This window comes from Ylistrum balloti, unplaced genomic scaffold, assembly GCF_031769215.1.
Source record: "Ylistrum balloti isolate Yb309-2 unplaced genomic scaffold, AGI_CSIRO_Ybal_v1 Utg370488, whole genome shotgun sequence".
In the NCBI taxonomy this organism is placed as follows: domain Eukaryota; kingdom Metazoa; phylum Mollusca; class Bivalvia; order Pectinida; family Pectinidae; genus Ylistrum; species Ylistrum balloti.
This window is the reverse complement of record NW_026782318.1, coordinates 765752-837840: the sequence shown is the minus strand read 5'-3', so window position 1 is coordinate 837840 and position 72089 is coordinate 765752. Positions and strand designations below refer to the sequence as shown.

Sequence of the window (72089 nt, the reverse complement as noted above, 5' to 3'; positions counted from 1 at the left end):
AAAATCCACTCATCATCAGTGATAGACAGCCAAAACGGGAAATGATGTCTTGTTCTACCAGAAAGCCATGCAGAGACTGGGCCCCGACCCTGCGGCAGTAAAAAATGCCCATTGGCTATATAACCATGCACTGAGCTGCCACCTCTACCATTCCCTCTCCATGGTCTGCTAGACCTGTTCTCATTCGCAAAAATTGAAGACTTTATTTGCCTCAGCTATGTCTTTAACTTTCTTAGTTAGATCATCCCCAAACAATCGTTCTGTAACTGCGACATCTTTAGAACACAGGGAATTAAAGGCCTTTGGAGGTCCATGTCTTAGTAAGAACCACCTCTCTGTTGATATCTTTTGGAAAGCGTTTCCACAAAAACTGCGGTTATTTCATCAAATTCTGAGTGAGCTTCAAAAGTGGCACCATCCCCAGGCCTAACATATGCTTGACCCCCTTAAACTCGTAATCAAGAACCTGAATTGGTCTCCCCAACTTCAACCAAAATTCTTCATTTACCTTTGGTGCCCTGACATTGCCGCCGGGGATGAATTGAAATAAAAGTTTGGACAAGTACAAGGTTTCCGAGAACCGAGAACTGTCAATTAATAATGATAATAATATTGATAATTGACACAGCTCTCTCAAACCCTGTACTTGTCCAAAGATTTATTTCACTTCATGCACGCTAGATTCACGAGGGACGCCACCTGTGCGTTCAAACCCTCTCTAAGGCTATCGTCCACGAAACATTCCGACATGACACACAAATCCTCTTGGGCTGTGTCAGACGATACCGGCAACATCGCCGAGTATCTGCCGTCATGTTCACTGTCCTTATCTTAAGTTTGTAGTCCAATAGTGTCCTCCCAACCTGAAATATGCAAATCAGTTTGACCGAAACCGTAGATTGAAACATTACTAGATGGTACGGCCTTTTAGTACCTCGGACAGCGCCTGTGCTATCACCATCTTTACGCGAAACTCTTACGGAAGTCTCCAACGTACTCTCGCTATTGTGTGCACGTGCCTTTCCTACCACGGTCGCGCCGCACGAAATGTTTTTATCTGTAGGAAAAAAGTGGGTAATCTAGAAAAGACTCATAATCCGTGTCAGGGTACAGAGATAAACTATTGTAAATAGTGACTGTCAGGTTCTCCTCTATGGCAGCCGACGGCCACCTTTCCAGGTCTGGATTTGGACCGCATCTCTGCAAACGACACAAGCCGAACCGACCTGTGAACATCGATGTTACAGTCACGCACCTCACTAACGAAAAAACGTGTGGGATGCGCCGAGAAGCCGTTTTATACGACAGGAGTCAATCACGGACCAGTGGTCAGCTACCTGGAATGGTGGTATATTTAAGTCTTTGAAGGTCAGAGTCACGCACCTATAGATTGACAGAGTGCAATTTTAACACGAACTGCCGTATGGCGTGTATGAAGGAGACTAGGTTTTACTCCATTGAACAAAACGAAACAACTTCCTGTTTTATACGAAACACATTCCCAATATTCCTATATGGAAAATACTTTTTTTAGTATTAACGTCCGAATGATATTGACCAATCATTATCGCGCATTTACCAACATCTATGGGTAGGGTTAAAAGGAGCACAAAGACAAAACTTACGTAGGAATTCAAGTAGATGGGCATATTTTGCATAGGAGTTAACTCTGATCAGGTGCCCTTGTGATAAACAAAATGCCATTGCGTCTGTTATGTTTCGGTCGTACCCTGCCTCAAGACTGTAACACATGTTTAGGTTTCTGTTGTAATAATAGCCGAGAGCAGTTGGACAGTCGTCTGTGGAAAGAATAAATAGATATTAATTATTATATCAAGGGAAAAATAGTACAGAATCATAAGACATGATTATAAACAATGAATTTAAATTTTGTCGCTAAAAATAAAACAAACAACCAGACAAGTCAATATCTTAACTCAAACTTCAATTCGATGTTACTATTGCAAATTTACAAGGTAAAACATAAACTTTTACACAGAGGATCTGCAAATTACAAGGATGATAAGACAGGTATTTCTGAAGGATAACTCTTCTATCTTATCGACGACGCCCGTTATGTAAATCACCAAAGTTATTTTCTAATACTCTGAAAAGAACGCATTAAACAACAGAACAGTTTTGCCCCAATTATCGTCTCACCAGGCTTATTGACGATTGACTATTAAGAGTTCTGGCTATTGGACTTAAGTCATAACCTATACGAGTTAGGAGCACATTTGCAAGATTAATTTCTGGAAAACAATGTGGACACGACACATCTTTCAACCAGGTATCAAACCATTTCACGATAGCATCAGTTGTAATTCTTAAGTACAAATATGTCGTTCCTGTTTTCATGTGTCTTGTTGAAATATCTTATAATTGGGGCTTACTTATTCTTTTTCTCTTGTCTTATCTTGAGATCCATTAATCATTTGAATACTCTTTTGATCACGAAGTCGCAATTGATTCGATATTCAACGGTCTGCCCTAATTGTTACGATTTTCGTCGTCAACCGACGGACAAACTGGTAACATAGAATTTCACAAGATGCAGGTTGAAAATGAAAGTGGATATCCTTGATGCTCGTTAGTTTGCCTGTTGGATCGGTTGTCGAATACCTTGTTCTCAATTGAAAATAATCAATTTGTTTAAAACAAATCACAAGATTTAGAAATTTAAGCAGAAGTTTTACGATACAACACACAATAAATTGAATGTGGATGACAAGATGTAGAATTAAAAAGGGTGTTTTACAGTACAGAACACAAAATTACAAAACACAGAATTACGAATATCTAGGTTACGATTTTGGAATCTTGCAACGTTTTAAACGTCATGGTATATGTAGAAGGTTTTTATTTTCCACAGATGTCCTTCCACACTTTTTTTTCCATTTTACGTTACCTGGGACAAAGTCTCATGGTGACCTTTCGGATCACCTTTTGTCCGGCATCGATAAAAATAACATTTTCGACATCTTATCAAAACCCAATGAACAGATTTCAATAAAATGTTGCTTAAACCTGGCCCAAGATGAACCAAAATATTAAATTATGCGGTCCCCACACCAGAGGGCTCTACGGGTCCGAGCTAAAATGACCAAATGAACTCATAATTCATAAATCATCTGTTCAACACTCGCTCTTCACGGATGAATTCATCTTAAGATGCTTTACCAAAATTGTGAAATTCATGGTCCCAAGGTGTTACATTTCCCATTTGAGGGTGGTCGGGTTGGGGTTGGGGGGAGAGTAACGTATACTATAGTTGATTTAGAAAAAATAGATTTTTGAGCATAAGTTGATTTCAATTGGAAACATTTTAAACTTGGTTAGAATTATCAACGATGGGTGACGGCTTGACGCTATGCCATTATTGATCATGGCTGTCAACCAGGATCTAACAGATAGTGTCAAATGGGGTCCAAATGGCTTAGATTTCAAATGTCTTCTCATCATCCAGGTACGGTAGAATCAATTGCTCTTTATGGATGGTAGGGTCTTAAGGTGCTTTACAAAAATGGGTCTCACATTTCTTCCTCATTAAATAAAAATTACCTTTTTTAGCATAAAACGTTTATTTCTCGTTGTTTTTTGCAAGAATCATTAGTATAGGATGGCAGTTTGATGGTATGCATGTATTGACACTGGCTTACTTTCATCAATGTTACAATTTCTTTTTCGTGTCACTTCAAATCTACTTACCCTTTAACCTTTATATTCAAATACTGTTAATCTCAAGTGACCGTCAAAGCCTCTTGTTTGACTTAAAAAATCAACTGGTGACCAAGACAACATATCTGTCTTTACCTTAATTGATAATCTCAACGACGGCTCAATTTACTGTATGTAGGTTTGGGTTGAGTTTGGAAATTAATAAAAAAAAATCCATGGGATTCTTTATTTGTGTGTGTGTGTTAAACGACATCCTTTGGGAAGATAATGGAAAGATTATTACTATTTTTACAGTCTGAACTGCCCGTCAACACATAACAGGTCATGAGTTGCCATCAACCGGTGAATGACACAGAGACCCAAAAGGAAATAACATCAAAGTATGAGGTAAGAGACAAATGCTAAAAATCTTAAATGGTTATATCAATACAAAATATTGAAATGGTAAATCATATCCTATATATTGGACCAATTTATTTCATATTATAACCTAGAATTTTAAAAATTTCAACAGTTTTAAAAAGGATCTTTAGACTTTTAACGTTAGAATAAAAAAATGTCGATTAAACAGAAGATAAATGCAGTCCAATAAAAATGTTTAACTGTGAATGGCTCATTACAAGCTCTGCACCAAGAATTATCTTCGCCTTTCAATAGATATGAATGTGTAAGATAAGTATGGCCCATCCGAATACGGTAAAGGACAACTTCGTCTCGATTTTGATCGCTATACCTTGAGTCAAACATCTCAGATTTATTCTGGATAACAAAAACTAATAGAAAGTATCAACATATCAGCACAATCGTAATCCAAACTCAAATTTCATAAAACTAGGACAAAATATGAAAAAGAGACTCCTGAAAGGTACAAGGAAAATAAGACCAGGTGTTTCGAAAAAGTAAGCGTCCATGCTTCATCGACGACACCTGTCATGCAAACCTTGGTTATTCCATGTAGATAATGTCTCGTTCTCAAATAAGAACAATATATACAACAAAGGAAAAGTTTGCAAACTAACGAGCATCAAATACGTCCAGCTTCATATCGCACAAGGAAACAGAATATTTCTGAATGAGATCACTATGGCGACCAACAACAACCAACAGGCACATGGTGATATTATGTTAGTTGCATACTGCGATCAATTACTATTGATTAACTGATTTCTTCAGTCAATAATATTCTGAAGTGCTTTATTGGATAACAATATTTGGGGAAAAAATTTCCAAAATCAACAAGGTCTAGATTATTGATATTTCATAAATAAGATGCCCAGGTCACTGGCTATCAAACTTGGGAAAATGAATGAACTTAAACCAGTGTCAAGGCCTCAAATATGTTAAACATTTAAAATTGCGATTAAACAAGAGGATTTTATATAAAATAAATGAGGAGTTATTTGAATAGAAAACAATACATCTTATAGTTATTTTATAGATACATAAAGTCAAAGCATGTCTTATTACGTCTACTTAAGAAACATTATTTTCATATCGTCTTTTGCTTATATCAGAATTGAAACGAACGTTAAATTGTTATTAAATAACTGAAATGCATCCTTATTAAGCTATCAAAGTGGAGTCACATATATATTGAGTTTGAATAAACATATACAGTATCATCAACCTTTGGTATCGAATACTCTGTGCAATATGACACAAGCAGAGATCTTTAACAGAAAATATCAATATGTTAACAGAATTTTAATCAAAACTCAAATACGATACAAGTAGTGCAAATCATGAACACAGATTTACACGGAAAAAATTAAGGATATGGTGTTACGGAAGGATAAGTGTCTTCTGCTTTATTGACGAAATCCAACTTTTGCTCGAACTCAGCATATAGTGTCACGTGCTTAAATATGGATTAAACTCAAACAAAGGACACAAAATTCGTTACTTTCATAAGATGATCAACAAGAGATCTTGGCGCCCACCATTGTTCGATCTTAGAATTCTCTTTAAAAGTTGGATCTTTTTCCTTTATTTGTCTTCTCTATTTTTGCTCTTTATGATAAGACATTTGAATTTTCCTTTGCAGAAATAGCGATGATAGTCTTTACCTGCCAAATCCAAACCGGCTACCTGATAACCATTTGTTTTCTTCTGATCAGTCCTAAAATCAAACGAGCACAAGGAGAGACCAAATGGAATATACGTATAAAATTTGAGAGATATCCATTCAGTACTTCTTACGAAGTAGCAATTACAATATTTCCTAGGCAAAATCCGAGATGGCTGTCTGTTGGCCATTTTGTTTTTATGATCAGTCCCAAACTCAAGCAGGCACAACAAGAGACGTAAAGGAACCTACACAAGAAATTTGAGCAGTTCTCAAGAAATAGCGATAACAACCTTTCAAAATCAAAATTTAAGATATCCGTCTGTCGGCCATTTTGTTGTTTTTCTGATCAGTCCCAAAATTCCATGAGCACAACTAGAGACTAAGGGAACACTACATATGAAATTTAAGAAAAAAAACATCAAGTACTTCCCAAGAAATAGCGATAAACTTTCAAAGTCAAATCCTAAGATGCCCGCCTTTCGGCCATTTTGTTCTGATTAGTCCCAAACTCAAACAGGCACAAGGGACCTAAAGGAACCAAATAAGAAATTTGAGAAAGATCTTAAGAGTAGTTCTCAAGAAATAGCGATAACAAACTTTTGAAAAAATCCAAGATGGACGGACGGGCTGGTGGACGACGGACGCAGAGCAATTTGAATAGCCCACCTTCTAAAAAATGTTAAAGTCCAACTTACCACTCATCAGATTGTATGATATCCATCCCTGTTCGCTGATAACGTCTGTGCGGTTTGTGAGCGGTATAGAGTAGAGTAGACATGTGGCATTACCAGTATGGTACGAGTAGGACATACAGGGCAGACTAGTGGCACATTCTACAGCACATGACACGACACTAGGTCTTTTAAGCAAAGTGATGTTTTCTGAAAGTCTTTTGTCATCAAATGTGGAATATTGTGACCAGTATGTCGCGACATTTGCGTCAGAATGATAAAGGTATATCGTTAAAAATAAAGTATATTCGAAAACTTTCGAAAACATCGTTAATAGATCTGGGCTTATCTCGATAACTCTAACAATCATATGTCATTTCGTTTCCCTAGCTAGCGCTGGAGTAAATATTAGGCACTGTATGCCTATATAATGAATGGTTACTAACAAACACCATAGTGGTTGCTATGGAAATTTCCATTAAAAATATTGTAAAAAATACACACCAGGGAGCAGAGTTCTAGAGTTAGACAGTTCTAAGGGAAAAAAATACTCTTGTCTACTTTCTTTTATTTCTATCACGATAGTGTATACCTTTATTACTAAAATAGAAATCTAGATTGATGGTACCTTATTATGCAAATATGTTTCAAGGATTTCCATCTAATTTGCATGACGCCCACGGGGCACATTATGCGACATCAATGTGGGGTGTTTTCAGCGAAAGCACATTGTTTACTTAATAAGATAGTATCGCTGTCTCGATATGATACAAAAAATCATAGCCACATTTATTTGATAATAACTGAACATTAGAATACAACTGACTATACAGTCGAGCGTACTGCCCATGCTGGAATAACATCGACGCCTTTGCTCCTTGTAAAGGACAGCCTCTACACAATGGAATTCACGTCCATGCCATATTCCACGCTCGGCACCGACGCAATCAATGATGATGTCAATAGTAAATATAATTAAGGAATCAATTAAATCTACCCTTCAATCAGTAAACCCCTGATTGATATATAACACTACGATTACGTTTTCTAAAATTCAAACACGGCAGTGTAGAGAAATTCATAACCTTAATGTACCCTTAATTTCCTGGCCAAAGTTTGTCTATTTACATGTAATAAAAAATACTCGTCTTATCTGTTTACTGATCTTGACAGTGTCCCACTGAGAATTGTTACGTGATGATCGGTAGAAGATCAGATTCGTTTCATATGACATGATATTTGTTTACAAAAATCAGAGAATAACACTTATTAGTCTGTCATATACATTGTGTTTTTTTTTATATAGCAAAAACAGTAATTCACTTGACTGCAAATAATATGTTGTTTTTTTTCTAAAACCAAGGAAAGTAAGTTCAAGAAATCCTTATTTCCTAGTGTGAGAAATATCATGCTTATATACTAAATTGCAACCACTATCGTGAATTCTATTTTTCGGAGGTGCAGGTTTTGTTAAGTGGACAACGAAAACATACAGGTTAGCATATTATTGTTATCATTACATTCTTAACAGCCCGTCAACACAAAAGGTAATTAGGACCGTCAACCGGTAAAACACACAGCGATCCGAAAAGAAAACAAATCAAACAAACTAAAAGGTTAAAGACAAATGCTGAAAGTCTTAAATGGTTATATTATCATAAAAGATTAAAATGGTGAGTCATAGTCTATCTTAAAGACCAACATCTTTCAGAAAACGGAAAGAGTTCCTTTTGAACCCATCACCCAAAATGACTACCAGTAGGCTATAATAAGTATCTAAAAGGGTTTATTTTAAGGGGTACCAAGAAAAAATTGGGGCATGGTCTTAAAATCAACCCTTTCAGACATTTGTATTATATTTACCAGGTATAATAACCCATTGGTAGCCACTTTGGGTGGGGGGTTCAAAAGGAACTCTTACCCAGATAACCTGGAATTTTATAAATATCAACAGTTTCAAAAAGAGTCTTAAGTCGTCACTCCTCCTGGTTGAAATAATTCAGAAAGTACAATGAAACCCACGCGGATTTACTGAAATTTAATTTAAAATGAAATTAAATCCCCAGCCATATGTCTTCTTTGTCTTTATATACCGGTTAATTTGAACTCTGTTGATTTGAAATTCCACTTTATTTGAAAGGTAAATTCGATCATACGGCAACACAAAGTCTTTGTTTTCACACCGCTTAATTTGAAAGCCACTGTGACCCAGGTGTCGTCACGCTTTGGTGATTACGATGTCAATGACCGGGTAAAAGTGTGATACAACACTGATAAATTGTGAGTATTAATCAGCGAGTTGTGTTTGCTATCCGGACACATGCCGAAGTCAGTCTACATTAGAATAGAACACAGAACAGCAGTTGTAATGGCTTTTTCCTGTAAAAAACAGTTCACGATCAATGAAAAGTATGAACGGATTTGATCTGTTGATCGAAAGGAAAAAGGCTAAGGGTGATATTTTAAGAGATTTCGAAATCAATTTGAATACACTCACGGAAATTTTCAAGAAACGGGATGAGATTTTAGAAGCCAGTCAATCAGGAAATATTTCTCTGAAACTTAAAAGGTTTAGATTCGGTATCTATGAAGACATCGAAAATGCCTTTTTCAAATGGTTTACATGTGCACGAGAGTCCAACATTCCCATTTCTGGCCACATATCTAAGATCAAAGCAAAGGACATTGCCAAAAAACAGGCAATTCTGAATTTAAACGTCTAATGGATTCGTTGATATGTTTAAGACTCGTTATGGAATTTCGAACAAATCTGCGGCGAAAGTGCCGCAGTGAATAAAGAAACAACCAATGACTCAATCGGAAAAAAAATCGAAATCCGAACACAAAGATATTTTAATGCGGATGAGACTGGTTTGTTTTATACATGTGAAACAGAAAAATAATTTTATTTGAAGGGTGATAAAATTCATGGTGGGAAAAAAACAAAAACAAAAAAGGAGTGAGTCTCTCCTACTCTGCAGCAACATGGCAGATCCGAAAAATTAAAACCGCTCATGATAGGAAAATTCCGAAGTCCTACATGTTTTAAGGTTATCAAAAGTTCTCCTGTGATTTATAACTACAGTAAGCGAGAATGGGTGACAGTCGATATCTACAAGGCATGGCTTTGTGAACATGGCCGAAAACCCACACATCAGAAACCGATTGGTTTTCGTTTATTGACAATTGACCCGCAAACCCCGTCGTGAATAATTTTAACTCCACCGCCGAATACTACATCCTTCCTCCAAACTGTGGATCAAAGAATCATAAATACTTTCAAGACATTCTACAGAAAATTGCTGATTCAAACCAAACTGGAAATGATGAGAAAAAACGCAAATTTGACTTCACTATTACAATGACATGGGTGTATAAGGCATACGGATTAGTAACACCCAAGGCTAAAGACTATTCACGCTTTTTTGAGAAAGCTGGGTTTAAGTCTGACCTCATGGCGGTCGTCACCGGCATTGACCAATCAGAGGAGCCTTTTTGACGACATGGTGCTAAGTGACTTGTGGAGAATTGTCACTAACACGCCCTTAGAGGACTACGTCACGATTGACTTGGACTGGATGACCAGTGAGAATTTGAGAGAAGAGGACATTTTAAGTGAAATGATTCCCCAGCCATGTTGTTAACCGACAACAAGTGACGCACGTCAGGGACTTCAGATGATGTGCTTTGGAATACACACCTGACGTTCCACACTCGCTGTTTGCGTGTGTACGTGACATCGATACATTTTTGACACAAACCCAAGTCAAACTACGGAAACAGACAACTTTTACTTTCTTCAAACTAAATGAAAACAATCTTTTCAAGCGTCGTTTGATTTTTCTTCGATAAACTGTTAATTTTAATGCAGACATAGTGTATTTTGTTTGTTGCATTTTACATGATCTTCCAATATCGTACGTGTCTATAAGGTATTCATAGAACGGCGAAAAAAGTCCAACAAGCTTGTCCACAGTTATACTGAAACTCGGATTATTTGAAGTAGTTTGTCATTCCCCAAGGATTTCAATATAACCGTGTTGGATACCCTAATTATCATGAACGGTTAAATTGTTATTATCTTTTCTCCGTAGTGTGCCTATATCTTTTTTTTACACATTTGTTACTATTTCTGGAAAAACCACTGAACCAAATTCACGGAAGTTCTGCAGAATTCATTCATACCCTTAACCTCTACCCAAAATACAGAATTTTTAGTTTGCAGGTCATGACGAACTATTGAATTAAAAACGTCCAGTCTATGTTATAAATGCAAGAACAATATCCTCTAGCTGCTTTACTATGCTCAACATTCGAGACTGATAAAAATACCAAAATGGCCGACTGGCGATCATCTTCAGTTTGACGGATCATTGTTACCATTTCTAATTTCATATAATTAAAAAAATTGAGAAAGTAATAGAAAATATACGACTTTTAAAGATCAAACGGAGATCAATCTACGGTGGGCGCCAAGACCTCTGTAGGTTCACTTTTGCTTGTGGGTCCTCTTTCAAGTAGAGTATGAAATCCGGATCAGTAGTATACCGTAACAGGGAAATGTGTTATTTTGTTCTGATGTATGTTTTTAACATTTTTAATTAACACAGGAATGCTTTGAAAAAAACATATAGAAATTACAAGCTAAAATGTCTCATAGTTCTGATTCCACTGGAAATATAATTATAAGTATAATTAGTTTGTTCCACGCTCTTCATTTATGTTATGTGACAGTCAATGTCATGGAAGTAGATTTCTCAATTAGGTCCCAACGACCAAAGCCGACGGCAGAGTTGTTCCTAGTGGAATATGCGTAAACACGGTCCAAGTTTCAACGTAACATCGACTTAAGGTCTTATTTCCAAAAGTTGACATTAAACAAGAGGTACATAAGACCTGTATCGCTCATTTGATTAAGTTTACTGAAATCGATTTATTTTAGCTAAGAGAAAAGGATTTAAAACCCTTGTATCTATTTCTCTGTAATAGACTCGACCTCCGAAAGGGGGTGAGATGCAAGTGCTTGTTAATAACTAAATTCTCTCACCACGAATGCCTTCAGTTCCAACATAATAAAGATTTTATTAGAATTTAATTTCCACTATTAGGCCCCACCTTTGCGGTCCCAATGTGCCAGAAACCTAAACAATATATAATTGATCCCCTTTTTCCCGAGCATGTCTCACATCAAATTGGGACAGTATCCATGCATTCCTACATAAAAATAGGTAGATAGACTAACACCTTTCAAATAATCTCAACAGCTTCAAAATAGTCTTTATAATTCTAACGTTACGATAAAAACAATTCTCTGGTGGACAGGTCAATGCAGTTCAATAAAAAAAGTTTAATGGTGAATAGCTCATCACATCATATGCACCGAGGATTATCTTCGCCCATCATAGTTATGAATGTGTCAGGTAAGCATGACCCATCCGATGACAAGTTCGTCTCGGTGGTTGTCATTATAGCATGGAGACCATTCACCGATGATAGGTTTCACGGAATTTAATTTATAATAGGTATGTTGATTCCATTCCTCCTGCCACTGAGCTGTTAAAAATGTTTGATAAATGGTTTAAAATCAGTAAAATGAAGGTTGAAAACAACAGGTCGTAACGAAAAAGCTGTCTTGGCGGCACGATCTTTTTTTCGTTGCCCGGTATTCCTATGTGCCCAGGAACCCAGCAAAAGCAATACAAAGGTTTGAGGCAAGTTTATGAGTATTTATGTATCACGAATGAAAATATCGTCGATATTTCTATTGCCTAGACTTTGTGGTACAGATTGAGACTCTGAATAGATATCAGCTCACATTACTTTATTTGAGGATGCTGACATCTCGCTTCATCTTGATCCGTTTAACATGGCTGACCTGCTGTTTGTCTTTGAAGTATGTTATTCTCACACTCTCCCTGAAGAGATGGACAGCGCATAACGCACTTAGATGTGTTAAGGGAAGAATGAGTGACAACCTGCACAGCTATTTCACAAACTTTGTCCTTCCTAGAGGTTCTTAGCTTGTGGCTGGTGGATAACCTTCCACCAGACGTTCGCCAGATCACAGTTTTTTCACAGTCTTAGGAGTATCGTATGTGGACAGGATGGTCGTTTCTAAAACGAATGGTAAAACGGATGACATTGGTTTATCCTTTCCAATGATCGTATTTGATGAACTGGTTGAAATCATGGTCATCTGCGTCTGATGGTCGACGCTACTAACGGTACAGACCTCCAGTACACGAGTGCCAAGGATACACAGGTAGTACACTCGAAAGAATAGAACTCTTCCGATTGACCCTTAAGCCACCGCCTTCTGGGATAAAACTGTAAAATAAAATTACAAAAAAAGATTGGCATACGGCTGAGCGATATAAAAAGGAGAAACTGAACACTTAAAACATAAAGTTGACCCAAGGCTTGGCACGACCAGCCGATTGATCAACGAGGGCCGCAATGGTCACTCGTCTTACTGAGATAGAGGCCAAGGTGATGTATTGCTAGAAGGCCATGCAATATTGATGGGGAATAAAGCGAAAACCACATAACCGCCCCCAAACCACCAGGATCCTTTCTCCCAGTGCAAACGGGACACAACCCACGGCAGGCCCCTTTTAGTGAACATTTTACCATATGCAGAAGGACAAAGCGGATATATTCTCACCCCTCCATGCAGGAGTTTGATAATGGGAGGTCATCAAACATCGCATCAATTTCGACATGTACACGCCATAAGTTGGTGATGGAGGGATATTTCTAACAAAAATTGGAAAATTCACAATATGGTAATTAAATCACGGTTATCATACTTTTTGGTGGGTGTATACAATGAATAATGTCAATAAATTTCTTTTAAATAAAGACAAGACATCATCAATATATCTGAAGGTGAAATTAAACGACTTTGCAAGGTCTTTGAGACCTGTTTTCATAGCTCTTCAATAAATTTTGCTTCGTATGAAAACAAAAACAAGTCAGCCAATAGAGGGGAGCAGTTATGCCAATAGATCTTACCACCAAACTCGACGAAGATGTTGTGTCAACCAGAAAATCGATAATTTTCATGACTTCGTCTTCTGTATATTTCCTCTTTGATTTGGACGTATTATTTACGAAATACGTTTCAGCATATTTCAAAACCTATGTATTTATACCACCGATTGCCTTTCTTGAGATGAAAGTTCTCATAACAAGACAACGATAACGTTACTTCTGTTTAGAATGGGGTATAGTATTGTACAGAGTGGGAAAATAAAATGTTCTTATAGAGGAAATATTTTTAGAACAGGGTGTTGAAAATTGGCCAAAAGCTCTTTTGAGTCCTTTAAAATCCACATACTATTAATTCCACTTCTTGAGTGAACAGTATCACAATAAGACTGTAACCCAGATTTGATAGTACTTTGAATGGTGGTTAGTAGTTTTGACAAAGACTTGCTTGAATAGTTAGACGAGCAAGTCATAAAACGTTGTTTACATGGATTCTTGTGAATTTTAGGGATCCAGTATAAACGGAGAAGGTCCGTATCCTTATCATCAATAGTCAATCTAAACGATTGTTGCACCGAAGCATGGTTAGCTAGTGTTTTGTCTTTTGACAGGTTGCATAATGTATTGGTGGGGTTTCCTTTGTTATCAAATAAGTCCTTTTTTTCTTAATTTACACAGGAAATCTAATAATGTTTGTAGACAAGGATCAAGTTATTGTGCGTCTCATCTGCAGACACAATAACATACCTGTCATGTAAGTCTAGAAGTGGGGTTCAACATCAGGATCGAGGAAAGCTTATCTGTGATTTGTTTTCATGTTCGATTTAAAGCTGGAAATTCGTTTACGAATGATGGACCGAATGAAATTTCTGGCATAGATTTCAACATAATCTATAAGTATCTTGAAATGCAGCCTCATAATTAAATGCCATTCTGACAACAGAGTGAGGATGAAGATGCATCTAGCACCAATGAACATTATGTTAGTGTGTGGTGAGACATGAAGAGATGAGGTTGACTAAGGAAGAAGAAGACTTCAACAGCGCTCGTGATGGTATACCAGAAGTACTTGTACCTATAGAGTCCAACACGCTCGTGATGGTATACCAGAAGTACTTGTACCTATAGAGTCCAACAGCGCTCGTGATGGTATACCAGAAGTACTTGTACCTATAGAGTCCAACAGCGCTCGTGATGGTATACCAGAAGTACTTGTACCTATAGAGTCCAACAGCGCTCGTGATGGTATACCAGAAGTACTTGTACCTATAGAGTCCAACAGCGCTCGTGATGGTATACCAGAAGTACTTGTACCTATAGAGTCCAACAGCGCTCGTGATGGTATACCAGAAGTACTTGTACCTATAGAGTCCGACAGCGCTCGTGATGGTATACCAGAAGTACTTGTACCTCCAACACGCTCGTGATGGTATACCAGAAGTACTTGTACCTATAGAGTCCAACACGCTCGTGCGCTCGTGATGGTATACCAGAAGTACTTGTACCTATAGAGTCCAACAGCGCTCGTGATGGTATACCAGAAGTACTTGTACCTATAGAGTCCAACACGCTCGTGATGGTATACCAGAAGTACTTGTAACTATAGAGTCCAACACGCTCGTGATGGTATACCAGAAGTACTTGTACCTATAGAGTCCGACAGCGCTCGTGATGGTATACCAGAAGTACTTGTACCTATAGAGTCCAACACGCTCGTGATGGTATACCAGAAGTACTTGTACAGTCTTCCAACATTAAGCACTTATTGTCCTGCATGATGTCAACCAAGCACAGCTCAGAGGACGTGATTGCAAGACACGCATTATTAATTTCATCTTTAACATATTTTGCGTGTTTTTGAAAAAAATACAATAACAGCATTTTTGTTTTCGAGTTTTTCCCTGAAAGACGCGACAATTTCTAACTTTGATTTGAGATAATTAAAGGCAGCACACTGCTTTCTAATAACTTCCTTTTTAAAAGTAGCCCTACACTCGACATGAAATGGCTTCCTTTTTAAACAAAGTATATGTTTCCTTATTCAGAGACATACCATTCAGCTCCTGTTTGTATGAAAACAACTTACTTGAGCTAAAGATCGAAAGATTAAGATTGGGAGGTGAATATGAAACCCCATAGTTCAGTAAATTTCCTAATTTTCATGTATCGGATACGCGTCAGGTAAAAGTAGGAGTGTCTGTTAGCAATAAATAGTAAACAGGATTTCCATTCATGAAATGATAGCACGGACAGACTCGCCGCAAGGTGGCGTGTTGCCATTGACTCAAACAATCATTTTCATGTGGGTGCAGCTAGACTTTTTACAGGGGGATGTAAATTTTACAAAATAAGAATAAGAAATCTGCATTTTGTGTAAACAGAAACGATCAAAACATTAATATAATAAAGCCTTATCTCCATAACCTTGATAACCTTGATTTTCGGTTCCTCTCATGTATGTCTCGTTGAATTAATGTACATCATAGTCGCCTATCAATCAAATTTAGCTTCAATAATGGTCAGCCATGTTTAATTCATGTATGTATTTAGAAATTTTCAGCGTAATTCATAGACACGGAAATAGTTTCAGCAGGAACAAATATTGTGCTGTGGATAATTTGATAGGTTGTATTAAAACATGTATAATTCATTTAAACTTAAACCAAGGTGTTTACATACTTAATGCATAATATCTACAATAGCATTTGCAACACAGTATGAATCGAAAATAAGCTGATACGGTTTGTAAGTCGTAAATGAACGGAAGTTTGATAATGCTATCACTACATTCTAGAAAAACAATAGGTATTCTCCAACAAACCATAGCCTAATTTGTCTTTTATCAACTGTTGGGGAAATGGTATTTTCTAAAGCTTTCGACCGCATCATCGTCCTTTTGTTAATCGATGGCCGTATAGCCTTAAAGCGCAATTTCTAAAGTGACTTGAATAAACAAGAAAATATCAAAATGTCAACATAAGGATAATTCAAAAATTCAATCAAACAAGGGCAATATAAAAACAACAAAAAGCTTTGCAAGGAGACACTCGAAAGAGTACATATCTGTGCATATTATTTTAGGGTCTGGTAAATCTGCATTGTACATTATCACCGGTACCAGGTATAACGTTTTGTTCCTAAAATATATATCTGAAAATCATGGGTTGAAGCAAACACTGACTTGGGAAAAAACAATAACGTTAGTCTTATACGTAAGGAAACACACACGCACCAATAAAGCATTTACTATACAACCGTGCAATATGAACGCACATTCTGTAAAGTTTGGTAAAAAATATTGATTTTACGGATTGAAAATTAAACGGGACTCTCTGGTTATCATGCTTAAAAGGCGACCATAGATGCATTAGTGTTGATTGGTAAATATCAAGGGCATTTGAAATACAACAAAATTACCTGGGTATATAAATGTATATATGATGATTGTCTACACAAGACTGGGCTTACGTATTCAAAACATTATTACGAGTGTTTATAACTGTTAAGTCTTCCTGATACCGATACCTATACCTGACCCAATGTGCAATAGCAAATTTCATTCAGCTTTCCTATCATGCAGACATCGTGCACAAAGAAATTTATACTAATGAACGCTAAATTTCCTCCATTCGGTTCCATTCCTAAGTTGACAACAACTATGATCTAAGAACTAAAAGTAATCGTACAAAATGTCTTTCACTAAGTTAAAACTTTCTTCAAATGTTGAATGACCAGTACGAAACCGCTAGACATCTACCTTCTCTAACAACAGCCAAATTGAGTGACCAGTACGAAACCGCTAGACATCCACCTTCTCTAACAACAAGCAAGTTGAATGACCAGTACGAAACCGCTAGACATCCACCTTCTCTAACAACAGCCAAATTGAGTGACCAGTACGAAACCGCTAGACATCCACCTTCTCTAACAACAGCCAAATTGAATGACCAGTACGAAACCGCTAGACATCCACCTTCTCTAACAACAAGCAAGTTGAATGACCAGTACGAAACCGCTAGACATCCACCTTCTCTAACAACAGCCAAATTGAGTGACCAGTACGAAACCGCTAGACATCCACCTTCTCTAACAACAGCCAAGCTGAATGACCAGTACGAAACCGCTAGACATCCACCTTCTCTAACAACAGCCAAGTTGAATGACCAGTACGAAACCGCTAGACATCCACCTTCTCTAACAACAGCCAAGTTGAATGACCAGTACGAAACCGCTAGACATCCACCTTCTCTAACAACAGCCAAGTTGAATGACCAGTACGAAACCGCTAGACATCCACCTTCTCTAATAACAAGCAAGTTGAATTTAATAGCACTAATATTATAGACAGGCAAACAATATTGTGACTTAACATTCTCGATACATTTTTTAACCACATCTAAATATTTAGGATCACACAACAAAGAATTATTAAGTTTCCATACACCCCTCCCTTTTTTAAATTCATTTAACTGTAAAGCTGTAACTGTAGCTGAATGGTCAGATCTATAACTAGATTCAATAATTGATTTTTCAACACTAGATAACAGACAGTCTGAAATAAGGAAAAAGTCCAGTCTGGCCTGTTTTATTGTTTTATTTTATGTTGGAAGAGTGGTTTCATAAAAATTGATGATACCGATTAAGCGAAATAAGTTCATTTAAATAAAATGACAGGAAATCATAAAGAAATCGATATAATGTTTATGTTTTGAACAAAGACAAAATTAATTGATCATATATCAGAAATAGTATCTTTTCCAGTGATGAATAAGAAATCTGACCACATCATGTCAACCAGACACTATCCACCGTATATCATCATTGTAATTCAAGTACCGAAAACATATGGAGCTAAGAGAAGAACTTTCTTGAAAATAGGAAATCATAAAACTCCAATCGATTACAAGATACGGCGACCATTAGAACGATATAAATAACAGGTGATTCGAAAGAGTAATTGACTGCAATTTATTATTATCGTTTAATTTTGGAATTCGTTCTTATATAATTATATTATTGTATTTATTTCCTCTCTAACATTCCATACACATCACTTTCATCGGAAATTCTCCTCGTTGACACGCACACTTGAATAGTTTTTTAAACAAAGAAAAGGAGATTTCTGATTTACAGGGAATAAGAACCTTATTAGTTCACTGAGTTTACGTTTACAGAAGTGATGTAATTGTTCTACAACAGAAACGAATACGATATAGCCATGTTACGATCCAAAATCGGTTGTATTGATTTACCAAAAATCTGTAATTAACAAGTATAATTTGCTTACAATCGATTCTACGTAGCAACAAATACATAGGTGTTGATTCCGAAAAGGTGAAGATGTTGATTTAGAATTATCGTGAATGGACGTATCCATCACCAATTGAGCAAATTAAGAGAGAGGAATGATAAATATTTTTCTTTTTCACTTTTTCTTGATTTTTCTATCCGGTTCTTGCGAGCTTATCCCCTCGCAGATGACTGAAATGACTGCTTTACGGAATTTCCGAATGACAGATTACCCAAGTGATACCTTACCAGCACAGAGTGTCTTAGACTGTGCTGTAAACTGTGTCAGTGAAGTGTCCTGTATGGCGTTGTCGTACAATGGTGTCAGTGGACAGTGTCTGATATACACCGTAGCGTTAAGTACTGACATGACAAAAGGTGTTTCGGAGGATGGATGGAAGTCGTACAGAAAAACAAAGGGTAAGATTACACTATCTTTAAAAGTAATTCAGGTAAAACGCGCTATTAAAAGTGGTAAAATACCCGTTGTTTTAGTAATATACGAAATAGTCGCGATTGAAAAAAAAAATGATACAGTCATTGCCCGTGTTTTTGGTCGGCATGAAAACTGAAAGGTAATATACCACTTATAAGGTGGTAAAACATTAATGTCAACCCAGAACAAGCGCAGTACATTTATACCGAAAAACATGTTTAATGTTAATCCGTGTTTTGTGTTTGTTATTTGAATGCATCGATATAAAATTTATCAAGTTACGTATGTTTAACATTTCTGAAATGGTCTATGGACTTGCATTTCGTTAAATTTTTTTAACCTGATTTTTAATTGTTTTTTTTCGGGTTTTTTTTTATACTATTAGGGAATATCTGATCCACTGTTTAGACACCAAAGTCAGTCTATCCTTCATGTACGGTATCTCTACCAACGATGAAGTTACAAGAGAAAATACAACTCCGTTTGTATGAACCTAAACTTTTACACCCGATTCCTTTAGAAATGATTTAGCTTGTTAAGAAATTATCGATACATACAGATCCTAGAAATTCTTAGCAAATTACAAATTGTGTGAAATATTCCTACGAAATGATAGACAGGTTTGAATTCTCATTTAAATACGTAATGATCTGAATATTCACAAATGTAATAAGCCGTTTAGCACTCAACATCACAAATGATACAAATATTTCGTGAATCTTAATTAGTTTAATCAGCTGTAACGTGTGCTTATGAGACCGATCGTTGATGGGATCTTGGTTATCTCGAGTCAGAAAAAAATAACCTGATACGTTTTAACATCCAATACAGGAATCGATCAGCATCAGGTACCATGATCAATGGTTTTAAGGGGATCATTTATCAAGATAAACGTCATCAAAGACGATGAAATTCAATCAATATATATGTCAACACATTAGTGTTAGGATAATTCGCATGGATAAAATTGAGTATGTGACTATACGAGATGCAGTTGGAGAATAATTCATATTGCCCGATTAAATTGGCTTTATTATATGACTATTTATCATGAATTTGTTCAGACGAAATCGCCATACATAAGTATACTGACATGATATAAGATATGTCGGGCTACATCAGGGGCATACGCATGCGCACTACAGTACTGCTCGTTTTAATGGTAATCAGATGGAAATAAAATATTCAGGTTATTGAAACGTTGATGAATATTCCCCGCAAAATAAAATATGTCTAGCGTTAATAACACTAAAGCTTACAAGAATGGGACATCTTTATGAGTTTCCTTTTAGGTACTTATTCTGTGCTGTCTTGCTACCTTCCCTTTCAGTTTGTATTAAGAGTTATCTCCCTTTTTTACCACTCTTTTGTTATATAGTTGCACCGTGCACGCTTCATGATAATCAAAACATCTTAAGGCAACTATCGTGTAAATTTATTGTATCATTCCTATCCGATATCAGTTTATACTCAAATATTTAATTCCAGTTTACTTAAATTTATTAGTAATACACTGTAATGTGATGATTAATACCTAGATTTAAAAATAGATCTTCAGGTCAAATCCATTCGGTATGTCCGTCATACACTGCTCGTTTATTTTTTATAACATGCTTGGAAAATTTAATCATAATTTCGTTTCTTTCAACAAAGTGTAATTCCAAATAGTGGATTTAGTGGATTTAGTTTTACAATTAAGATTATGTTGACATAGATGCTAAATTTATTTGCCCCCGATTACAGGTTAATAGATGTGATTAGTGTGATTAGTATAAAGTATTAAATTCCAAGCTGCACATTTTATATTTACTCCTAAATTTTTGACACATTGTATTATTCTGTATTTTGCAGTTTTTCACCCTCTCTTGAGGTCTGTGATCATTTACACTACCAAAAACAAATAAAGTTGATTCCATCACATATTCAAATTCATTAAAGATATCGTGCCTTGATTCCAGATAGGTAACCCTTGAAATAATTTAAGTTTAATCACCCTGGTCAAGCTATCGACACGCAGGCGTAATGGTAGCTCACTTCAATGACAGTTACTGCTGGGATGACATCCAGTATGTGAAACGACATATTCCCCACTTCTCATTATTCCTTAGGTTTAAATATTAATGTGTGTTGTGCTTTGTTTTATTAAAATTGAATTTCAAACATTTATTTTCTATTTTGATTATGATTAAGAAAAAAAAGGTTGGCACGATAATGTTAATCATATTCATGCATTTCGAGGTAAATATTTGAATGAGTAACTAAAACTGCATCTTTTTAAACCACTAAAACAATTCTAAGTTTGTTGTCACAATATGCAGAAATCGTACCAGAGAAGTGATATTTGAATGTTTAAAAAATACCATGATAGCAAAGGGTCATTCTCACCCTTTGGGTCAGATGACCTTTTGCCGTCGTGCATTGTGCGTCGTCGTGCGCGATTTGTAAACTGTTCCTTTAAAGCAATACTCGTGCTTAACGCTTCCGCGGATTTCAACCAAATTTTGTCTGAAATATCATCGGGATTTGGGGGAAAATTCAGAAATTTTATTTGACCCCTAGGGACCTGGGGATGGGACTCCAAAATAGCAGATAATGCTCTGCTTCAAAATGCTGCTTTTCCTTTAACATCATAGGGACGGCAAATATTTCTTTACTCGAAAATTATCTGATATATGAAAATTACGAATTATACTTAATGTTGGGGCTTCTGTACCTCCCCCATTCCGGTTTCGATTTTGACTTTGGATCACTTTAGATTTTCCTTATTCGCCTTCTCAGCTTGTCCACCCATTCGTCGATTGTCAGATGACCGTTAAGGGTTATATACCCCTTGTTTTTATGGCAGATTGTAGGCGATAGTTGGTATTTTTTTTAATGAGTAAAGTTAAATGTACAATTAAGCATGTTATTTCAAACTAGTCTGGGCTACGACAACCGTTTTATTGAATTGTGGGACTAATGTGCCTTCCCACTTAGATTTTCAAATGATTGGGTTTAATTCTTTGTTTAGCTCTACTGTATCCAACTTTAAATATATGTTATTCACCTGTGCGTTGTACTGCTTGAACAGTCTGTGTAATTAGTCTGACAAGTACGTATTACTAGCATCATGTTAAACACTGACAATGGCTTTATTTCACAATGTGGTGTATTAGCTATGGCAACCGTCAAAAAATTGTAAGAGTAAACATCAAATTTATTGATTTTTACTATAGCATGTTCTACAGGAAATCCTTCAATTCAACAAAGTGGGAAAATGCCTTATTAGTTAATTGATATCAGGTAATACTTCTATTCAATGGCATTCAACCATTGGACAAAGTCTATGAAGAAATATGGTTTCGAATTTGATTTTCTTACATTTTATCCTTGCACGCAGTGCAAGCGAGTTTATCTTCTCAGATTTGACTGAAATGTTGACCTTACGAAACGTCCTACTAAAGAATGGTTTAAGTGTCGTATTGTCAACAGAGAGCGTCTTAACATGTGCTTTAAGCTGTGTCAGTAATGCAGCATGTCTCTCACTATCGTACAACAATGCTAGCAAAAGTTTTATTGTTTACACTGTCCTGTTCAATGCTAGCATGGAGGGAACCGTCACAGAAGATGGATGGAAGTCGTACTCAATAAATGGAGGTAATACACTTTGTCAAGTTTAAACGTTGGTAAATGTAGTATTGTATGGATGATAATACATATTTTCGGTGGTGATACATACCCTGGACTAGAGGTTGTAGTATTTACGTCCGTGAAGTTTTTTTTTTTTTTTTAAAAGGTGGAAAGATTTCTCTATTTTAAAGTTATCAAAATAAATGCAATCAAGAAAACAAAGAAAACAACGACGTCCGCAAAAACAATCACAGCACAATAGATACATGATATCAACATTTTTGTTTGTTTAAAAACAATTGCAATAATTTCCGCTTAAGCGTCAGAAATCAAATGCCGAAAGCTTTTTTACAAGTGTTTAAGCATACATATATTTCTATGTTCTGTGCATTCTCGACACAATGACTGCAGAAAAAAACACATGCCATTGTTAATAAGTAGATTGTTCTTGTTAATCATGTGCTCGGAATCTTGCATTGTTATCGTGCACTGAGTAATCTTTCTGTACTATCAAGAATTAACGACTTACTGCAAAAGTATAAGCATATGCCAAGCCAGTAATGGCTGAATGATAAATGATGTAGACAGTGACTCCAAGAACAATTGGTTACTAGTTTGATATACCAAAATTAAAGAGAATAAGATTTCGCTCATGTCTTGATGAAGTCAATTCACAATTAATTCCGTTGCTTTACAGCAAAAGATAATAAAATTATATCACCTTTATTCATTTAAACAACCAATAGGCTAAAACAAATGAAGTATGGAAAAATCCTTGTTCCTGTACGAAGGCTCAATGGTGTTCGAAAATATTGAGGTTAATAAAGAGTAAAAATTTAGCACTTATTATATGATTTAAATAAATTCGGTGAAATTTTTAAGTAAAGTAATATGGATTAAAATCATTCGAAAAAAGATATTTTTATGATAGAAACGAAATGCAAAACGATTATTTGCTAACGAATGCAAAGCAATTTCATTGTTAAAACTTTACTTTTTAGGTCACGTGACCATAACCTGAGTGACAACGAACCAATTTGATAAAACTTTGTATGCAGCCATGTCTAAACAATATCTCAGAGGACTTCGAAAACAAGTCGATGGTAATTTACAGATTTATGGCCCTTTGCAGTTTTATTACATTGAACAGTGAATGCGAGAATTTCAGAAATATTATCAGATTTTGATGAAACTTCGTATGTATCCTTATATCATTAAGATTTCAGAGGAGTTCAACAGTGGGATCGATTTGATGCAACTTATATGGCTCTTTGCGGCTCGTTTGAGATTAGTCAGGTGACCGTTTAGGGTAATTGGTCCTGTCCACTTTTAATGGCATCACATTTTACATGTTTGTTTTAGCCGACTGTCCAGTTGATCGCGGTTACATTTACAACCAAAACCTAGACTGGTGTTATCGCTTAGTGACAGAAGAACAAAGAAAACCCGTTGACGCCATGGACTTCTGTAGACTTGACGGTGGACATATGATCAGAGTTAATTCGATAGAGAAACAACAGCACATCACTGATTTTCTCCGTAAGTCAATAGATGTATGAAAAATAGCCAAAGTAAAATGCTTCATATATGCTTTTATTATTGTTATATCTAGATGAATTCGCATTTAAGAGAAAACGTCACCTTTACATCTCACTTCATCTTCGTGAATAAAATTTTATGTCACTACCATTTTGTTTGGAAAATGAATGACTCATGTATTTAGGTATTTGCTTGTAAAAGAAAAATGAGAAAGAAAATATCAGTTAATAATCAACACAAGAGTGATCAAAATTTGATTAAGTTAACTTTTGTCCTTTTTTTCAGGTTCCCGTGAATCCAATACATCCACTGTTGTTTGGATTGGTGGACGCTCTGAAAACAAAGATAACAATTTTGTATATGAAGATGATACGATTTTGACATTTACTTACTGGGATAAGCGTAGCCCTGATGGGCAATCTTACATCAGAATGCAACAAAATTCAAATTATCACTGGCGCAATGGATCCGGAATTTGGGCGCGTATTTTCTTATGCGAGATATAAAGGTCACAAGCACATTGGGAACTGATATCAATGTTACATGATTTAGAATGGACTTCTAAAAGAAAAACGAGAAACATATCAGCGAAATCTGCCATCATCCAAATGGCAGGAGATATGCTTTTTGTTGGTGACTGATCAATTTATGATTGAGTGATCAACATTTGGTGTTTAATTCCATGTCATCTCATTATTTCATAACATAAAAAAATCAATTCAAAATGCGACCTCCATATTTTCCACCTCCATTTTTCCATTTCTGGATAGCAATATGCTTGCAATTCCAACCTATGGTTTTACATGTCAGAGTTAATTCGATTCGAGCAAGAAGACGTCAACTGAATGACAAAGTCGTTACACAAGGGTTGAAAAGATGCAGGTTGATGAAAATTATGGTGGAAGTTTTATGGTCGCCATAGTTTTATCTTTGAGAAATATTCTATTTCATTGTGCGACATGAAGCTGGACGTATTTGATGTTCGTGAGTTTGCCTTTTGGTTCTGTTGTTGTATACCTTGTTCTTATTTGAGAACGTGTCATAACTTGTATAAGCCACGGTTTACATGGTGTCGTCGATGAAACAAAAGATGCTTTCTCTTCCGGAACACCTGGTCTTATTTTTCCTGTACTTTTTCAGAAGTCTCCGTGTAAATCTTTATATTATCTATATATACCTGAAGGTGAAATATGAGAATATGGAATGGTATTCTCGAGGCATTTTTCATTGATGCTTCGTTGATAAGCATGCATTAATTCCAATGGTGGACATTCATGGTATTGATGAGCTGAACTTTGTTCAGAGAACGTCTGTGAAAACTGATCTCTATCTGCTGATGATAAAATATCAATAGAGCTGGTGTTAAATAAAGGTCAGATAAAAACATTTTGAAACCATTTTGGCAATTTCTTATATACCTCCCACGTTAGGGCATATTATACCCATGCACAGTTTCTTTTTTTTTCACTAGTATATAAGGCAAAAGACAGCAGTATGTTGTGTTGTGATTCCTATCCCCAACAGGTAAAGATACGACAGATCCCTCCAGTTACCACCCAATATCGCCCACGAGTTGTGTATGTGAATCTTTAGCGCGGATGATAAATTCAAGATTAATTTGGTATCTAGAATCAAATAATATAATATTACCCCTTCAAAGTGGTTGTAGATTTAAGAAAATTGAAACCTTGTGCGTGAGGCTTTTCTGATGAAGTAGTTACGGCTTTCTTCGATTTGGAAAGGGATTATGACACAATGTGGAAATACGGCAAAATGAAATATGATATAACAGTATTGTCAAAACATTATCCCCTTCAAAGGAGGGCGCTTTTTAAGTCAATGGCTTCATTATATGATATCGATCTAAACATATGAACATCATTGAAAGACAACTACAACAACGTTTCAATAGACTTCATATTTGGGCAGATGAAAATGGATTTCATTTTTCACAATCAAAAAAGGTTTGTATTCATTTTTGTCAAATGCGGAGATCTCTCTCTTTGTGGTGTACCCATTCCAGTTATTGAGCAAACCTGATTCCTAGGTGTAATATTCGACAGAAAATGATCGTTCCTGTACAATATAAAATATCCTCAAGCCAAACGCCTAAAACACTGAATATTCTAAAGGTAGTGCTCCACAGTGATTGTAGAGACGAAAGAAAAGTTTATAGAGCTCTTATTAGATCAAAATTAGACTACGGTTCCATTGTGTATGGAGCTGCTAGACCTTCATATCTCAAATTATTAGTGTTCATTACCAGGGTCTGAAGCTCGCTCTCGGAGCTGCAAGCCTCTATGTGGAGGCTAGCGAACGATCACTATAAAGCTGTCGAGATGAATTGGCTTTGCAATACACAATTCACCTTCAGTGAAATCCTTCAAAGCCTGAATTATCACTTGTATTTGATCCAAAATATAAACTTTTGTTTCAAAACAAATCAAAGGCCATTCCACCTTTTCGGTATTCGGATTTCCGCTCTGATCAAATTAAAAAAAATAGCCCAAAAGATTATTTTGCGAATCAACACAAACACAATTTTTTGTGGATATTTTGTATTTTTCCAGCTCATACACTTTGACTTGAGAGCATTCCAATTTGATGACAATGCAATGTACAATTTTCAATATTACATAGACAGATAGGCTTAACGGACATTTCTAGGCCTAGACATAAAAGCCAGTCACTAATAACTTAAAACTAACCTTCCATACTATCTCACACACACACATACTTACCAAGTGTTCTCCACAAGGCTAAATATTTTGGTCCATGTATTAAATATGAGGTCCAAACAGCAGACATAAGACCAATATTCCAAAGAGATGCTGAATATGTCTTTGAAAAAGCTGTCAAAGCTTTAAGAAATGAGAACAAACTGAAATATGATTGCTGTTTATATGATGCATCGTGTAACTGAGCATGTTTAAAATTTTACACATAATTTATTTGCCCTTGACTAATAAATTAAGGCAAAATTAACCCTGAAAATCAACAAGAGAAATATTCAACAATCATGAATTTGTTTCCATTTTTTTCTCCCTGATTCAAGCATATAGTTTTCAATGTTTCAAGTTTGCCTGTAACAAATATTAGATGCAAATTGGACTTTTTACTGGCACATTAAATAAGATTTTAAAAATGAACTTTTTTTGACAAAATTTAATTAAATTAGACCCTTTTACCTGATAATTGAAACAGCTGAACAAAATTTCTGAACAAGGTGGTCTGACAAAATAATAATAAGGTCCACCTGATCTCATCCCCTCAATGCATGCACCTCCTTTCACTATAGGAGAAACTTTAATTCTTCAAATGAAAGACAACAGAAATATTAAAGTCCTGATTTTTTACTCTGAATATTTCTCTTACATTTTCTTAAAATCCTACATCCATGACAATAAGGCTTATCAGCAAACCATGTGGTACAACATCAAGCCTAATATTTGTGACACTGGTTAAAGTATCCAGTATTGCCCGAAATTTATCCTGCAATACGCCCAGGCGGTCAACACATCACTTTTTAACTAAGTCTGTGATGGGCTTATTACATGACAATATGCCCAGGGTCATCATATCACTTTTTACTAAGTCTGTGATGGGCTTATCACATGACAATATGCCCAGAGTCAACACATCACTTTTTACTAAGTCTGTGATGCGCTTATCACATGACAATATGCCCAGGGTCAACACATCACTTTTTACTAAGTCTGTGATGGGCTTATCACATGACAATATGCCCAGGGTCATCACATCACTTTTTACTAAGTCTGTGATGGGCTTATCACATGACAATATGCCCAGGGTCATCATATCACTTTTTACTAAGTCTGTGATGGGCTTATCACATGACAATATGCCCAGGGTCAACACATCACTTTTTACTAAGTCTGTGAAAGAGCCCATTACAACATAATGAAATAGAACTGGCTTATAAATTTACAACAATATATATGAATGGACTTTTTACAAGGCAGAGATTTATTTACATAATTGTAACTGCTGATTAACATTGAGAAGTCATCACGAGTATCCATGTGTATGATGGAGAGAAAAGGGACATAACTCATGCAATTCCAAAAAAAATACTTAAAGTTAAATACTGACTGAATATTGTTATGGATTATTTTAAACCAAATGGAATCATTTCAATAGTTAAAAAAATGAAATAAAATCTAAACAGACAACTGCTGTTTTCTCGTTTGACAATGTTCTCTTGGAGATGTATTGGAATTTGGTGAAAAAGTCCATATATACATTTTGTGTAAATCCTTTGAAGGAAAATAAAATTTTGATATTTAAAGAAATAAAAACTTCACAATATTTTTTCATGTATATTATGCCCTAACTTGTCCTGAACATGCTTGTGTATTGAATGTCTCAATATCATTGCCACAACCTTTCATTTGAATTTTAAAAAAAAACATCACATTTTTACGACTAGAAATATAATACTCAACATTCACTGTAGGATATATAGGAGTCTGCTAAACTGTGAGTTATAAGTCATTAAAATAAGCATGCATATTTCTAACATAATATGTTACAAGGTTGAGCTTCTCAACACATTAAAATGTCAAGCATCCAACTCCATTCCTATTGGTCAGTATACCACCTCTGAATGTCATTCACCTTATACATGCTAAATATTTCACAAAGAGATTCAATATATAGAGAGAAAGCTATAACTTGTACCACAGACATATGACAGCTGGTCACCATAAACAATTGAATTACAAGTGACAGAGGGCATCTCTTTTTATCATAAAATATGAAACAGATCAGATCTTTGGAAGAAAATACATAAAGATAGGGATTGTAAACAGATGGTAGTGATTTAAAAAAAAAATCAAACATACAATGTACAGTGATCATAAATTTGTGATGAACTTTTTGATCAGTAAAATTTGAGAAAATCTAAAAAATTACTTTGATTATTCATTATCTTATGACTGTATGAAAAACATAAATAGGAGCTACCATCTGTAAAATGAAAAATTTGAGAAGTGTCTAAAAATATTTATATGAAATTTCAGACTTTCATGTTAAATTTTGTTACTGAATAGTTGGAAATATTTGCGAGGGTTTTAACTTCGTCGTATTTGTTGTAATTAAAATCTGTGCAAAATCAATACCCAGCAAATATTTTTACTCTGAATCAAAATCTTGCAAACTTCATGCTATCATCCCTGTATTGGTTACAATGTATGAACATCCCTGAAAATCTATGCCTGTGACTTTGTCCAACCTGGAACATTCACAAAGTATTAGGCCCTTGAAAAAACTATATAATATTTCCTGGCTGTTTTGAAATCTATATAATTACATATAACTGAAAGCTTATGATACCATTTCAGACACCAAAATGAAACAGAAGTCTAGTAATTCTAGCTCAGCACGTTTTTAACAGTGCAAGTACTGAACTTGATGCAAAAAAATTTGCAAATTTCTGTCCGAAATTTATTGCACAGGGGTGAAATTCATGAATTGTAATAAATCTTGCAAAGAGTTCCAAGTCTTAGTTACTAAAAGCAATGAGCGAGCCAACATTTCAATGGTACTTACTTGTGTGATGAGTGTTACAACTGATATGGTAAAGGCTCTTTTTTAGATGATTAAAATTTTGGCAGGTTGACCAAATGTTGAAACAAAATTGGTGATTTTTTTTCTTTTAGAGAAATTCAGAAATGAATCTGATTTTTTTTTACATTTTGTTTCGAGGTTTTTTTATGTTTCACATTATTCTGACCGTGAAAATAAAAACTTTTGTAACCAGATTAGTCATAAGTCCTGCAATGACCGGAGTAAGAGCCGAAGAAGGCATGCTGGTAATTGAAAGCTGCTTGTGAGGATGTTGGTTGAGAAACACTTGTTTTTAATTCACTGAGTATGTCACCATCTAATTAACAACCATTACAGTGTATCAAGTTAGACAGACTGGGTGCTTAAATACAGTCAACTGTTTAATTCTGTATATCTGGATGTTTCATACATCATATATCATATAAGTAAAAGTGCTAAAAGACTATGTCTTGAATTCCAAAACAATAAAACAGGATATCCTTATAATTATCAAAGAATTAAATCTATATCTGTCATTTGTGGGTTTTTTTAACTCTAGTGTTCCCAATACATGCTTCACACACCAGAAAATGTTAAGGATGTATGCTACCTTAACCAGACCTGTACTAAAACAAAGGAAGAGTTCCAAAAAATCTTCACATAAATGTTTCATATTCAAGCATTTCTCCAGGAAATGGGAAGTGAGCGAGATTGATTGTGGTACAACCAAGCACCAAAAGCACACCAACTTTCAACACTAACATTCTACACTGCTGGGCGTCTTTGCTGTAGATATTATCTACTGATGACAGTGGTCCTTAACAAGAATACAAAATACAGTAATATATAACAATATAAAAATATCCCAGTTGCACGTCTACCTTATAACATATATCATTATGTACATGATCATATATCAAGGTGTAAAATACTTATATCACAATAAATCCTCCATCCTGTTCCACTGATGGAGGGCATGACACTCAATCAGCCTAATCTACTATAAACCTTGTTTTCTATGATTAAAAAAGTTTCAAGTAACTAGAACAAAAGTCATGAGACAGACTAAAGTTTTTCTGTTTAATATCATTTTCAACGTGTCTAAATTTGCAACATTATCTAATCCTCCAAATCGGGGGAAACTTAACACCTCAAAACTTACAACCTTTCCAGCATCTATTCATTTTGAATCAGACCGTAACTTCTGTATTTAATTTGAAACAACCTGCAACTATATATTTACTTTTCAAACAGGCTGTAATGTATTTTGAAACATGCTGTAATGTATTTACTTTGAAACTTTACTTTGAAATACATATGTATTTTCCTTGAAACAGACTGCAACTATTTACTTACTTTGAAACAGATTGTAACTATGTATTTACTTTGAAACAGACTGTAACTATGTATTTACTTTGAAACAGACTGTAACTAAGTATTTACTTTGAAAAAAATTGTAACTTATTACGAAAATTGCAACAAATTGTTACCATATATTTACAGGACTGTCACAACTATTACAACTATTTGGCTATACAATGAAAGCTTCAAAATTGTGTAGTGCTGTTTTATATTGTACATGCACAGCAGCAGTTTATAACCTCATTCTAACAATGAAGCAAATGAACCGTCTTATAACAAATGCTATATATTCCCTTTCCAACAGCTAGCATATTGGCAAACTTGTAAATTAATGGTAATTAAAATGACATCCTCTATACTCCCTGGGGTTATAATCGCTTTCTTTCCCTGCATCCCTAAAGCATTTCAAGGCAAAATTGAAGATTCCGTGTCGACAAATTGTGTACGAGTTTGATCCTTTGAGGTACATCTAATGAATCTAAGGTTACAATAACAGTATTTTTATAATGCATTATGTAATCAAACACGTCAGTTTTTTATCCTTGAACCAATCAAATTAATTTTTATCTGCTAAAACAAATCAAATTATTTCGTTTGTCTTCAATTTTGCCATTACATGTTCGGGGGTGCTGAGATGTTGAAATGTCTTTTGAACTCCATCCATAACTGTTTTTGAAAACAACAAATCAATCTGAAATGATAAAACTAGATCTGTAACTATATTAATTCTACAAAGTCTACCTGTTCATTTCAAAAGGAACATCCAGGGTTGCTTACATCTGATAGAACTATGGATTGAATTAAAGAAGTATTAGTTTTGAAGTATTTGTGATAACACAACATAACTGGTATATGTAGCTCTAGGCTATGGGTCAAACACAGGTGTGGAGTTGGACATATGGTGAAGGATTCACAAATGAAAAAAAAATCTTTTTCCAAGAATCACTGGAAGGTAACATGTAATATAAAAGACATCACAGTTTCGTTTGAAAACCAACCACATGGCACACTCTTCAAACATCACTTCTTAAAATGAAGAAAAAAAAATCTGCATTTTCAGTATAGTGAAAAAATAATGCCATTTCTTATTCAACCATATTTTTGTTTCTTCCTTGGACTTAAATCAATTTCAGATTAAGGCAAAGAATCATGACAGTTCACGACTCCAGGAGGGTCCTTGGTAAAAATAAAGAACCATATATCTGTAGAAATTAAGGACAGGTATAGGACCATTTGTCAGTACAGAATATCTCATTGTAAAAAGAAATGAAGTAACATGTTATACAAGCTGTTTTAAGTGGAACATCAGACCTGGTTATTCCAATATCTGAACAATCTGAAATCTGATATACAAATTTTTTGTATGATACACTACGCAAAAAACACCCTTAAAAATGTTCTCAAAAGCGCACAACGAGCTAAAACTCTATACCAGATACAAAGCATACAAAGGAACATAACTCTATACCGAGGTATATAGTGTATAAAGGGCTATAATGTTACACCTAGGTATATAGTGGTAAAAATTGTCATTACTCTATACCAGGGTACAAAGGGACATAACTCTACACCAAGGTATATAGTGTACACAAGTGTATAAAGGGTCATTGCTTTGTACTGGGAGAAATGGTGCAATATGGATCAAAACACTACACCAACTAAAAATTTAGTATACAAAGAGCCATAACTCTACACCAAGGTATTAAGTGAAACAAAGGGCAATAACTCTATGTGTATTTAATGCACAAAGGGTCATACTAAGACTGAAAGTAAACTTATAGTCCTACTTGACAGAACTGTTGGAGAACTATTAAGAAATTCCCACCATCAAAGGTTGTTTTGTTCACAATTCAATTATCTTTTGATTTCAAGTATAAAACATTTAAATATATATGAAAATAAGCAAGGAAAAATAAGAAACATAGTACATATGTATTTTGAAAAATCAAAATTATACAATGTTTTTTTTTTTCTTACAAATGTTAAATTTTTTTTTTTGGCAATTTACAATTCTGACATTAAAATTCCACACAGAAAACAGGCAAAATATCATAAACAGAAAACAAGGGCAGCACAAACTTAATGGCAAGAAAGTAAAGCTTATATAGCGACAAAAAACACAACGAACACGATATTTATGTATCTAGATAATTTGTGTTGAAATAAATATTAAGTACTTGTTTTAGAAATGTGAAAGTTTGCCTTGCATTAACAAATATTAAAAGTCAAAAAGCTTCTCTGTTCAACTCATCAAACATAAGTAGATCTTAAATAAATGATACATATGTAGTTCTATTCACTACCATAAAATGTCCAAAATCCTTTGGGCATTTCATGCTTTTACTAAAAATATCCCGAGATAAAACTTAAAATGAAATAAATCACTAGGTACTCCTTAATTGAATTTCATTTCAAAAACAATAAAGAAATTGAGTAGAATATGATGGGTTATCTAGAAATAAGAAAGAATATAAAGGATTAATTTTCCTTTAATTAGAATCTTTCGTTTCCTGAAAGTTTTCCTTCTTCAGAAATATTACTGACTTTAAGTGCTCATGAAATACTGCAGTGTATAACTGTAGATGTCGTAGAAATACAATGCTCTAAAATGTTCACAAAATTTGGCAAGTGATTTGTGCCAAAGAGTCTCTATGTATTTCTCAATCAAATACAAAAAAATTCATGGATCACTGGCCCTTCTCACCAACATTCAATTTTTTTAATATATGTAATGTAACACTATCAACCCAATAGTAAATCACAAGTTTTAAATTTGTACCTCAAGACTCAAAACAGTTTACTGGGTCCAACACATTTGGTATACATGGAGCGTAATTTGGTTTACACATACAAATATGGTGGGGATTGTTCTCTTCGGAGTCCTGGGTGAATAAATCCTCAAAAAATCATAAAGTCCTTCATACTGTCACATTCCATCTTTAGAACTCCTAATCTTCCCAACAACACATTTTTACAGTGTTTACTGTAATTCAAGTTACTGAATTAAGTTTTTTTTATAAACTACATCTTCCATGATCTACCACCAACTTTAAGCATGGCCACTTTAATTAGCATCCAAATCCAAAAACATTATATACAAACATGTAATAGTACTTCTCTATCACCACTTGCCTCAAAAGACATTAATTTTTTTTTTGCGGGAAAATTTAAACAACGTATACAAGTTTAAAATTCTAAGACTGAAGAGTCTCATTTAAATAAGATTGCCTTAAATTTTTCATACCACTGTATGACACCTTGTCTCACAAAATTCTAAATAGCTTAAAGTTGACCATGAGCTCTATGTATCAGGATGTAATCTTCGAAAGGTATATCAAAAGGGTAAAATTAAGCTCAGGTAACAATATTGAGGCCTACTTTATTGACAGGTGTTAGTCAAAGGTGTACTGACAAACACAGTTCAGAAACTGATAAAAACGTGCTATTAACAACACCTATAGTTTATCAAATTGTAAAACATGAAAGTAAACTCATTCCTGAATTTATGGAATATGAGCAATGAAATTTGATCTCCAAGATGATCAATGAGTACATTTTATGACGTTCTATAATTTATAAATGTTTATATAGCAAAGACATTTATTTGATAAAAACAAATCTACACAGACACTGAGTGATATACAAACAATGATGCCCTTTTATAAAAGGCATGATGACATACATATAAAATGAAATGTACATGACTTTATACATTATCTTATGGTATTAACACGAGACAGCTTCAACAGTAAGTCAGTGCTTGTACATGTCTACAAACTAAGCCAACCATTTTTTTTTATTCACAATTATGCTTAAACTTTTAACAAACATAGAACTAAGTAATTAATATGGACTGATAAGCATGCAGTTTACTGGGGTTCAGTTTTGGTTCACCTTTGACCTTAGATATCAATTAATGCACATGTGACACCAAACGTGTATATATTTACTGTCTGTAGAGGATTTATTTTCAATTTAAATAATCAATTCAATTGATTTATAAAAAAAAATCAAATTATTTACATATTATGGATAACTTTAAAATGCATGATATATCAAAAGGTCAAATTCTGCTATAAATTTAAGAGCAAACTGGTTCAATATTGTATGAAGTCATTCTTCAGATCCCTCACAAGTATTCAATCAAAAAGCATTATTACAATATTGTTTCCTAGTGTTTTAAAACTCAAGAAAAAACTTAATCAAATCTAAAAAAAATTCATAAAAATCAAGTCATCAACATGATGATTTCCAATACATTTTCTAATCGTGGGATATCTAATTAGGAACTAAAGGTGAGGTATGTTTTACAAAACTTGAATATTCAACAAAACAATTTTGTGTTGAATAGTTAAGATATAAACGGAGTGCAGACAAAAAACTTATCATGAAATTTGAGGTCCGAATGCACAGCATCCTTATCCAGTGACCCTGACCCAGTCATTATCACTTGTAAAATGACGTTCACGCTGCAGCTGTCATGACAAGATGGCAACACTAAGTCTGGGATTCGTTGTCATGCCATCCAGGCTGTTGGACCGTATTAACGTAGGCTTCTGCCAAAGCTTGGATATTGTTCCATCATTGGACATAGCCTGAAAATAAACAATTAACACATATAGATGATATTCCCCATCATATCATTCTGAATCTTCTTCACCCAAACAATACCTCCTAGTTTTGTTCAATTTCTGGTTAACATTTTAAAATTAATGCAAGATTCCAGGGATTTCCAGATTTGAAGATGACCAAGAAAAGAAAGAAAAAAAGCAATGTTGCCTTTCGAGAAATGTTGATGAATGAAGTTTTATGACTGTCATTATATCATAATTTACATAAATTAGCTACACTTTTCTATAGTCATTGTTAAACCCCGTCTTTATGGAACTCTTCAAAATATCTTAAATCCTTTGTGGTAAATTCTCCGAAAATCATGTACTACAAACCTCAAGTTTCTCAGCTCTCTCTTTGCTGAGGGGCTCCAGTGGGAAACTCAGCTCATTAGCATCAGCCAGTGCTCTCAAATCAAAGTAATATTTGGCATATACACTGGAAGGTACATTGATGTTAAACTGTAGCAGTTCCAGAAACTGTCGCTCCAGCTCATTCCTGTAGCAAGTCAAACTTAGAGATAATTCTTCAAACAAGACATAAATCTAAAGACAATTCATCAAGACCTGGCTGTTCAAAGTAGCTTCATGATAAATAAATTATCTATTTCTTAAATAAAACTCAAAATTAAAACTAATCTATCCCGCAGCAAGCGTAGAGGCAAACAAAGTGTGTCTATCTCAAGAGTCTAGGTGGGCTACGTGACACTTCTTAAATTGTCTCCGACTCTGAACTGGAGACCAACCTTCAAAAAAATAAAGGGTCGTCTCAAAACTTTTCTGCATGAATAAATGACTGTCATAAGGTGAGTCAGAGATTAATGTCTTTTTGAAAAACTCTTAAAAATGAAATTTTAGATATGAAGTGCCATGGTGATCCTAATGTGGAAGAAAAGCGAGGACCCACCAGAAAACACATCTGACCCTTAACCTTTCAATCAGGATATTGAAATTGTATACCTTATCATTTGGTCAGCTAATTTCAGCTTAAAATTTCAGAAAAGCAACGTATAGTGTGATTTCCTGCCACACAAGTTTTTACATTTGGAGATGTCTTTTGAGGGCTATCTGCTGGAGTGCACTATCTGTGAGTTTTTTTAACCAAATTGTATAAAAAAAAAACTGTGGGTTATATGTTATTTGCTTCCTAGTTAATATAAAAAGCCAGATGGAAGTTAAAATCAAAATACGGAAATCTAGTCTGTAGTAAACTTAATTGATTCAAATTGGATTTGCTGGGAGTACATTTTGTGTCATGCACTTGTAATACGTTTTTATTCACTAATATTCTACATCTTATTCAACAGAGCATTCCTAACATGCTTATAACTATAGAAATTTAGATCAACAATGTAAGGTTTGGTTGGTTCATGTAAATGTACTCGCTGGGTATCATCATATACGAATACACTAATGATGTATAAACAGTGGAAAAATTGCTGGTGCAGGCTATCTGAAATTACTTTCACAATATATTAGAAAAAAAAAATTTTACATCGTGCTGGTTCTACCCCAGTGTGAGTAATATCCAGGAAATCACTGTAGATCTGAAAGTAAACCTCCTCCCCCGTGGTAAATATACCTCCTCCCATGTGATAAATATACCTCCTCCCCCGTGGTACCGTAAGTATTCGCGTATAGTGCGCAGGTACTTTTTGGAGATCAGATTTTAAAAAAAAATCTACAGAAAAATTAATTGACTGGTCACTGCAACAAAACATTTGATGTGGTCTGATCCATTGATAATTAGGAAACCACAATGAGCGTGACCCTAACACATGTAATTACCTTAAGTAAACAAATTTACCCAGGTGACCTAACAAGCATGAAAGGCTTGGTTGATTGTATAATTAACAGTTAATGACAGTTAACACGTTGAGTACGAGGAGACTGATGACACCCGGCTTGGGCTGAACGCGTAATATTGGTCAGAAAACGATGTTGTTTTAACTGTCTGAACATTTTCAATCCTACCTTGTCCCCATAAAAGCAGGTGGTTTGTTCAGTATAGGCATGATCTTTCATGGTATCTGTACCCACCGTGGTATCCGAAGGCATTTAATGATAGATTGTTTACACCGACTTCGACATGGGGAAACAACGAACGCCATTTGACTACGCCGAGAGACTGGAGTTTCGTGCCGCCGGTCGCCATTTCGACATTCCAGAGTGAAATATCAAGGCATGGAAGAAAGAAAAGACCGTCTAAAGTCCCAACCACTGACCAGAAGGGCTGACATAGGTGTGACAGCGAAACACTCAGAGATGGAGAGAGAGCTGTTCAACTTTGTATGCGATCGCCGATATCCCGGCATCGCTGCCAGTACAACTGATCTGCGCATGCGGGCCATGCAGATTAAGAGAGGTCATGGGGTCACCAACTTTGGGCATCGGTGGGATGGGCTGTCCGACGGGAAACGAAAAAACATTAGATTCACCGTAATGCTAGCGTGAATGGCAGATGATTAAAACATTCGAAATTTATTTTATTTTATTGTTGTTTTTATCTCCAAACTATCATATAAGACCGACGACTTTTACATATAACTATGTGAAGGGAGGTAATCCAATATGGCGGATGCAGAACTCAGGAATGATAACCCCAGGAATGGCATGTACCTGCGTATAGTGCGCACCCCCTTTTGGACACGACAGTTTCAGCTTAAAAAAGTGTGCACTATACGCGAATATTTACGGTAAATATACCTCCTCCCCTGTGGTAAATATACCTCCTCCCATGTGTAGATATACCTCCTCCCCGTGGTAAATATATCTCCTCCCCTGCCTCCTCCCCCGTGGTAAATATACCTCCTCCCATGTGGTAAATATACCTCCTTCCCTGTGGTAAATATACCTCCTTCCCTGTGGTAAATATACCTCCTTCCCTGTGGTAAATATACCTCCTCCCCTGTGGTAAATATACCTCCTTCCCTGTGGTAAATATACCTCCTCCCCTGTGGTAAATATATCTCCTCCCCCGTGGTAGATATACCTCCTCCCCTGTGGTAGATATACCTCCTCCCCTGTGGTAAATATACTTCCTCCCCTGTGGTAAATATACCTCCTCCACTGTGGTAAATATATCTCCTCCCCTGCCTCCTCCCCCATGGTAAATACACCTCCTTCCCTGTGGTAAATATACCTCCTTCCCTGTGGTAAATATACCTCCTCCCCTGTGTTAAATATACCTCCTCCCCTGTGTTAAATATACCTCCTCCCCCATGGTAAATATAACTCCTCCCCTGTGTTAAATATACCTCCTCCCCCATGGTAAATATATCTCCTCCCATGTGGTAAATATACCTCCTTTCCCGTGGTAAATATACCTCCTCCCATGTGGTGAATATACCTCCTCCCCTGTGGTAAATATACCTCCTCCCCTGTGGTAAATATACCTCCTCCTCCCCTGTGGTAAATATATCTCCTCCCCTGTGGTAAATACACCTCCTTCCCTGTGGTAAATATACCTCCTCCCCCGTGGTAGATATACCTCCTCCCCCGTGGTAGATATACCTCCTCCCCCGTGGTAAATATACCTCCTCCCCCGTGGTAAATATACCTCCTCCCCCATGGTAAATATACCTCCTCCCCTGTGTTAAATATACCTCCTCCCCCGTGGTAAATATACCTCCTCCCCCATGGTAAATATACCTCCTCCCCTGTGTTAAATATACCTCCTCCCCTGTGTTAAATATACCTCCTCCCCTGTGGTAAATACTTATTTCATTCTGTAACAGTTCCTAACTTTCAATCATCTCTATTCTACTGCTGTCCGTTTCAGAGTAAAATCTGTTGCTGTATGTGAGGTATCAATTTATATTAACATATTTAATAGGACAGCTACCTGAAGAAAGCAATATGGAAATTAAAAGTTAAAGGATAAGTAGCTTCCAAGTGTCAGGAAAAAGAAATTGTGACACTGATGACAGTAAGACTTAAATGATATGTTATAAGCCCTTTGGGGTCTGAGTCAGTGTTAATATGTATATGCATACCATCAAAACTGTCATCCTATAATAATCTATGATAAATTATTTCCAACGGAAATCTAACAATGTTATGCTAAAAAACGCAATTTTCCAATCAAAACAATTGTAAATTTCACCCCCTCCCCAGGGTAGAATACAAGACCCTGGGACCATGAAATTCACAATTTTTTTCGGCAAAATTTCAATGAAATAGATTCTGGGGTTTTTGAGAAGAATTTGTCTCAGGTGACCTAACATTTTCTTTTAACAATAATTACTCATGGTGAAATCTGGATTTTTCATTTCAATTTCTGACTCCTTTATTACTTGATAATCTGTAAACAAGATGGCGGTCAGTTCAAGCCGACAGCTACAATGTTTACAGTAGATAGGCTTTGTCTGCATGTAAGTAAATGAATGACAGCTTTAACCAGTGTTTGTGTTGGAGGTGATGGACCCCGATTACAGACACATGCCAATTAGTAGTAGTTGATCTAAGTGAGGATTATAATAAGCCAAATGTTATAATAAGTGAGTTCCACTGTTCCAGATAAATTGTACAACACAATAGGTGAACTTACACATCCTCCACAGCAATGTCCTTGAGGATTTGACAGTAGTCGACATTCCATACTGCCTGATCATCCCACACTTTGGAAGACAGCAAGATTGCTCCCAACACAATCCTTTTCCAATTTGCTGGCATGATACCAATTTCAGCGTAGTGGAGAAGACGTTCCAAGTAAACCTAGAAATATGTCAATGTATAACAAGTCATTCAGTAACTATCGAGAATATTTGACTTGATAACAAATGAAGAAGTAGGACTCTCATAGACCCCAACTCCCTGATCTTTTCATTTTTAACGAAGTCTGTTGATGCGTGCATGAAAAATCTTGTACACATGCTTAAGCTTCTATTTCAAAACTGGTCAATGTTGACCTTTTGAGCTTGACTGACGACCACAACAACCTTATCATGTATACATGGTGGGTGAGGAGACTGTATAAGAATATTTGTATCTTTCCCAGACAGATATTTAGCCATTTCTACATACCTGGTTGTTCAAAAACGGTTAATAAAACTACGGTGAGTAAATGAAACAGTAAGTTTAAATTTGTAGAAGTCAAAGTTAACTAACCAAGGTAACTATTGCACATTCAGCGGTCAACTGTGCTGCACTGAACAGGTTTCTTACAAATCTGTAGATAGATTTGTGCTCCGGGTCTCTAGAATCGTAATCTTCTGGAACAACTTCCCGCTGAAACACAGTTATCAAAATATCAACTTCATTTCCAAGGCGTGATGAAACTGTTCTCAGAAGAAATGTAACATAGTCAAGTAGGTTTTAACATTACTGAAACAGATGCTAAGATCATCTTCAACATAAATATTTTCTATCTTGATCAATCAAAATCCTAAATTATCTGCAGCGTGATGAAGTACAGGTATCTGTAAGAAAACATTTAATTACAGATTTGGCCCACTTCACTTTACCACAAGATAGAGGGATCTTGATACGTAACAATTCTGATCATGTAACTGAATCCTCACATTATCAAATGGATTAACTATTTTCTTGCAGTGCCCTAATGATGTAAATTTTGAGATTTTATCATTTAGAAATTTGTTTTTCACAAGAGAAATACTCCCATTGCCATTCAAAACATTGATGGTTCCCTTTAAAGAGAAAAAATGTGTCGGAGGGTAGAGTCAACACCTTATCTTTACTTTCAGGATTAAGGGGTTATGTTATCTTCTGATAAGAAACCTTCAGGTTGGGAAAGTGATTGCAGATAGTAAGGATACAAAAGTTCATTACAAACTTCCGACAGACTAGAGACATGACAGAGAATACAGAACAAGTCAATGACAGGTGTAGTCTACAATCTAATTATAACAGGGTGCACCACAACCATAAAGGAGCGTGACTACGCCCAATGTGATTATGTTACACACCAGGACAATATGACTTCGAGATGTTAACTCATCAACTACAGTCACAACAGGGACGTCGCTAAAAAATCAACAAACCCCTTACATGTTTTTTGTCACTGATCAATTCTCTATTTACTTATTTTTCAGAATTAAGCTATCAATTTGTTTACTTTTTCCCTAATAAAAATTTCAAATATAAATCTTTTACTTTTTACAAGTTGCTCCTCTTCTTTCCTATTTCATTTTTCTGTCTTAAGATATTTTCTAGTATTAAGAGGATTCTGTATACCACTAGGTGTTGCACTGAATTTTTCTATGCTGGATTTTAACAAATCTTACATTTGACAAAATTATACATATATGTTTATATATATTCTGACTTACTGACAAAGGATGTAGTTTCTCATCAAAGATCTCAATGGTACGATTACTTTCCCTGTTTTTGATATGAAAGTAGATAGCATAAGCTACAGCTTTGATTGTATTCTTTAGATTTGGCTGGCTCACAGTCGAATCATCAATGAATATTGTTGAACATGAGCTGTACTTTTTCAATGTCGTCTGTGGGGGTGCCTGCAATAAAATCAGTATATACTAAAAATAGCATTCCTAATGTAACAAACGCAACTAGTCAATATTCAATTCTAGTGTTGTTAACAAAATGCATATAACAGTGAAAATAAACAAGTCCAATACCTCTGGATCAAGTTCAAAGGTCAATCTCTAGACCTGGGACTTTTGGTTTACTTGTCTTACGCTCAACCGATCAAGCTCACGGGGCAATCTCTAGCCTTGCAGTATATTGTGACTTGTATTTTACCAGGGTTACATACACCCCAAGATGAGCATTATATTGCTGCTAGCATTTTTTCAAGGGTTATGTATGCAGTTTCAAAACAAAAAGATTAGTAAGGTATATGAAATAACTGAGTATCATTTTTAATTGTTTTTCATCTTCCATTGGATACATTGTATTTGAAGAAATAACAATCACCAATCAGTGCAGTTCTGCTAAACACAGCCTACATCCTTCAACGAGGTACTCAATCCTACATACCTTTGACTCTTTTCAAACCTTTGTGGAAAGATCTTTAGTTTCATAAAAAATTCAACAGAAGAGAAATTTAACAAAAGGACTCTTAAACGCTTGACAGGTACTTAAACTGTAGGAATTACCTGTTCACCAGTCCAGCAGTTACTTATATTTGAAAAATTGATCAATGTTTACCTGAAGTTGTAAGATCCTGTTGTCATACTGACTCCTCCTCCGGTTTTTGTTATCTGTAATTAAGAATACAGAATCTGTCAAAACCCCTACAAGGTATAACTTGGTTTGCAGAATTTAAAGCATACATCAAACAAGTGTACATGAACATCTTCAACAGCAACTTCCCTGTAGTATAATTACATTTTTGATTACTCTAATAAACTTCACCTGTATATTTTTATACCTCTGATCAGTGAAGTATGAGGGTTACAATATCTTCCTAAGTTACTAAATAACGTGCTACAAAATGATCATTATTGTAAACAGTACTTCATTTAAATAAATTAGAGAGAAATGATGCTGAAATCAGCCATCTTGATTCCAGCTTTGTGTACATATATAAAAATATTGATGTTCTTGGCTTAATAAGGAACACCAAGTTACTCGTTTTAAATACCCTAACAAGTATAAGGATTGAAATTGAACAGAAACTATTTGACAACATAATAAATAGACTTTGAACAAAACCATTATCAGTCATATGTAAAACTGACCTTTTTTTTTCCTCACAAGAAAATGGCGGATTTAGTGAATAAAATTCCACTTGGTGAATGAAATTAAATAAGATAAAGTTTCTGGAAATAATGTATTCTACTTAGCAAATAAAATAATTTATTTCAAAGTGACCAAGCATAATTGGGATTTACCAGCAAGCCTTGCATAAACTGATAAACTTAAGGGACTATATGTCTCCTTTACAAACGACTTCCCTTATCTTTGGGGATAGGAAACAATTCAGCAACTATACAAGAACTCCATACAAAAGCAGATTTTATAGATAGATTTTTAAAAGACTCCCAAAATATCACAGAACTTATTTTCACCCGTGTATCAGGTAGTAAAATAATTTAAGCAAAATTTTCTCCCTTGAGAATTCTTTTGATATTTCTGTTGTCTCTCTGAAGTTGGACCACAGCAGTCTTGCTGTCTGTGACTTAAACAGTATTTCATTTTTTCTTTGTTACAAGCAATTTCTTTTTCTTCAAAAGAGTGTTCTGGTAAATGTAGGCATTACAAAGTACAGGGAATTACATACATGTACTAGAATGCTTAATGGAACAAGAAATGAAACTGTTGTTTGTTTAAATATTCTTGTGACTAATTAACATAACAACAACTACACTTTTCTTATATTCTTGTTAATGGGCTGGAAAAATATGAAAAGTTACGACTTTTACAACTACTATTTTTCCTTACGTAGTTGCTTCATATGCAGGAATATTTCCTTGGGGCATCATAGTAAATTGTTAACTCCTGACTAGCTCACACTGATTTTTTTTTGTTAGTTTAAACATATTTTATAGACAAAATAACATGTGAAAGGGATTGGTCTGTAAGTTTTACCAACTTATGATCCACTTCTCCCACTGTTGACTGATCCCATTAACAAAGAATCCATAGGCCCCAAATGTGTAAATTGTTTATAGTTGCCATCAACAGCTGGTGGAAAAGGTAAGAAAAATAGGGGGAAATAACCCAGTTGTTGGGAAGGGATAGTTATCTTCAAAAAAGCCTAGTCTGGATATTTTGGAACATTTTCTTCAGGTTGGTAATACCAATTGAGTACAAGTTCTTATAACACAACCAGTAGAAGGTTTGAGCGTGACGTTTCAATGACTACACGGTCATCTTCATCAAGACAAATGACCAGTGTGGGGTGTTCTAGCACTGACATACATTGTGTACAAGATGGTACAGAATCTACGAATGTTTTCAGTTGCACTATAATCCTATATACACTAAGGTTGGAAAAAAGTGAGACAAGGTGGTAAACAGATAATAGACCAAGCCTAGCTTGATTTGGAGGGAAGTTACCACTCTAAAAGTCGATAAAAAATCAATTACACATGTGGGTGTGATACTGACGTAGCTATTTGTCATATAATGTTTGATACATGTATGCAGAATTAAAAGACTGTATTTAGATATCTGTAATATATTCTACCATATCCATATCTCATGTATGTTTGGCTGCCTCTTATTCATCCATGTCATGATGTCATATGGCCATGTCATAAATATCGTAAGACACATATGTAATAACACCATTGTGATGTCATCAAGAACCCCTATCTTGACAACATCACATGATTGTCTCCGTAGTGAAAAATTCTGCATCAAAACATGTTTGTCTCACATGGAACTTGACAGCTTTACTTTATTTTAAGAAATACTGGTTAAATCATAAACAGAATTTTACACTGGTGTCAAGTGACATAGAAACGATGAAACCGAAAAATGTGTAACATATTAAATCATTGAACTAGGTGAAATCAATTTTAAATTGACACTCATTTAAAATCCTCTATTTTCCCAATGGTGTAAATTAATGAGATCAGAACTTGGCAATCTTCATGCTTCAATTCTAGAACCAGATAACCCAAATCAGAAACTAATAGACTCAATATATATATAAATACATGAAAAAAAACATGGGTTCAGTATTAAATGATTCACTAGCTAAGTACTGTCAATGTAAATACACAATAAATTTGGTCATTTCTAAGTGAACTAAAAACATTCCAGGGTGAAAATAAAAAGTTACTATATACGTATGTTGAGTGTATCCATATGCTATACATTTTTAGTGTAGGGTGTAAATAAAATGCTTACATGTGATAACAGAGTTACTTCCCTTTATAAGGATTAAGGTGGATATGTAAATATATTACCGGTATATTTTTTGTTGTATACTTCAATCATGCATATTATCTCAGAAATTATAATATTTCACTTGTATATCTTTCTTGCAAAAACCCATGTGGCAGGTTTTATAAGTTGTTTAACGACAAAAACATTATGTGTCATAGGTTCCATCTATTACTCAATCTTTGTTAATTTTCTATCAATCACAACTGGAAATTTTTCATTTCAAAAAATCAACAGCTTTATCGAAAAAATTTAGAATTTGGCAAACTGCTAAAACAGCTTAAGTTCTGAGTAAGACAATTGTTCATGTATCTGATATCTATCAACAAAGATTTCTTAATCATTACTAAATTATACAGGAACTCATAATAATCTCTTTGTTCATATTAAAATAGAACTTGATAATCTCTACACTAGCATACTGTTATGATATTCTCCGTCATCTTCCACATGCTATTGAGGAGCATTCCTGGAGTGCTCGTGCTTAGAATAAAACATTTTATACCAGCATGTCTGCTCCTGACATCGGACCTGCGGCGAGACTTACTTCTGTTTATTTCACTCTGTGACCGTGAAGAAAAGATTGGTTTTGTCAATGGGTGGATTGATGGGTCACCAACGTTGTCTGAAAATAAATATAAAAACTATTTGACATCATTTATATTACATTCCTACATTATATTTTTCTCTTCTTTCCTGTTTTTTCTCTTCATTATATGAAATTCACAAATTCTTTTCAGGGAAATAGTGATAATAATATTTCACTGTCAAATCCAAAATAGATGCTTGTCAGTCCTTTTTGTTTTTCTAATCAGTCCAAAAATAAAAAGGACACAACTAAGGACCAAGAGGAATCTACATGTGAAATTTCAGAAGGATCCATTCAATGCATCTAAAGAAAAAGTGATTACAAACTTCCATTGTCATAATCAAAGATGGTCATCTGACATCCATTTTGATGTTTTCTATGAGACTCAAATCAATACTAGCACAATTAGGTACCAAGGAACGCCTATGTACAAAATTTGAGAGATCTATCTTAAACATCTACGACAATAGTGATAAGAGTCTTCCATTGTCAAAATCCAAAATGGGAGACTGTCAACTATCTTGTTTTTCTGATCAGTCCCAAAATCTAACTGATATATCGAGGGACAAAAGGGAATCTACAACTGAAATTTGAAAAAGATCAATCTTGTTAATCTGAAGAAAAAGCTATAATAGACTTTCAGTGTCAAAACCAAAGATGGCTGCCTGTTGGCCATTTTGCTTTTCTGATCAGTTCCAAAATCAATCGGGTACAACTAGAGACCAATGGAAACCTACAAATAAAAGTTCAGAAAGATCTATCCTATACTTCAAGAAACACAGATAACAAACTTTCATTATCAAAATCCAAGATGACCACCGGTCAAACAGTTTGTTCTTCTGATCACTCCCAAAATCAAATACCGATGACTTTTACATATAACTATGTGAAGGGTGGTAATCCAATATGGCGGACGCAGAACTCGGGAATGATAACCCCAAGAATGGCATGTTTCTGCATATAATGCGCACCCTCTTTTTGACACGACAGTTTTAGCTTGAAAAAGTGCGCACTATACGCGAAAATTTACCATAGGCAAAATAACAGACCAAAAGGAACCTAAATATGAATGTGAAATAATGCAAGTTAAAAACCGAAAAAGTAGGTCACAGTCTCACAACTTTATGACCAATCCATTTTCACATCACCTGGTAAATTGCTGAAAGATTACCTAACAATTTCCAGTAAGCAATGTTAAAACAAATATTACAACCACACAGGAATCATAATGTATAAGAAAATTGTGGTTCCCAAAGGTAGTGCCAGGTCATGGTATCTAATTTATGAAATTATGTCACATTATGTATTTTCACGTTGAAAATTGATAAGCTTTTTCCAGGAGACCAATTTCAGTTATTTTAACCAAATAAGGTAGAAATAATCCAAAGCAGAAATGGATCAGAATATCAACTCGACAAGATAATGTGAAACCCCTTGGGTCCTCCTCGAATGTTTTATCAACAGTTTGCAGAATATATATAATACAGTCATTCTAATCTATGCACCTAAACTTGCCTGTTGGTAAGACCCTCATAAAATGTGATATTCTTGACATTATTTTAGTGAAAATATACTGACATAGGCTCTAAACATAACCACCTATCAGAAGACAACACACATCACCACTGGACGAGCAGAATCATCCCACATACCCAGTAACTGTTGAGCTATAGGAGTTACCCTCATCTATCATTACCATTTTATTGACAGATGAAGCCAGTACTAGTGGTTGAACTGTATATGTCTAATAAACTGCCCTAACATAATCGGTACCAAAAATATACACTGTAGATAGTGGGTGTGGCCCAATATTAACCTTCTGGGAGGATCTCTCGATCGCTAATGTGAGGTACATAATGAAGCGAGGAAATGCTTTGGTTCTTCGGTTCAAATCCCACTTCCTCACTCCGTACGGATGCTGCAGGACGGTAAACATCTTCGGGTTTTCTTGACTTTGGGCTGTAGATACAGCTGCAAGAGTGCTTGTTTCCCATGCTGTGTTCTCAACAAGATAAATACTCCTGAACAGTCTTAGATGATCAGGACTGCGTACATCAGATTCAGATCATCATCAATTACAAATATTAATTAAAACAAATCACAACATGAATATATCAGCTAGCATCTCGAGCTCAATGAAATCTACGTTGATATCAATGTAAAATGTGAATGAATGCGATGCTGCAGTATCCGTTATCACAAAGAAAATTCGAACTTTAAGAAAATATATGAGTCATTATTGAGCTCATTCGGTACACCTTCATCTTCTTCTCCACTTATGACATGTTGTTGTATGTAAAATTAACATGTATATGAATAGATCCCATGTATAATAGACTTTCCAGTTTTTCACATCAATACCGACAATCATCGGCAGTCGGTCTTCTCAGTATCCGAAGTCAATTGACAGAAGTACTCCGATTGGTCAAAATTATCAGACGGAAGTCGGCACAATTTCCTGTGTTTTCCCCGCGAAAGAAGAGTTTTTCCTTGTGAAATGAAGAAATTATTGGAATGATGTAGAACGAAACCATTTTTTCGATCCTTTCATCAAGATGGTAAGAATGTGATTGTCGGTGTATTTTCGATCAACAGGTAGCCAAAACTGTAAAGTTTACTTTACATCCGCTGCAGAAGAATGGGTCGCAATGGCCGCCTGCACAACAATCTCGCCCCCTCCTTTTCAACAATGATTTCTTTATATCGGCTTATCTACACCGTAATTAAGGCATTTTTAGCGTGTCTTGATTAAATCGTTAATACATACTTGCATTTCTCATAATTCCAGTAATGTCCTCGTGGAAAACTTCGAGTTTCAAAAAATAGTCGGAATTAACACCGATGGAAAGTGGTGAAATTCAGGCTTTGTACAGGCTGTTCATGGACTCCCCTGTTTGAAAACATCGTTGGGGTTACGCTGTGCCCCAGTTTCAAAATACAACCAGAACACTGAATTATTTATAATTAACTTTCGTGCCTATTGTGACGAATTGATTTGTAATAATATTACTATGAAATAAAAACTCATCTCTACCGAAACCTCATCGTGGAAGATTCATATTAGGATAATAGGTGTACAAAAAGCATGTATTTACGCACGGCCAAAATTAAAATTCTCAATCAGTCTCCAATTATAGGGTTAAATGAAATTGAATATGACTGTGGTATATTATGAGCGCAGTGGTTCACATTTTCACATTTCTCTGTGAAATAATGGGAAATACACATTCCTGTCGAGTGCCCCGACCAGGAATTGAACCAGGGTCTCTGGCGTGATAATCAACCAGCTCTACCAAATGAGCCAAAGAAACATGTTCCGTCAGCTAAGTAACCATATTAAACACTGTAGACAAGCCACACCAATTCGCTCCTATTACTTCACTATGATGTCCTGGTAAATGGACTCTTTCTGAATTTTATAGTCACTTTGGTTGTTACAGTCTTTTCTGTGACAAAATAAGACTTACCAGCAGGAAAATTAAGCAGATTAAAAGTATTTTTTAACAAATTTAAATGTAATGGCACAACTATGGTGACATTGTCAGTAGGGCTGCAACGCTACACAATCCTTTCGGTTCGGTTTTCGGTTTTGGGGTTTCGGTTTTTTCAGTTTAGTCATTATGACATGTGAACACCTTGAGAGATTGTCTAACATAGGTATGGTAGATAATGGTACATTTTTTTCAACTTTCATTTTACTTCTGAATCATTAGATACAAAAAAGCAAGCAATAGATGAATTGAATTTGTTTTATTATCAATCAACTCTGAATACTAAGCAGTAACAAACATGTTTTTATTTTTAATATAGTCATTTTATAATATCACTTAAATAAGTGTCAACAGTTGCAAAATGTCATTTGGGACTAGGATATTTAAGTATTTAAGAGTATTTAAGAACTAATATTCATAAATCATGACTAGAAAATTAAACCACTATAGCTCAATCAGTAATAGCCTGCTCTGGAATGGATATTATTAGTGATCACAACCTTCATACTGCAGATTATAACAGTGAACAAGATTGAGTCAACATGAGTTTTTCACACATTTACAACCACTAGATAATCACAGCCTAATTTCTGCTGCCACCTGTCAGATAAGTAAACTGAATAAAAAATTTTATGTACCAATGTCTACTGCCTACTGCCTAAATTCCAATTCAAGATTCTGATTAAAGTACCAAATCATCAGCAATTTTGATATTCTTTTTCATTAATATCAACATATCCACCTGATCACTATATAGGCAAGCGCTTTGAGCTGTCACTACATCACCTGCTGTATTAAAAATGCGCTCACCGGATTTTGGGGTCATACTAAAAACCAAACCGAAACTGTAATGACCCGATCGTACCGAAAACACTGAACAGCAAGGAAAAACCGGGGTTTTCGGTGAACTGCGGTGAATTGTTTCACCTCTAATTGTCAATTAAAGAAAAACTGAAATTGAAATGGAATATTAAGTTGAGCTGTCTTTGTTTCTATGATATTTTAGAAGATACTTTTCATGAGAATTCCTTATTCAAGGTTAACTGCAAGACCCTGAATTGATTAAGTGTCAAGCACTTAATGCTTATCTTATCTTAATTGATTAGTAAATTTTTTATCTTATATAGTATACTAGAGATTAAAGTACGTATTCCATATAGCTTAGGATATTTGAAGACATAAAGCAAATTTTTTAAGAGTTTGAAGATATAAAGCATACCATGCCAGAAGAAAATTAAAATTTTATTCCATTTTGGTTGTACATATACGTGATTAAAATAGGTTGCCAAATAATGGTAAGGCCACACCCATGCTAGTATTTCTGAATCCACAAATAACGATATAGGAGCACACAATAATACATCGTTCCAGAATGTCACATTAATCCCTGGCCATTGATTGTTATTACACTACCATTCCTGCCAACTTTTCGAAATTCTTATGGGGGAGAAAAGTGTATGAACAACATTTTTGACTGGCCATGACACCATGCACGCCACAACATTTGTCACAAAGGAAAAAATTATTTATGTATATAAAGTCAACAATTTTAGAAAAGTTTATGTTAGGCTTTACTATACTATACCATAACAATGAAAAAATATAGTTTTTAGTAAAATATTTTTTCAACATACGCTATTATCATCTTTAAATCTTATTACTGCTAATTATTCTGCTGCATGTAATTAGAACTGTTATTTTTCTCTTGTTTCAAAAGGTGATGAAATGGGACATAAACAAGAAGTACGCCTGTCATGGCCAGGTAAAGCAGAGAGGTATAACCATAGGATCAGGAAAGTGGAAGACAGGAAATATCTGTGTACATTTTGTCAATGGCAAGTGGAAGCTGGAGGTCTTCTATTGTACTGCCCCAAACAAGTCTGTGATATCAACGGAGGTAACTGTCTTTATTCTTATTGTTTTTCTTATATTCATTGAGAAAAAAATAGAAAGATTTACATTTGTATTTCACAAGGAAGATAATGAAGCCTTCGATGATTATACGTTGTTGATAAGTCAAATATAAACATCGCGGTTGAAGTTGATATGAGAAAGTTCTGTCATAGATTTCCTATATGTGGGATTTTTTTCCCTTTTTTGCTATTGGCAGTGCTCCAGATAACTTTTTGACATGTGGGGTTTTCACTCCTACCTTTATAAATTGAGGGGTTTTTTCACCCCTGCCTTCATCAAGTGTATGGGTTTTTCCATATTAGGGTAACACTGAATTTGTAAACATTTTTGACAGCGCCATATTTGCTATGCGACTGGTTTATAATCACGATCAAGAAAGCGCTTGTTACGAGTTTCGTTTACTTGATAAGTGTCTGTTTGACTTAGATTATTGAGTTTTCTAACTACGTAATATTGGAGCCGGACATTGACGCAGAGTCCGGATTTCGCACGGGTTAATGACGCAAATCTTATTTTTTTCCTAGCGTGAAATTAGAAATATTGTGCATGAAAACGCATTCACGCAGGCTATCTGGAGCACTGTATTGGAGTGCCTCATCTAATGAATGAGGAGTGGCAGGTATCCTCCTTGCTGATGGAAAGGGAGTGAGGAGTCCTCTCCATGAAAAAAAAAATTTATTCTAGATTCAGAATCGTTACATCTGAAGCATTTTCATTGTCCTACATGGATTCATGTTATTTTCTACAGAATACCCTTGTTTTTATTCGTGACCTTTACATCAGATGGTTTGCTTTCATATAAGATTTTAAATCCGCCTTTTCAATCTCATTAAATGAAAACTGTATGTAACAAAGGTTATAAAAATCAAACCACATCAGCACAAAACTGGTTTTACTTTCATAAACTTATTTAAATTGTTAACAAAAAAAAACGTTTAAAAGTTTTGAAAAAGCATCAATTAAACATTCTTTCAAGTGTGTCTTGACGAATAAACTATATGTACTATTACAATCATTTGTCTTTTTTCTTTTATGTGGTCAGTTGCTATTTATCAGAAGAAACTTCGTAGCATACACAAGTGAAGGATATTTTTTAGGAAAAATAAAAACCTGTTTTAGAGCCAACTGAGTTTGACATGGCATCTGTCATGTACTTTTTTCAGAAACCCACTTATGGAGAAAACAGCTTCAGAACTGCCTGAAAGTAAACTGGTGATTCATATTAAGTGGACTAAGTGTAACAAGAATGTTTAATCTTATGTTTCGTAAGAAATTTGAAATTAGGCTCCAAATTTGAATCTACATTAGAACAACCTTTAACCTTATTTTCAAAAGAAACTAAAAATTATCAAAAATGATGTGGCCCTTTACCTTCTGGAGACAAGAGAGACAGAGTTTAAATGTCTTCAGTCTTCATGAATGGCTAAGGTGAATTTATAAACATGATTACATTTGAGAATTACACTCTTATCCAGCCAACCAATGACCATTTAAAATTTGACTTGTCCAGGCCTCATTTTTAACATATTTTGTCACTTGCTGAAAACAGCAAGTGCCTTAAATTTGTACATGCTAAAATGACTTTTTACTTGCTATTATCACAAATCTCCTATGTTCAAATAATGTGTTTTGTTTTGTGGTTTATAATGTATTACCTTGCTTCATCCAATATATATCAACATTATAGAAGAAGTGCTTTGTCCCAATATTTACACTCAAACTCAAAACAATTTAATTCTGTGAAATGTTAGGAATAGACAGGCACTCACAGTTTGCATCTGATGAATCCACTTGCTGAAAAAAGCAAGTCATTATTTTTTCTACTTGCAATTCTTGGATTTCTACTTGCAATTCTTGGATTTCTACTTGCAATTCTTGGATTTCTACTTGCAATTCTTGGATTTCTACTTGCAATTCTTGGATTTCTACTTGCAATTCTTGGATTTCTACTTGCAATTCTTGGATTTCTACTTGCAATTCTTGGATTTCTACTTGCAATTCTTGGATTTCTACTTGCAATTCTTGGATTTCTACTTGCAATTCTTGGATTTCTACTTGCAATTCTTGGATTTCTACTTGCAAATAGCCAGTAAAATCCCTTAAATTCGAGGCCTGTTTTCATGCATGATGAGCCTCTCTCTTAGGATAAAGACCCTACATCCGATATTGGAAAACAGTTAAGAATTTTTATAAATAATTCTATTCTTCCTTTCAGGTGAATAATGCTAACATTGAAGGAGTGATATGTAAGAATCAGCTGGTCATCACACTGAGGAACCGATCTGAAGCTTCAGCTATCCAGTTTAAACCAGAATCTAATGCTACACAGTACACTAAACCAATGTCCGTGTTGGACCAACTCATCAAGGACATCTGTACTGGAAAAATAGGTATCTAACACTTAGATTGAAGGACTTAAATGTATACAACACACTTTAATAGCTTGGTGTAAAAAATAATGAGGCTTTTACATGGATCACTTATCTAATAATGTTTCATTTAAAAATGGAATAGGTCAATATGAATAAAATTATTTCTAAAACTGTTGTCTTATAATTCCAAATTGATGTACAAAGTTGTATTTGGTGTACAAAAATGGTCATCATCTTACTGTAAACGTGCCTATTTTAGTGGTAATATTATTTTAGCACTTTCCTTGGTTGTGCTGATTTCAGTTTCTCTATGTTTATCTAGTAATTATTACAGATACAAAAATCCCCAAATTTCCCAAAAATGATAGTGCATGGAAATTTGATAGCACCAATTGAAGTATATTTACAGAATATATTTATAATGATGTGAGAAACTTGTGTTAAATATGTCCTTTAAACCTGAAGTTAGGTATTGCCTCGACTAAATTGATGTGTTTAGGACTTTGTGCTCATATTACATGGATTTGATTGCAGCCCCAGAATCTCAGCAGAATCCTTCGATGGTTTGTGTTAGTGGATGGCAAAAAAATGGAACTAAGACGCCTTCTAAGCAGACACTGGCCAAAGACTCAAACTTTACAAGGTATTTCAGCTTCCGTAGAGATTTCCTACAAACAGAAATAGTAGTACCAACAGTAGACAGATTCTGTCATAGGTGGATGGTAGGAAAGTCGAGTGTGCAAACAGGAAAACTTGTTTTGTCAATGAAGAGAGATGGTGTTAGTGGGTTATAGCAGTTTATACAAACAACCAATCAAAGACAGAAATATTTTTTTCTTTTCTTATTAGTCATCTGAACTGATCCTTTATATGAATATCTCATGTGAGAGACAGAACTTCCGCTAATAAGTGGGGCAAAGGCCATAGTTTGTCCTTCACAAAATACAAACTCAGTCAACATCTAAAGTGGGCACAAGACAGGCATCTTTAGAAATTTTTATTATCCCTGCTGTAAATGTTTGTTCATAACAAAATTTTGTCCAACTCAGTATTTCAGGCAGATAATATGTAACGCCACTAAAGAATCTGGTTCCGTAATTAGGGACTTACTTATGAAATATCCTAAATTTCATTTATTGGACAAATATAAACTTTTCATTTGGTAAATTTTATGTCATTTATTGATTTGAATTAAAAATTAAAAGACCAACATTAAGAGGAAAGATTCAACTTGCACACTTTCAACAAGGTTAAGGATTTTCAACAATATGAATTATCTTTACCATTTGGAGAGAAAATTTTCCAATAACTGCAAGTGAAATATCTAGCTTGAATGCAAACCTTTTTCAGTGAGAAAATCTTGTTTGATTTGAAATTTCAAGAATACAAATTTTTTACTGGATAAAATATTACACAGCCATTGATTTTTTCATGATAAGTTGTAGACATTGTTTTGACTTCAGCGTGAAGAAGAAATCAGAAGAGATTTCGCTGTTTGAAGATACTGACGATGAGAATGAATTCAAAGAAAACCAGAACAGGTAAGTATACCATGGAAGGAATGATGTTGGACGAGATTTTTGATGTCAGTTTTAATTAGTTGGAATAAGTCAGGGCTCTCACACCCCATTTTGGGACTGGGGCTCGGGGCCCTTAGAATTGGGAAAAATAGCAGCGTTTTCCTTAGAATTGGGAAACTTGGGGTCTAAATTGGGAAAAAAAGATACTATTTTGCATTGGGAACGGGGCTGAATATCGGCCCCAAATCTGGCAGATCGAGAGCCCTGTAAGTTCATGAGTGAAACAAGCTTATAAAATACTGGTCAGTCAATATTTAAAATCTCCAGATGCATTTGTCTCATGATATCTGATATTCATGAATATATTATGTTTTTATACTTATTTTTGTTATATAGAGGTCAGGTGTCAAAGGAGAAGAATCTGAAGTACTTACAGAATGGGATGGAGAAAGCTCGTAACCACCTTCAGCAGATCGAAACATCTGGGTTCTATAGTAGTTCTTCAGCAACACCCCGTAGTTATGGAGCTTTCTCAGTGTCAAGGTATACTTTCTGATCAGTTTCAAAGTATAATTGTTAGAATTGATAATGTCAGTGACATTTATTTCTTCCCAATATTTTTGCCATTTAAGAAAATTTCTTATTTTGAAGAATTATCTCTTCAAATATCCTTTACTGAAAATCATTTACTGAATATGCTTTAATATTCTTCAGAAAAACATGCTGACATTTGTATTCCTGATCAATCTTTGTCTTGTAACAGTAATTTGAAGAGATCACCTGGTATGATGCCAGACCCAACTCTACAGAAACGACCTCGCTTGTCTGATTCAATTAACTACACATGGAACAAATCTACTACCACCACTCCTGGGAGCAATCAGTTACAGACCCAACCAAAAAGTCTACAAGGGTAATTATTTTACTGCAATAAATCTCCAGCACATTACCCCTGACTCATATTCCAAAAAGCCTGATTGAATTTTGTCCAAATTTGTCTTGAGTGATCTGGGATGAAGAGGACTTTGTAAAACTCCTCTGTTTAATTAAGCTTTTTGACCAAATTTGGCTCAAATCATCACTAGGTAGAGATGAATGTATATTGTGTTATTAGAGTGTCCTAAAGCTTGCCTCGCTGTCTAATACTGGCAGTAGGAGAATATATTCCAGTGTCGTTCAAACACAGAGTTTGTTATGACTTGCTTAATGAATGGTTCCGAGAGATCAATACCAAGATTCAAAATTCTGTTACGAAAAATGTTTTGTTATGATTTTGAAATAGCCAAGGAGGTGAGTGACTCGGGCCCTCTGAACCTCTTGTTCATTATAATAACAATAGTTTGTCTTTGTTTCAGGTTCTCTAATCTTGGAAACACTTGCTACATGAATTCTATCCTTCAATCGTTGTTCTGCTTGGACACGTTCTCCAATGATTTACTGTTCTCTAACAGTCGAGTGATGAAATCTCTGCATTCCCAGTCTCTGTATAGGTAGGTACTGCCCAACTCTTCTGAAAAATAAATTCTGCCTTGATCTAATTTGGTCCAGACAGAATTGGCAACAGAGTTGAATTTTGAATTAGTAACACAATCAATTCTTGTTAACCTCTCCTGTACAAGTTTAAAATGGGGGTGTATTTCAGACCACTGAACCATTCTTATACAGATGAAAAATGAAGGTAATTTTTAGGCCATGAGTGCCTTTTGTATAGGCTAAAACTGTGTAACTTTTTGAACACATATTGAAAATGGAGATGTATTCAAGCCTGATGGACTTCCTGAAAACAGGTTGAAATGGAAGTATACTTCAGGCCTTGAGGATCTTAACAAAACTTCAGACAATAATGAAAGAATATTTTGTTCACTGCAGTGCCCTTTATAAACTTCTTCGATCGAGAACTAAAACACTTCCTGAACATGTGAGGCGGGACATGCTACGGAATGTTAAGTCTGCAATATCTACAACGGCCAAGAGGTTTTCTGGCTACCAACAACACGTAAGTCACAGATGGAAATAGATTTTGTAATTTTTCATATCCTCAGTCTAAAAGCTGCTATTACAGTCTCTTGTTAATTAAAATAACAATTCAATCATTTTGTACATCACATCCAAACTACTGAAGAATCTAATATCCAGTAATGTAGCTTTAAAATGTATCATATTAATCCTGCATTAAGCCCATAAAGCCAATCCCATGGTAGGGATTATTACAGTGCTTTAAATGTTTGTGTTTTTACTGAAACTACTGTCAGTGTGGCTGCACTTGATCTGTGATGTAACACAACAGTAGATATCATTATTTTTTATTTTCTTTGTTTTTGTTAGGATGCTCATGAATTCCTTGGTCAGGTGTTGGACCAGCTGAAGGAAGAGGTGACTAAAGTGTCCAGCTCCACACCTAGTCCCCATAGGGAGGGTTCTGATGGCGACACTCCGTACATCAACCCAACCGTGCAGAACTTTGAGATGGAAGTCCTCCACTCTATTACCTGTCTCCAGTAAGAATGGATTTTTTCAATGATTCAGTTTTTGCAGTAGAGATTACATTGTCAGGGGGTCTTTTATGTTCCAATGATGAATCAATCCATGAAAGATCAACACGTTGAAATAAAAAATACTGTAGCACATGTCTCACTGATATGAAGACGTTAACCCAATTACATAACTTTCATTCATTTTCTAGGTGATGGAGTCAAATATGTAAAAATGATTAAACATCTGTAAACTTGAAAAATATCTCTAAAATGTAGTTGTATTCTATAGTGAAGCCAGTTTTGTATATGTTAACCCGGACCTACTGTCAAGGATATGGGACAAGTCGGTTACAGTTCAATAAATCCTCCGTATGTTATTTTACACAAAGACTTGTTTTGTAGTTGTCAGGAGGTGGTCACCAAAGCAGAGCAGTTCAATGACCTTTCTGTGGATATGCCAAGACGAAGGTAGGTAGAAATTTTGGCAGAATGGGAAAAGATCAAAGTTAGCAAAGAGTGATTAAATGATTTAGTAACTAATTATAAAGATAGATTAACATTTAAAGAGACCGGTATTTTGTTTGATTATTAAACAAAGGGCTATTCTAATAAAACATCTGTCAGACCCTGATTATAACACAAAGGGCTATTCTAATAAAACATCTACCAGACCCTGATTATAACACAAAGGGCTATTCTAGTAAAACATCTACCAGGCCCTGATTATAACACAAAGGGCTATTCTAGTAAAACATCTACCAGGCCCTGATTATAACACAAAGGGCTATTCTAGTAAAACATCTACCAGGCCCTGATTATTACTAAAAGGGCTATTCTAATAAAACATCTGTCAGGCCCTGATTATTACTAAAAGGGCCTTGGACTAAAAAAAAAAAAAAACCATCTTTAGTACTCTTTCCTGCCTTATCAATTATATTCTGTAGGCAATATCCCTAACAAAACCTGGAGTCCTGGGGTGGAATAGATATTTTACTGGAATAGCCCTGAACAGAACCAAGAGTCCTGGGGCGGAATAGATATTTTACTGGAATAGCCCTGAACAGAACCAAGAGTCCTGGGGCAGAATAGATGTTTTACTGGAATAGCCCTGAACAGAACCAAGAGTCTTGGGGTGGAATAGATATTTTACTGGAATAGCCCTGAACAGAACCAAGAGTCCTGGGGTGGAATAGATATTTTACTGAAATAGCCCTGAACAGAACCAAGAGTCCTGGGGTGGAATAAATATTTTACTGGAATAGCCCTGAACAGAACCAAGAGTCCTGGGGTGGAATAGATATTTTACTGGAATAGCCCTGAACAGAACCAAGAGTCCTGGGGTGGAATAAATGTTTTACTGGAGAAACCCTTTTGTTAAAACTTACATCATTTGCAAAATTCAACTTCCCATCTGGATTACCACTGTCACATTTATGTTTTTTTTACGTCACTTTAGTTAAACTTTGCATTGAAACAGTGTTAAGGCCACAAAATATACTTTATACTCTGTTTCCATAAAAACAGGGTTGGAGGCATATATATCCTTTCCAAGAATTAATCTTTAGTTCAATTTCTATTAAATAGGGTTAGGGGCCTATGTACCTTTCACATGATTATTTGGGTTAGGGGATTGTATTTTCCTCACATACAAATTTTTATTTCATCTATTTGTTTTCAGAAAAAATGGTGAGCAGTCTTCGATTCAGAATGCACTGGATTTATTCTTTCGGTCGGAGGCAATTGAGTACACGTGTGAAAAATGTGGAAGTAACAAATCAGAAGTCACACATAAGTTTACTAGACTGCCAAGGTAAGCCGAGTTTGGTACAAGTTATTCCCCTTTACTTGCGTCTTTTTTGTCAATGCAAACATGAACTTAGTTTTGAAAACTGTAGGTCTAGGAAAGGAATACTTTATTCAAAGAAAAGCCTTTTGAGGTTTTCAGGAAATTTTCAACATAAAAAATAACTTTATAGAGAAAATTGTTGATAGACTACCAAAAAAGGAGAGAGAAAAAGTTGATGAAAGCGTTTGATTTAGATTGTAAACTCAGAATGTGATATTCTTCATGCATGGTTTGTTATTTGTCTTTACAAAGTCATAAATGTATTTTTAGAGTACTTGTGTTACACCTGAAGAGATACAACTTTGATCAGAGTATCATTAACACCAAGACTGCGCAGAGTATCAGCATCACACGTTTCCTGTCATTGGATGCACATTGTGAGGAGAATACCTTCCCACCTTACCCAGCCCTGCTCCAGTCTCCTGAGCAATATAAAACGTATGTACACCCTTTCCAGCTCAGCACCACACTTAAATAGTATAAAACCTATGTACCCTCTCTCTGGCCATTCTTCAGTATAAAATGTATGTACACCTTACCTGTTTATGCTCCAGTCTTCTGAATGATATAAAATGTATGACCATAGCTCCAGTTTCCTCAGACAGTACAAGATGTACATCACAAACCATACATATACATCACATGCTCCAGTCTCCTGAACGATATAAAAAATTGAAAACCTTTGCACCTTGTCCCGCCAACCCATAGTTTGCTCCAGTCTGTCGAACAATATAAATTATGTGTACACATTGTTATCCAATGCTAACCAGTTAAAATGCATGTTTTTGTAAACTGTGAAATTTTAGCACGATTTTCACTCTGTGTTAAATTTGCCTAGAGATACACAAAAACATATTTCAGCTTAGTATCAAACATTGGCCCATTTTTTATAATAGCCCTTTTTGGCCTAAGGACACATCATTATGTCATTTTCGGAAATACAACAGGTCATGAAATATAGAATTCAAGACTGATATTCTTTCTTGTGTGATGTGTCTACAGACCAGACAAGATTTTGACATCCGATGAGAGTGTGCCCAGACGACGTTTACAGCTTGGGGAAAGTTTCAGGTTCAAGAAAACACGACCGCTTGAAGAGGATGAGAAGGAGGATATTAACACCAGTACACCTTACAAAAAAGCAAAAATTTTTGATCTTGGGGTGAGTTAAAATCCAATCTCTTTACACATTATTCACAAGGCCATGAACAAGACCAGAATTCATATCGGTGCATGCAAACTAACTGGATATGTGATATATAGAACTGGTATTTCCTGGAGACATTGAGTGTATCTCAGAAAATTATATCAGGTTAAAACTGGTAAAGTACTGCTATATCAGGTAACCCTGGTAAAGTACTGCTATAACAGGTGACCCGGTAAAGTACTGCTATATCAGGTGAACACTGGTAAAGTACTGCTATATCAGGTTAACACTGGTAAAGTATTGCTATATTAGGTGAACCCTGGTAAAGTATTGCTATATCAGGTGAACACTGGTAAAGTATTGCTATATCAGGTTAACTCTGGTAAAGTATTGCTATATCAGGTGAACCCTTGTAAAGTATTAATATTTTGTATACTTTGGAAAAGAACTAGTACACTAGTGGTGACATAAAATTAGCATGGATATTTGATGTATCTCCAAAAAATGATGGGATATTGGATGTACCGTAAATATTCGCGTATAGTGCGCGCTCGCGTATAGTGCGCAGGTACTTTTTGGAGATCAGATTTTAAAAAAAAAAAAATCTACAGAAAAATTAATTGACTGGTCACTGCGACGAAACATTTGATGTGGTCTGATCCATTGATAATTAGGAAACCACAATGAGCGTGACCCTAACACATGTAATTACCTTAAGTAAACAAATTTACCCAGGTGACCTCACAAGCATGAAAGGCTTGGCTGATTGTATAATTAACGGTTAAGGACAGTTAACACGTTGAGTATGAGAAGACTGATGACACCCGGCTTGGGCTGAACGCGTACTATTGGTCAGAAAACGATGTTGTTTTAACTGTCTGAACATTTTCAATCCTACCTTGTCCCCATAAAAGCAGGTGGTTTGTCCAGTATAGGCATGATCTTTCATGGTATCTGTACCCACTGCGGTATCCGAAGGTATTTAATGATAGATTGTTTACACCGACTTCGACATGGGGAAACTGCGAACGCCATTTGACTACGCTGAGAGACTGGAGTTTCATGCCGCCGGTCGCCACTTCAATATTCCAGAGTGAAATATCAAGGCACGGAAGAAAGAAAAGACCGTTTAAAGTCCCAACCACTGACCAGAAGGGCTGACATAGGTGCGACAGCGAAACACCCAGAGATGGAGAGAGAGCTGTTCAACTTTGTATGCGATCGCCGATATCCCGGCATCGCTGCCAGTGCAACAGAACTGCGCGTGCGGGCCATGCAGATCAAGAGAGGTCATGGGGTCACCAACTTTGGCCATCAGTGGGATGGGCTGTCCGATTTATGAACAGAACGACAATCGCCTAAAAACTTCCGGATTCATTGAATTCCACAGATACATCATCAAAATGACGGGAAAACTAGATTCACCGTAATGCTAGCGTGAATGGCAGATGATTAAAACATTTTATTTTTTTGTTGTTTTTATCTCCAAACTATCATATAAGACCGACGACTTTTACATATAACTATGTGAAGGGAGGTAATCCAATATGGCGGATGCAGAACTCGGGAATGATAACCCCCGGAATGGCATGTACCTGCGTATAGTGCGCACCCCCTTTTTGACACGACAGTTTCAGCTTAAAAAAGTGCGCACTATACGCGAATATTTACGGTATATCAAGGATGGGGGTGGGGGGACATACTGGTTGTATCCTGTAAAGGTGACAGAATATTTGGTGTATCTTATAAAAAGGTGAGATATTGGATATATCTAAAAGGTGCGGGGATGATATATTAAAAAAGGCTTTTATATTGACTGTGTCCTGGAAAAGTGACAGAATATTTGATGTATCTCAAAAAAATGTGCTGGGATATTCAGTGTATCTTGGATGGAGAGACCTGTGATGTTTGGTGTATCTTGGTGGTTTGGGTAGCTTAGATATTCAGTACATCTTTAGGAGGGAGGAGTGTTTGGATATTTTAGGTATTTCAGAAAAAAGGCTAGAAAATGTGCTGATATTTGTTTGATAGTCCTTGAAGTTACCATGGATACCATATATGTTTTCCTTTCCTTCTTTTTCAATCTTACATGATGTTATGCCATTACATTCATTCATTGAGCACCATACAAATATATTTGTTGATAGGAGGACCATGGTATTAAAGCTGATGTGCCATTAATGATTGAAGATGGTCCAGAAGAGGAAGAAGAGGACAAAGATCTCGCCAGAGCCTTGGAACTTAGTCTTCAAGAGGCCAATGACCGAACTCAGGTAAGCTTCAGTCAATACGTAATTGAAAATTAAGTCCGACACTTTAAATGTACAAAGGAGGAGTGCCAATTTGGGCCTTCTGGCGGCCATGACCGATATTTTTTATTTCTTGTGTAGGAATTCCTTGGGGTTAGGCGGTCATGATATGACATAAAATTAAGGTCAGATCTGAGCCATTCATTAGTTATGGGGGGTAAAGTGGGGGGTAAAATTCATAAACAGCTCCATTATGACAAACCTACATTATATTTTTGGATTTTTTCTTCTTAATTTTCATGTAATAATCCATATCAAAACATTCATTAGTAAAATTGATTGAAAAAAATATTCCATTTTTGAAAATTAGGTCATGGTAATTAAGCTCATTAATTGCTAATTATATTAAAGATGAACTTAATTTTCTGCCTTAATGCACATAAAAACAATACCTTTATCATGTGTCATGCTTTAGTAAGATTTATTTTTGAATACTTTATAGAAAATGGAGAATTAATTAATGGGAGGGGGCGGGTTCACACTTTTGACAACTTTTGGTTGATATCAGAGTTGCCTTATGTAATTATTTTAGATAATAAATATCTAATAAATAAATGTTAAATTGTACTGCATTAAGAACTGTTTAAAATAAATTGCTTGATAAATGTAGAGATATTTAAACCAGTTTGGTACGGCTGGTTGAGCTTTAAGCTAAAATGGCGGGATATAATGCCATCCCCTGACATATACCTTGTTAAGGATCTTTGTGTCTACCGGTGAGTATACATGTGCACCTTGTCTCAGACAGTTCATATACCCTTATATATACAATTAATACGTGGCAACTACACTTCACAACCTCAGCGATTTTAGTATACTTTCTTGGTTTGACTGTCACTGATATTGTACATATAATTTAGACATATAATTGTAATTCAACTGTTGTTCATAATTTTGTTCATCCAAATTAAGGTTTTAATAAGGAGTGTTTTCTAAGTTTATGCCCTGTTTTCTTTTATCAATATGCCAGTGCACAGGCAGTGCGCTTGTTGTAAAGCACAATATAAAGTAAGGCTCTGTTGTCTGAATAAACCTTAAGGTTTGGTGACCCCGTATGTAAAAAATGCAGGGGAAGATACTACAATCACCATTCATCTACTGAACATCGTAGTAGCGATGTAGAGCACCAGCTTGAGTCACCTGAAAACAAAAAAATCAAACTTGACATTCCACGGGCTACATTAGGTGAATCTCGATGTTTCATTTGTAAAATGTTAAGAGAGGAATGTAAAAGTAAAATGGTAATGCTCTCAACAGAAATGCGAGTAAAGATTTTTATTAAGACAGGTATCCTTGTCCCAAACACCTGCAGATGTTGTTCTTCCCACATAGTGAATGGTGATTTCCCATCTGATAGTCTATCTTCACTCGCATATTCCAGCAAAGACACTGAACTGGATTCTTCTGAAATATCAGAGATCCTTTTGACACTTAGGGCAGCTGCTTCAAAGAAAAGTTGTTTAGACTTTGATTCCTCAGATGGATTAACTGATCAAGATTACTACCGTCTCACAGGTCTGTATAAAAATCAATTTTCTGACCTTTTACGATCAGTTAATCCCTCTCTTTACTCTGCACTGAACAGAAGCGCAAGGACTGCATTAGCCATCCTGCTTGTAAAGTTGAGGACTGGCATGTCTTTATCAATATTAGCTTCTCTGTTCAACATGACAAAGAGAATATGTGGAAAATGTATTCATTCAGCTCGCCAAGCATTGATGACCCACTTCGTTCCTTCACACCTTGGCCTGCAACACATCACTAGAGAACAAGTAATTCAAAACCATACAACGGTATTTGCAAGGAAGATGTTTGCCTCTGGGGAAGATGTCGCTATAGCTGTTGCTGATGGCACATATATTTATGTTGAAAAGTCCAGCAACTATACTTTCCAACGACGCTCTTTTTCGATGCACAAAGGACGCCCTCTCCTGAAACCAATGCTTCTTGTGGCCTCAGATGGCTATATACTGTCTGTCCTAGGCCCATATTTAGCAGACGGTCGAAATAATGACGCCAACATTACAAAACACATGTTGAAAACTAACACTGAGAACATCAAGGATTGGTTTCAAGATGATGATGTTCTTGTCGTTGACAGAGGCTTCAGAGATGTGACAGAACTGTTGAATGATGCTGGCATCAAAACAGAAATGCCATTTTTCTTGCCAAAGGGGCAGAAACAACACACACATACTGAGGCAAACGAATCTCGTCTTGTAACAAAGGTAAGGTGGGTTGTGGAGTCGGCAAATGGGCGGATTAAGCAGTGGAAGACCTTGGGACATGTTTTGCCCAACACTCTCATTCCAGTTGTAGGTGATTTTGTGAGAATTGTGTGTGCAATTTGTAATGCTTTTCGCCCCCCACTTGCCTCTGATTCTCCCAATGACCTCATCATTGCTGAGCGAATGTTGGCTCTGTCAAAATGTCCCAATAAATTGCAAATTCAAGTTGAAAAAGAAGGTTTGGCTAGGAAAAGAGCCATATGGGTCAAGCTTGATGAGGCCAGTTTGCCTGACTTTCCTCAGCTGACAGAACCGGAGTTGAGAGATCTTACCATGGGAGTATATCAGTTGAAGCAGGCAAAGTGATATACCATGGAGCACTTGTCTGAAGATGGCCAGTATGAATTAATGGCATGCAGGGAAAAGCCTGGCTTAAAGTTCAGATTCGTTCCAGACATGTTGCTTCGAAACTGTACAACCTGTGGATTGAGTATTCCCCTGGTTTGACTCCTATATCTGGTTGGTATTGCCAGTGTAAGGTTGGTGCCAGGGTAGTGGGCTGCTGTGCCCATATTGCATCTGTTCTCTGGTACCTTTCTTATGAGCGACACCAGCCTAGGATAGCACACCCAACTGCCTCATCAAGCTACCTCAGCTGTGCTGATGACGCAATGATGATTGAGGACTGGTCTGAGTCTGACAGTGACAATGAGTAACTAACTATGTGTACGACCATTGTATGTATAGTGGAGTGAAATGCAACACTAGAGGTTAAGATTGATATCTTTCATTAGCCATTTCTGTGTTAATACTTCGGTAAAACCACTAGATACAGACATATGGTCAAAGTTGTCGAACTAAAATTCAAAGCACCGCCTCTTCTTTGTTTTCTTTAAAGTATGCAAAAATATTTCTTATTAAAACATGGTACATGATAAAGGTATTGTTTTTATGTACATTAAGGCAGAAAATTAAGTTCATCTTTAATATAATTCGCAATTAATGAGCTTAATTACCATGACCTACTTTTCAACAATGGAATATTTTTTTCAATCAATTTTACTAATGAATGTTTTGATATGGATTATTACATGAAAATTAAGAAGAAAAAATCCAAAAATATAATGTAGGTTTGTCATAATGGAGCTGTTTTTGAATTTTACCCCCCACTTTACCCCCCATAACTAATGAATGGCTCAGATCTGACCTTAATTTTATGTCATATCATGACCGCCTAACCCCAAGGAATTCCTACACAAGAAATAAAAAATATCGGTCATGGCCGCCAGAAGGCCCAAATTGGCACTCCTCCTTTTCGAGGTAACACAACTTAAGTGCAATTTTTGCTGAAAGCATTGCTCTTAATATGATTGTGCTAACTGCAATTAGCAGTTATTGTTGAATCACAAATTTGTCATTGCGCCACTTTGCCAACAAGTGATAAATGAATGAACTGAAATTTGATTGTGCAAATTGAAGTTTGTTGAAAGTCAATATTTTGAATCAATTTACATTTGCTTATTGATTAAAATTCAAATTGTTAAGTTGGATAACCTTGGATAATTGTTTCAGTGTTTCATTTTCAAGTGAAGAAGCCCATTGAAACATGTATAATTGCATGTGGGTCTTTGCCTTCTTGAAGTACGTAATTCTAAAGCTTGTCCGGCTGAAGTAGTTTTGATAGTTGATAGGGGTAGGGTTTTGGAACCACAGAATGGTTTGTTTTTCAGGAAGTTGAAAAATGAAGTGTCTTAGCAAGACACTAGCAATCTTGAAGGATGAGATAACACGCAACAGACATTTCACTTGTCAATTATAAAAAAAAATTCAAAAGTATGACCATGAGGAACTGTCTACAAATATCTCATTTACTTATCTAGCCTAGACAGCAATTGTTAATGATATGAATTTCCCTGATAAACCCTGACACATCATGAACATGACATCGGTAGCACTAGCTCAACCTCAAAATATCAATGAAATTTCGCTTGATTTTTAATGTTAATTTTGTCACAAATTTTGGGCAGGGTAACCCAGTTTTAGGAAATTATGCATTAAAACAATATAAAACAATACTGTATTTAAGTGTTAAATATATTTGAGTTAGAATTTGGATAATAGGTTCAACACCACTTGTTACAGGATAATCATGATATACAGACGCACATTTCTTTAAAAGTCCAGCTATTGCCTAAGTATATAAACATTGTGTTCTGTATTGATATTGTATGTGATTATGACTTACAGCATTATGTAGATGAGACGAAGGAGACCGAGCTACAGAAAGTGTTGGAGATGAGCAGAGTGGAGATAGAAAAAACCTCCAACTTTGATCATGGTCAGTATTTTATAAACTTTTGAAGGTTTCACACTTTCAACTATTTCATTGTTGCCAGGTTTTACAAAAAAAAATTACACTTTTTCTTTAAAGATTTCGGAAGAGTTCAACTTAAATTGTTGGTGTACTGTCGTTTGATTTCTGTTTTGATTAATTAAGAGGTCACATTGGTGCAAGATCACATAACAGGTTACAGAATACCAGTAATGAAACCTTATCATCCATTAGGCCATGGTTGTAGAGCCTGGTCATTGTCTAGAATAGAGACAACAAACCAATGATGAGATGCTTTTTTAGATGAGTGTATGCTTTCTTTAAACCATTCTGTCCATACCTTCATTTCTCTTTGTGATGAGGTAGTGATCAGAAGTATTGTTTTCATAACAGACAACAGCAGTGTTCCCCCTTGCTGTTTGAAAGTAGAGTACAAGCCCTAACAATGTATTTATATAGGAGAGAGCTTGAAAGCCAGGAGAGTGCTTGAAAGCCAGGGTATAAATCTTGAATTTCACCAATTAAAGGGTTTTTGTACCTATATCTGTGGGTCATGAGGAACACTGCAACATGTGTATGTAGGTAAATTTATCAACTGGAAATTAAGGAATTATTTTGATCCACTTTCTGGGGTGTAAAAATATCAAATTCTGGTTGATCATGAAAACTAGCAAGGAATTGTGAAAGAGCAGATTGAAGTGAGCTTGAAATTTAATACACATACTTTATTTCTTTTTTTTTCATATCCATCTTAAGCATGTTTTCAGTTCATTCATTTTAGGTTTATTGTTCTAAATTATATATCTGTGTTGTGACATTTCAGTTCCTTGTTTCATAATAAAATTTAATAATTGATTTAGATTATGGGCAGACCATTCAGAATATGTCAGAGGAGGAACAGATGAGATTAGCCATAGAACAGAGTTTAATGGAAACAAGTCGCATCTCTCACATGGAAATATCACAGGAAATGGACCCAATCAACCGCACACACAAGTATGAGGCATCGGACGATACAAAAGACGACAAACAAACCAGTCCCATGTACAGGTCAGATGAAAGTGGAACATCCTCAGTTAAAACAATAGAGGATACTTCCTCACAAACGGGAGAAGACCATATTAAAAAGGAAAAGAATACTCTATTTTCAGGAAAACCTCTACAAAAATCACCCTTGTGTGTTAGAAAGTCAAGCAACAGTCCAGAAAAGACAAGTAATGATGACTGTTCTGTCAAAGGGAGGATGCCAAGTGCTGTGTTAGATGTGATCACCGAGGAACAGGACACAGATTCACATAATATGAAAGTGTTAGACAATGCAGTTGATGCTTCACAGGGATTCAGTGTATCTGGTAATACAGACATTGCCTCCTCTGATACGTCAGACTCGGGCAAACTTCATTCTGTGAATGAGACAACTACAACAAAAACAACACGAACTTGTCTCTTTGGGAAAGAAAATGTGTCAAAGACTGAATATTCTTTACATGAGTCAGGTAAAAAACAAATCAGGTTAGAATTGGATCATTCATTTGATGATCTTGATGAAAAACAGACAAAATCAAATGTTGAGGGAACGAGTAAAGATTTGAATAATTCAAACATTGATTTGGAATGTCAGATCGCAAAGACAGAGGACAATAAAGTTGACAACAGTAGATTATGTGGTGGTCAAGGTCATGCAGCCGTCAGTAAGTCAGACAAGAGTGAGTACCAGACAGAAATGGACACTCTGGACTCCAAACCTGATCAAGAGTTTGCCAGTCTTCTTTGTGAGGATGAAGATGGTAAGATATACTCAATATAATCTGGATTTAATAAAAATTATTTGTAAAAATTCTGAATTTCAAGTAAATTGAAAACTTAGCATTTATCAAGATGCATTGTAACCAGTATATTTTTAGAAAGCTTAAAAGAATCAGTTCTTATTTTGTAATATTTAAAAGGAACTTTTTATTAGAGGTGGTTTTCATAAAACAATATTCAATTATGTATAAATTGTAAAACAGATCCAGAATGGTTTGATGTTTCTATTGGATTTGTTTTCAGATTTCCAACTAATGTTGCTAGAAGATAAAGAAAATGCCCTTCCAGAGCAAAGAGATGTGCAGACACAGTCAGGGGATGACACCCAATCCTACCTCGACCTTCCTGTGGTAGAAAACGAGGTTTGTTTTCACGGTTACTACAAAGTGATTGATGATTTGCAGGCAAAGGTCATATGAAGACTCCTATGTTTACAGATGATGGGGGCAATCATCAGATTTATAGTACTGTCATACTGTAATGTTATAATATTGACTCAGTAGTATTACTCCCAACATAGTCATATTATACTGACAAATGTCTGTCCTTATGCTCATTTAAGATTAAGAAGAAAGTAGCTGAAAGTTTCATTGAGTGAACATAACACTCAACCTTCCTCATTTGGGCAGACATGCAACACTAAGAGAAAAATTGAGGTATCTCTAAAGGAATCACTTGGAAGGAAAACAAATTGTTGTCTTTATTTTTCAGTAGTACATGTATAAAATTGACCATTTAAGGAAAGAATTATTTTTAGAAAAAATCTGCAAAAGTAACAAAGTAATGTGCCCAACTTATAAGATATTTTTCACACCATGTGGAATAATGATATTTATTGTCTTGTCTTTATCAGAAAGGTGACCTTCCTTACTCGTACAAGCTTGTCAGTATCGTTAATCACCAGGGTAGCACTTCATTTGCAGGTAAGTTTATGGAGGAACATCTGGGAATTTCAGTACTGGATAAAAGTTTGGGTTAGAAGTTGGTTTTTAATATCAGTAAAAAGTTTTGTTTTAGATGTGTTTCATTTATTGTTAAAATGAATGTGTAAATCTTTCATTGAGGGACAGCTAGCATCTGGAATTAAATTTTTGGCAAACTGTTTTCTAAATAGTTTTGTCAGAGTGATCTCCCCTACTTCATGTTTTGCTATTTGTATCAATGTCTAGCTTAAAATTTTGAAACCCCACTGTCACTTTTAGTAATTGGAATTATCAAAATTTTTGAACGAGTATACTTGACTTGCCTGAAAATTCATCAACAATCACCGTTTATAATATTTCAGGGCATTATGTGACGGATGTTTATGATCTGAAAAAAGGGGCGTGGTTCAGTTGTGATGACTCTCACGTCACCAAGTCAACAGAAGCTGAGGTGCGATTGAAACGGGAGAGGAGTGGCTACATCTTTTTCTACCTTAGCAAGTAAGAACTTTCAGTACATTATGAATTTATAAGGAAAAGGAGACAAAGGGAGGGGGGGTTTCATAGGCCACTTTGCAAAGGATTTAGATAGAAAGAAATATTTGCATAGCACATCCAGTTTTAGCATTGAAGAAAGAAAGTTCCTGCTGATCAGAAACTCCTTCAATCTAACCGACAAGTGTGGAAATCTAAAACTGAACAACATCCTGGAGTTTGTTTTTTCTCTGCATGATACGGGTCGGTGCTTTAGAAACTCAATAACTGCTAACAAAATTATTGACTGATGATTTTTTTGTGTATTTCAGAGAAATATATGAAGATCTGAAAGACGACTTTGCTGTTCAGAATGGAAAAAGGAAGCCTTGATCTTTTTTTTTATCTTGGATTATTTGTTTACTTCTGACAGTGTTGTATACTGTACAACATTATTGAATTAAATGATCTGTTAGATTTTTTATAATGTTGAATTGTTTCTTGATTTACTATATACTGGGAAACTTTCACTATTATTTTATCATAAGAAAGTGAATTTAACATTTTAGCTAAATTTTCGAAGTAAAATTTAAGATACACAAAACTTTTCTATAACGAGTATTACATAAGGCAAAAGACAAAAGTTTCCCAATAAACAGTATCATCAGCACTAGGAGTTGAGATTTTCTCGATATTCCTTTACCTCTTTAAATTGATCCGTCCATTAAATTGTACTTGACAGGAATTCTATTACAATGACCTAGAAGGCTACTTCAATCTGAAGGAAATTCGGACAGTACTAGGTTGAGACAGTAGGACACATATTGAAAAATCCTTTTCATTGCTAATATTATACTAGTAAACTACATGGACAGAATTTAGATTTGAACTTTTATGACTTCAAGATGACTCCATATTCTTATTACAACTCCTCTTGAATTAGGTGAATGCAGAGACGAGACCTGAGTTAGTGAGTAGAACATGGTCCATCGTTGATCCTAAGTGATATTCTGGCCAATAGA

At 35.4% G+C, this 72089-nt stretch overlaps 2 protein-coding genes across 2 annotated transcripts; one reads left to right on the top strand and one right to left on the bottom strand.

Annotated features, from left to right (window-relative positions):
• Positions 1–35688: 35688 nt before the first annotated feature.
• LOC132555439 (cyclin-Y-like protein 1) lies at positions 35689–48226 on the bottom strand. The gene is made up of 8 exons (XM_060219790.1): positions 48048–48226; positions 46190–46267; positions 42955–43007; positions 42111–42299; positions 40930–41049; positions 40370–40536; positions 36157–36319; positions 35689–35805 (listed from the first exon to the last, which is right to left on the bottom strand). The coding sequence occupies exons 1-8, from the start codon at positions 48223–48225 to the stop codon at positions 35689–35691; spliced, it is 1065 nt and encodes a 354-aa protein (XP_060075773.1). The 5' UTR covers position 48226.
• A 459-nt stretch (positions 48227–48685) lies between these two features.
• Positions 48686–71547, top strand: LOC132555442 (ubiquitin carboxyl-terminal hydrolase 37-like). The gene is made up of 21 exons (XM_060219793.1): positions 48686–48789; positions 51440–51619; positions 53852–54026; positions 54543–54651; positions 55472–55549; positions 55925–56071; positions 56292–56441; positions 56884–57018; positions 57398–57524; positions 57854–58026; positions 58405–58470; positions 59681–59812; positions 60119–60286; positions 60851–61010; positions 63143–63268; positions 67780–67870; positions 68725–69651; positions 69914–70032; positions 70524–70593; positions 70956–71094; positions 71400–71547. Exons 1-21 carry the CDS (start codon positions 48787–48789, stop codon positions 71458–71460), a joined length of 3336 nt encoding a protein of 1111 aa, XP_060075776.1. The 5' UTR covers positions 48686–48786; the 3' UTR covers positions 71461–71547.
• Positions 71548–72089: the final 542 nt, after the last annotated feature.

What these genes read in the sequence shown, in the direction of transcription:
- LOC132555439 (XM_060219790.1), bottom strand. Translation starts at nt 48,225, where the DNA reads ATGGGAAACAAGCACTCTTGCAGCTGTATCTACAGCCCAAAGTCAAGA. An exon ending in AATGTGCAATAGTTACCTTG is followed by an intron (nt 40,537 to 40,929) that starts GTTAGTTAACTT and finishes ACATATTTCTAG; the next exon opens with GTTTACTTGGAACGTCTTCT. An exon ending in AGAGAGCTGAGAAACTTGAG is followed by an intron (nt 35,806 to 36,156) that starts GTTTGTAGTACA and finishes GTTTATTTTCAG; the next exon opens with GCTATGTCCAATGATGGAAC.
- LOC132555442 (XM_060219793.1), top strand. An exon ending in AAAGACTCAAACTTTACAAG is followed by an intron (nt 54,652 to 55,471) that starts GTATTTCAGCTT and finishes TTTTGACTTCAG; the next exon opens with CGTGAAGAAGAAATCAGAAG. An exon ending in CAAAAATTTTTGATCTTGGG is followed by an intron (nt 61,011 to 63,142) that starts GTGAGTTAAAAT and finishes ATTTGTTGATAG; the next exon opens with GAGGACCATGGTATTAAAGC.